This window comes from Amborella trichopoda, chromosome 2 (assembly GCF_054954075.1).
Source record: "Amborella trichopoda isolate Santa Cruz 75 chromosome 2, AtrichopodaSantaCruz75HAP2 v2.0, whole genome shotgun sequence".
In the NCBI taxonomy this organism is placed as follows: domain Eukaryota; kingdom Viridiplantae; phylum Streptophyta; class Magnoliopsida; order Amborellales; family Amborellaceae; genus Amborella; species Amborella trichopoda.
Window position 1 is genome coordinate 47,611,504 of NC_142337.1, and position 72,089 is coordinate 47,683,592.

The window sequence follows — 72,089 nt, forward strand, 5'->3', positions numbered from 1 at the left end:
GATTTCTACGCTTAATCTAGCGACTACATTTTGCTTTTTACTTTTCCAAGTGACAAGGTTTCCACCCACCATTGTACAGAACCCAGTAGTAGACCTTCGATCATTCAGACATCCAGCTCAATCAGCATCAGAATATCCGACAATATCAATTTGATTGTTACATTTTAGCCAAATTCCTCTTCCAGGGCAAGATTTTAGATATCGAAGGATTCTTTCAACAGCAATCATATGACTAGTTCTTGAAGCATGAATAAATTGACTAACTAGACTAACACCATAAACGATATCTAGCCTAGTAATAGTCAACTAGATTATTTTCCCAACAAGTCTTTGATATCTATCCATATTTTCAAGAGGCTCCTCTTCATTAGAAGTAAGTTTATTATTCAAGTCAACAGGAATAGCAAGAGGTTTGACCCCAAGTTTACCAATATCTTTTAAGAGATAAAAACATACTTTCTTTGAAGTATAAAAATTATCTTTTTGGAGTATGCAACCTCAATTCCAATAAAGTACTTAAGTTGTTCTAAATCTTTAATATCAAATTTGCTTTGAAAGCATCCTTTTAGCTTTGAGATTCATTCTTTCTCATTACCAGTTATTACAATATCATCAACATATACAAGGACAACAACAATTCCATTTTTTCCATTCTTACTGAATAGGGAAGAATCGGCAGAGCCCTTTTTAAACCCTATACTTAATAGAGCAGTATTCAGCTTTGCATACCACGCTCTCGAAGATTGTTTGAGTCCATATAAAGCCTTTTTAAGTCTATAGGTAAGTTCAGGATTTTCTTCTTTTGGATGACCTGGAGGAAGATTCATATACACTACTTCCCCAAGATCTCCATGGAGAAAGGCCTTTTTGACATCCATTTGCCATAGAGGCCAACCACAATTTACAACAATAGAGAGAAGAACCCGAACAGGGCCCATCTTGGCAACTGGAACAAATGTTTCCTTATAATCCATACCACAGGTTTGAGTAAAACCTTTAGCAACCAGTCTTGCTTTGTGTCTCTCAATAGTGCCATCACTATTGTACTTGATTTTGAAAACCCATTTGCAATCAATAGGTTTTTTACCTTTGACTAAATGGACTATATATCCCAAGTGTGATTTTTGTCAAGAGCCAAAAGCTCTTCCTCTATGGCTTTCCTCCACACAGGCTGAGAGTAAGCATCATTAAAATTACTAGGTTCAATACTATTAGAGATAGAACTCAAAAAAGCAGCAAACTTGGAAGAATTATTTTCATAGCAAATATGATTTTGAATAGGATGAGAAGCAGTATGGTAAGTAAAGAAGTCCTACAACCTTGAGGGAGGACACATAACAAGAGATGATTTGTGAAGAGGAGGATCAGGAGGATGGGCCACCGGAGTCCTATCTCTTGGTGTGTCGTTGTTGCTACCTTCATTTTCATTGTTACTTTCAACATCTTGATTGTCCCAAATTTCTTGATTTTCTTGATTCTCTTGATTTCTTTCATAAAAACTATTGTTTTGACTAGCAGAAATAGGAAGAGGACACTCCCCCTGAATCTTATTTTCAGAGAATTCAGAGTTGGTTTGAAAATAAGATTCATCCTCAAAAAACTGAACATCTTTACAGAAACAATTTTTTTAATGTAGGACTATAACACTTGTATCCCTTTTTTGTAGAGGAATATCCAATAAAAACACACTTAGTAGCACGAGAATCAAGTTTGTGGCTTTGATGGTAAAGAGTATGAGCAAAACTAACGCACCCAAATGAGTGCAAATGAGAGATATTAATCTTTCGTTTATTTAAAACTTCAAGGGGAGGTTTATCATGGAAAAACCCTACTGGGAAGTCTATTAATGAGATAACATGTTGTTAAAATAGCTTCAGACCAAAATTTCTTTGGAACATTTTTCTCAACCATTAAAGACCTTGCGAATTCAAGAATATACTTATCCTTCCTTTTGGTATCTCCATTCTGTTGAGGGGTACCAACACAGGAGGTCTGATGTATAATGCCAAGGCTGGTTAGGTACTCAGAAAATTTTTTAACATACTCAGTACCATTATCAGAACAAAAAAATTTAATCTGGCTATTGTATTGATTGGACACAAGAACATTAAATTCCTTAAAGGTATGAAAACTTCATCTTTTGATTTTAAAAGATATATCCAAGTTGCACGTGACCAATCATCAATAAATAAAACAAAATATCTATGTCCAAAATAAGAATCAACGGGAGCACATCCCCAAACATCTGAATGAACTAATTGAAAGGGTCCATAATTATTCATAGACTTCTGAAAAGGAAGTTTGGTTGTTTAGAAAATTGACAAGTGTCACAATCATAAGAGTCAATATGAAGATTAGGAATTAAAAGATGTAAAGTATGATCTGAAGAGTGGCCAACTCTAGCATGCCACAACTTACTATTGGAATACCTAGCCGCCAAGGCTTTATTTTCTTGATCAGAAATATATAACCCATTCGAAATTCTCCCTTCACCAATCTTCTTCTCCGTGGCCCGATCGTAAAAGACAACATTGTGAGGAGAGAAAATAAAATTGCAGTTTAGGTCTTTGGTTATCTTACTAACAGATAACAAATTTAAAGGAAATGATGGCAAAAATAATACTTTAAAATCATACAAATTAAAAATAATTTTAGACTTTCCAACACCATTAATAGGAATAATAGACCCATTGGCTATTGATACAGGAGACTTATTAGAAGATTTCTCATAACCGGTTAAGCACTTAAAATTACCTATGATCAGTAGCACCTGAATCAATTACCTAAGAATAAGTATTTGAATGAGAATGATAAGAGTAAGCTAAGGAATTGCATGTTTCCTGGGGAGAGTCTTGTTTGGAGGTATTGCCACTCTTACCATACTGCTGGAAAGATTGGGCAAGTTTTTCAAAAGTAATTTGTGAATCAGCTGTGGATGCTTGAGATCCAGTTCTATTGCCTCTGATATCCTTTGAAGGTCTCAGGTGAGGAAGTAGAACCCAGTATTGATCCTTTGTGGGGCCAATAGCTTTGCAACGATCACATTTAAACATGGTCCTTCCTTTATTATGACGCCCTCTACTACGTCCATGAAAACACAGCTTCATCTTGTTTCATTATTAGTAGACTTCTCATAATTTGCAGCAAGGGCAAACTTCACAATCAGTTCAGTGTTATTTGTATCATGATTCATCACCTTCTTCTTAGTTTCTTCTCTTAAGATAGTAGAGTAAACACTCGAAAAACTAGGAAGTTCAGCAGATATCAGTATTTGACTTTTTAAGCTCTCATATTCAGGTTTTAAAGTAATAAGAAATTGAAATACTTGATCTTGCACAACAATTTTTTGATAAAATTTAAGTCAGTAGTGGCAAGAGTATAAGTGGCTAACTCATCCCACATGGGTTTCAGAGTGGCAACCGACTCAGTTATTGATTTTTCCTATTTAACCTGGGATATTTCTTGTTTTAATTGATATATAAGAGCTATATTGTTTTGATTTCGATAAACTGACTTAATAGATTCCCATAATTGTTGGGTTGTGTCTTAGTGAGTGAATATTTCAGCAATTGTAGGTGCCATAGAATTCAAAATCCAAGACATTACCATTTGATCATTGGCTTGTCAATCTTCAAATGTAGGATCTTCAGCCTTGGGTGCTTTTGTTTTTCCATTAATATGTCCAATTTTATATTTCCCACCCAAGGCTAAAGTTGGGGCCTTTGACCAGGCAATATAATTGAGTCCATTAAGATGGGTAGTATTCAATTTGATGCCAGTATTGGACTCAGAGTTACATGTAGAATACTTATAGATAACATCCTTATCAGCCATAGTTCTCAATAAGAATAAACTTTTAACATCAATAAGAGGAGGCATCAATACTTACTACAAATGACTGAGCAAATCCAAAAAAATGAAGCACATAAGTTGTTGAAGAATTCCACTCACGAGCCACTAATCCTTGTAGATGTATTGGCGATCTTTGAAGGTATCATCACAAAAACCCTTCCAAACAGTTCGAACATCAATTAGATGGGCTTCCAACACGTCAACAAGGATGATAGGTGAGGCAAGTCCACATCAATAACTTGATCAACTTGAAGGAGCACAGAACGTCATCTTTTGCATTCCAAGAGAGCAATTTGCAAATCTTTAGATTTGCATTGTGTAAGGATCCCCTTTGGCTCGTCAGCTTGCGGAACCTTTGCATCAAAAATAACAACGTCCACTGCAAACCTAATTTGTAATCTATTTCCGTGAAATTTCCTTTTACCTTGAAATAATAGCTACGGAAAGAAACGATTGTAGAGAGAGCGAGAAAGATCCATGCTCACCATACATAAGCCAGGATAATATGTAACCTTATTATTAACATGGTGACTATATGGGATTCCAAGGATCATGGATCATATCCATCTAGGTGGGGGATACTCGGGAGGTTATGAGCCCCCCAGTTTGCTACAGCTGCATAAGGATCTACGTCCTATTATATATGGGAATGACATGTATATGAATACATGTATATGAATATATGTATCTTCTCTATCCATTAGTTCGTTATTTTTTAATAAATTGTAGTATGTTTAAACATCATATGGGGAGTATATGTATCTGTATTGTGACTCCTATGTTGTTTATTTATTGTATTTCAAGAGGAATTAGAAATAAGAATTGATGAGAAAACCCATCAATTGGGTGATTGGCATCTAACCAATGAGCAAGTTCTACTGATGAATGCATCTGGACTGGGCGCTTCATCTATTATCTAGACAGGTCAAATAGACCATCCCTTTGTAGCAGCCAATATAAAGAGGTGATGTTCTGAGACCAATTCTTTTTATTACAATATTCAAATTGATGAGATGACACCTACACTCTTTGATGCTCACGAGATCTTGGGTTTGGATGTGGATGGCGAGCCTGTTATCTATCGTCCAATTAGTGACTATCAAGAGTGTATAGAAAACCAATTGGGTGGTGTCTCCATTGGCGCAAACTTGATAGTCATCAAGCACTCATGGTTAAAGACCAAATTTCATAGATTGCCACCTGATGCAGGCCTTCTAGACGTGCTTAGGTACACCCGTGCCAACCTGTTCTTCCTCATCAGTATCCCCATTTTCTCATATGCATCACAAGCAATAGTGCCAACTAGGTATTTGCAATTCTTCGAGGATATTGCGCAAGCTAACAAATATGCTTTGGGTATTGCAGCCCTCACTTATCTTTATCGTTCCATTATAAAGGCTTAAACTTTTAAGCGAAGACATTTTAGTGGCTCAACCACTCTTATGCTGGTAAATCATATTTTCTCATATTTACATAAGCATAATAGCTTAGACTAGTTTCCAAAAATAATTATAGGATATCATATCTTGATATAATGCAGTGCTTGTCCTATGAGCATATGAGGCCCATACTACATAGTAACCCTCCAAATTGGGCTAGAGCAAAAAGATGGGAGCCGCCAAAGAATTATTATGACAATCTACATAACCTGATGCCTATCATATGGCAGGAATTCGACAACCTCCAATCTAATGAGGTTAGACTAAATTCTGATGTTTTTAAGTCTTTGTTATTTGGATTGATTTTGATTGTTTTTAAGTATTTAGAGTTGTTTGCTAATTGATTGTCGTATGTAAGATTTCAAATCATATGTCAGGCAATATGAAATCCTATTTCAAGCCTAGGGATATCATTTCAAAGGATAGGACGCAGGCATTCAAAACTACAATGTGCATAACGACCCTAATATTTGATGACATTGCTGAATCATATATGCCAGACCATTTGCGCCGGTAGTTTGGAACAAAATAGAACATACCAAATAATCTCATCTATGTTGGTAAGAGGATTAATAGACATGGTGGACAACGAGATTCGAGGGAGGTTAATGCAAACAACATTCGACATTGGATTACTCGACATGGCTTCATCATGTCAGACATTGAAGTAGATGAGAACAACGAGCTCACCTCAAAAGTACAAAGCCTAGTACCACCGAGTCACTCATTCGATAATCCACAATGTTGCTAACCCACCAAAGGATATTGGATGACTAGACATAATCGCATCATGTCAAACAGTGAAGTGGATGAGAACAACTGGCTGCCCTCAGAAGTACAAAGCCTAATACTGCTGAATCACTCATTCGATAATCCACAATATCGTTAACCCACCAAAGAACATAATGCAACTTAATAACCAGTAAGAAGAAGAGGTGGATCCAGCACATGAACCACAATATATTATGAGACATTGTGGTATGAGGATTTGATGAAATGTTTCTATTGACCTAGAAATTGTTTTAATATTATAACTATCTATTAGTCATTCGAAATTGTTTTAATATTATACTTACCTATCTTGTTTTTACAGGTTAATGGAGTTCAGGTTAATACAACCCTAATAGTAGAGGCATTGGCCTTGCGACAGAAGTTGTATCTAGAAGGTTTGGATCATACTACCAAGGCGCCTGAAATTATGTCAAAGTATACGCCTATGGACCTCGATGAAATAAAAGTCAGGATGGAAAATTTACCGCGTCAAATAAATATTGACGAGGTGCACGAGGAAACTGATGTGCATGAGGAAACTGATGCTAAAGGGATGCACGACGAGCCTAAAAGTGGAGTAGTGGATGAAAGTTGTTGTGTTGTAGAAGACCTGACCCCTTCCACTAACATGTGGTTGAGGAGCCCATAAGGTTTAATACCTAAAAGAAGCAGTATCAGCCCAAGAGAAGGCGATGACTTTTAATTTTGTTTTATCTTGTTATGTACAATTGAAATTGTATTATTTATTGTTTAATGTAAGGAAATTTGGCTCAGATACTTTTAGAATCAGGGCAATTTTGTACTTTTGAGTGTTTTGTAGTATTCAATTTATGAAGAGATACATAACATTTTCCTATATCTTGTTCCTTGCTAAACTGTATCAAAAAGTCCATTTTCTCGCGTATGTGGATAAATTTTACGAAAAATTACAAAAAGCCCCCAAGACTCTACTTTTTATGCAAACTTACCCCCAACCTAACTTTTTCTCTTACTTTTTTCCCCAAAATACACTTTCTATGCAAATACCCCCAACCAAAAATAAAATAAAAAAATACCTAAACTACCCTCCATTATTTTAACCTTACCCATGCCTCTCTCTCCTCTATCCCACCAAAATAAGGGCTCCGACACTGTATAATGCGGTTCGGTAGTAGGGCTCCGACACTGTATAATGCGGTTCGGTAGTAGGGCTCCGGCACTATGTAAAGTACAGTCCAGCAGTAGGGCTCCAACACTGTGTAAAGTGTGGTCTCCGGCAATTTCAAAAGGTGGTCCGACAGTAGATATTACTGGATTCTAGGGCATCGGCACTATATAAAGGGTGGTTCGGCAGTACTCAGTTTCGGTCCGGTAGTTGTCTTAGGGCGGTCCGGCACTTGTGCGCTCCGGCAATGTGATAGTGAGCTTCGATAATGTACTATTAGGGTCCAAATCAACGTCAAATCTAGCCAAAATGATTATTGCGTACAAGAAGGGCATTTCTGTCTAAAAGAACTTTTTCCCTGGGGGTATTTGCATAGAAAGCTTGTTTTGGAGAAAAAAATAAGAGAAAAAAACAGATTGGAGGTAAATTGCATAGAAAGTGTGATCTTGGAAATTTTTGTAATTTTCCCTAAATTTTATACCTCCTACATGTCAATGGATGTTCTCATTTTTAATATTTTGTTTCATCATTTGTTGGATATGTCACCATCTACGAAACCGGAATCAAATGCCTGATGAAATCTTTGCTTTGTTATTGGTTTCATTATTTCTTATGAAGTGATACTTTCTTCTATCTTGTTATACTCTATTTGAACTCCAGATTGTTGTTGAAAGATTGTTTCATGTTTCCATTTAGCGTCTCCATGGAAATTTGGCAATGGTTTAGTTGTCTCATACAGTTGAACAAAAAGAGTTGACCCTGGGAAACTTCTCCCAATTGGTTAAGTGTATCTTTAGAGAAAACATTAGATTTATGTCTTATGCAAATTCATTATTATTTTAAATGTTGGAATTCAAAATATTTCTAATTAGCTTAAGGATCGTCCAGTGCACCAACTCATTGCTATAATCGTCAAATAAATAAAAACACATTAAAAAAAATCGGCACATAATTATGGTTAAAAAAAAATAATATCAGTAATTGAGGTTTTTGAAAAATCAAAACATTAAGATTTTCTATTTTTGAAAAACTGAAAATCATGGTTAATTTTCCAATAAGTTATTGCAAATTCAAACTACTTTTTTTGTTTTCCAAATACCAGAAACTTGATATTTTCGGCTTTCACAAACCAAAAATTTAAGATTTTCGGTTTTTTGAAAAACTGAAAAATCATGGTTATTCCAGTAAGTTACTGGAAAATCAAATTGCATCTGGTTTTAAAAAATTGAAAATTTTCAAAAACTAAAAATTAAGATTTTCGGTTTTTGCAAAAACCAAAAATTGTGGTCCATTTTTAGGTAAGTTACTGGAAATTCAAACCAAGTTGTTGGTTTTTCAAAAACCGAAACCTTGACAATTTCGATTTTTGAACAACCGAAAATTAAGATTTTCAATTTTTCAAAAACAAAAAATTGTGGTCCATACTAGAAAAATGAGACTATTTTTCGGATGTTAAAAAATTGAAATCCTTTAAAATTAGATATAGAAAAACCGAAATATTAGATATTTGGTTTTTCAAAACAAAAATTTCCTCACATGTTGCCATAATTTGCTCACATGTTTTTCTTAAAATTTTCAAAACCATCATGGACCAAAATTTACTCACTCGTTTTTCTTAAATTCAAGGACTCCATTATTTCATAGTTTGCAATGACATTAATTAGCCAAAATCATACAAATGACATTCATTCCACAATACAATGACAGTAGTCCCCAAAAAAAAATTTATCAAATGACATTCCCCAAAAAATGATAAGTCGATACAAAAATGATAATTTGATACATCATTAAGAACCTATGATTCCTTAATGGCCTATCAGTTCTCTATAGGTCCTCCTATTATGACTCACCATGTCGCATCGATTGCACTTCAATGCCCTGGTGGAGGAGTGTTTAATCTTAAAAAGTTTTCGTTGCTTCTTTAGCCTACCAGGAAGGCGTGTCATCCTTGGTAGTAACATTATCATGTTAAACATACCAGTTAACTCAATATCACCCAGGGCATGCCCAAAGGGTGTTTGAAGAGCTCTTTTAAAGTATTCCATTGTGAAATACCGACTACAAAACGCAATGGCATCAAAGTGCATGTAGTTAATGGCCGCAACAACATGACTACACAGTATGCCACTGATTTGTCATTTCCTACAATTGCATGTCCAATGAGTTAAATCAACAACAAACTTCTCCTCTACCTATTGGATCTCGAACTGTGTATCCATGGCCAATGTAACTGTGTGTAAAAATCTTGTGTTCAACTTTTAGAATTCGAGTAATTCTTGGGCTTTCAATATTAGCATGACACTCAAGATATTAGCTAACTCCCTCTTCTCTTCAAACTTGCACATCAAATGTACTCTTAGATCTTCACACATATTGATGATTGGCTTATCCCGAGCAGAGAAACGACAGCTGTTGAATGACTCGGTCATGTTCAAGATAAGATGATTGTATCTAGCCCTTGAAAAATGGGTATTTGCTCAATGTTTGGAGGAATATTATTAATCCACTAGTATGCTTCTGGGTCGGCAGACTGTATATCAAACATTGTTTTATCAAACCCACCAATGGTCATTTTGCGAACAACCTTCCAAACCGCATGAGCAATACGGTTGTATTTGTTGACTTTTTATAAAGCTCTTGAAGTTCTTACTTAGATGTCACATATAGTAAGCTGGAAAACATGCGGGAAACATTTTGCTGTTGTTTTTAGTAGGCTTTTCTACCGATCTGATACAATTGTCATGGCAGATAGATTAACATGCTTATTTAATACATCACTCAAAATACTCAAGAACCAATGCCAACTTTAGTAGCTCTCCTTCTCGACCACTGCAAATGCCATTGGGAAGATGACATTATTTGCATCTATGACAATGACACACAATAATATGCCTTGATATTTTCATTTTAAAAATGTCCCTCAATATCCATTACTTGCCGGCATCCATTAAAAAACCCATGATGTAGGGGCGAAAAAGCAATAAATAGTTATTTAAACCTGCATTATTTTGTATGGATACGAACTTCGGTTATAGGGTTGATTCTTCGATGCTTCTTCATATGTAAGGGGATATCATTGTATTGTTGGTCATATGACCCATCTACTATCTCCCTAGCAACATTTTTGCCTTGCCAAGCTTGCATGTAGAAAAGTCTGATACTGTGATCACGCTAGACATCTTTTATAATGCCTTTCGTTGTAATCTTAGGTTGGCCATAAACATGAGCTTTAACCTTTTTTGCTACCTAATCACTACGAGCTAGGGGCTCACGAACCTTCCCCATTGGACCACTACATGTGTGCTCCTTAACCATAGATTTCACTTTGAAGTATATCGTACTGCCAACTCTTAAGCATCACACTTGTTACATACATACTATTGTTGGGTTTATGTGGCCTTTAAAAGCCTTATGAGTGCTTGTAAAATGAAATGATATAGTCGAACATGAACTCAGTGGAGTGTGGTTCCTCGTGGACCATACCATGCAAACGATGTTTCCCAATACCAAACTGTGCTTGACGATCTAAGACAATCGGTTGGGAAAAACTCATGTTACTTAGGCATGAAGAGCAAGTTGATGAGGCTTCATGGGTTAGCCCTTGATGAGGTCGAAGAACATGCCTGGATGAGTGAGCCGAGGGATTGTGTGACCCTTATATGTGGTGGTGCAAGGGCCAAAACCTCATCTATGTGCCATCACACGGCATGCATATTGATAGATCATTCGGGAAAGCCAGAAATTCACCTTTTAGGGTGAAACGTATGCATGTGCGAGAGATCTTCCTTTGTACCATAGAGTTGTAGTCGCATCAGGTCTTGGTGACCTGAACTGGTCTCTAAGGGAGCACCTGTAATCCACAGACTGGGATTGCGATCCCTTGGCTCATCTATCAGGCTTTGGTAACTCACTAATGAGCCCTTACTTAGACTGTGGGCCATGAGAAACGCTAGGTTGGTCTGATAAAGCAAGTGTGGTCTATAGTCCACAGTTAAAGGTGGAGTGCTCCATGATTGTTGATTCAATTCCAAAACCATAGAGATTTATTTCCCATCAATTTAATTTAATTTTATTTTTTTTATGATAATGATTATTTTAAAATTTTTATTTGAATTTTTATGAACCATTGGATATTTTATTTATAATTTTTAGATTTATAAAATTAAATATATTGATTTTATAATATTTTAATATTCACTAAAAATTATTTTGTTAATTTTAAATGCATAACAAAAATAATCATGGGGGCCCATTGTGCACATTGGCCCACCATGTTTCTAGAAGGTGGGGCCCACATGTGCCTCCCATGGGTAGCACGCCCCACCTCTTACTACTTTCTATTTTATGAAATGTGTTGCTTTGTGTTCCATGTGACTTTCTGTCTTGGTAACTTTAAATTGTGACATGTGGTCAAATTATGGATTGAGTATGTATTGACCATATATTGACTTAATATGGAAGTAGATATTGACTTCATATATCTTTGATAGATTTTATAGAAAATATGTGTAGAGATGTGCTATTTTACAAAATGTATAATATTTAATTAAAATTAATTTAACTTATTTTCTATTGATGGGAAAATGGTTTAGGAAAGGGGGATAAATGTTCATAAACCTTCCATAATATTGATGACATATTTATGGAATGGATGGCTCAGATCTCTCACCCCACAAGTCACCATTGATCGACGGTCCATGTTCAATTTCACAAGAAGAGGCAAGCTAAGGAAAACCCTAAAAAACCCTAATTTTGTTCAAGCTTATAAAAAACGATTGTCTCTACCCAAAATCTCTACACCCTATCTTTCTGTCTCTCTCTCATGTTTGATCTCTCTCCCACATTGTGAAAAAGGGGCTAAGGGTTTAGGTTATGAAGTTATATTCTCTCTTCTATCTCTCAAGTATGGATTTATGGCTATGGGTTTTAGGGTTAGCAAAAAAAGAATCCATCTCTTTCAAACTAAGTTGCTAAAGGAATTCACTTAGAGTTTGAGTTTGTGATCAAAGGGATTCATGTTCCATTGATGTGGCTTGGCCAAAACTTGCTTTCTCGATTTGAGATTGAAGCAAGATCGTTGATCCCGCGCCATCTGATGGTGGTGACTCGGTGTGGGGTGTAATAAGCCCGGTTGAAGTATCTCCGGCACTTTTCTCTTTTATTTCTTGCAATCTCATTTTTTATTCTCAAGCATAATGCATAGTTATTTCAATAGCATCAAGTTTTAAGATCTTGGTTTTATTGTCATGTTGATTTTATTTTGAAGTATATGTTGTTGTAATAAGACCACCTGTAAGTTATCTTTTGCCAAAATAAAAAGGGTGATATAAAAAAAAAGTATTATTTCCCGGTAAAAGATCACATGGGTCTTTCTTTCACCTATGCCTAACAACTTGTCTATACCCACCCCCCTTCGCTTTTGACAAACTTCAAAATAAAAATTATTGTGAACTGCAAAATCAACCGGATAATTCTGACATTCATTAACATTTTTAAAATATTGGTCAATTTTCAAAACAACATCATTACCAATTCCTTTACATGGGATCTCAATCGGTTCAATATCATTTGTATCACGCTCTGATAGAAACTCATACTCGTTTTCTATTTGGATGAGCACCACTTGGATATTCTCTAAATGATCAGGTAAAGGTGTATTACCCCGAATATTAATAAAATATAGAGTATAAGTTGAAGCAACAGTTTATGCACATGGATGATTCAATTAAAGCTAATTAGAGATGATAATGTAAATTATAGTACTAGTAGATGGGCCATCACCAACAGGTTCTGCCGTTCGGAATTCCATTGATATCCTTTTCGGCTCTATTACAAATGCAATGTATATGACAATACTTGAAGACTCCCCTCCCAACACAAAAGATACATCTATATCGTCACTTATATCAATTAATTCAAAACCACTAGATAGACTCAAGTTGTGGTACATATGGGCAAGCTTTTTGTGCTTACCCTACAACATAAAACTGATATACTTCCCCTTATCCAGCCGTCCATTTTGAACAGAGGGCTAAGATTGCCCCAATCATAATGTCGCGTCTCTGCACTATTTTGTTTTTTAATTTTTTTCTATAAACTATTTTGACACCAAAATTTGTACATCCAATTCTCTATTAAACTCGCACTAGCTAAAAATATATTAAAAATATTTCCAATAAAATAAAATGATCAAAATAACCCTGAAAGATTTAAGGGGTATTTTGATCATTATATTTTATCGAAAAATTATTTTTAATATTTTTTTTATAGGTGCACCCCAATGAGATGATGGCACGTATCAAATTTCATATTCATGTAATTTATATAAAAAAACTAAAAATAAAATACTTTGAGATGTCGGATCTAAGATCAAACGGTGAGTGGCTCTCTTGATCAAAATTGGACGGCTGGATGGTAGGGGAAGCATAGATCTTCTATGCTGTAGGGGAAGTATAGAAACTTTTCCCGGTACATAATAGCCAACTTGTTTGGATCACACAACGTTAAATTCCTAAAATGACTTTTTAGTTGCTCCAATGAACTATTTTCATGGTATTCTATGACCTTCGAAAATCTTGAAAATCGACGGTCCAAAAATACGTTATCAAATACTATATTTTCAAAACTTAAAATCTATTTTTTTCTCATATCCATGCTTCTTGATGTTGAGATGATCAATTTATAGATATTTTAACATCAAAACAACCTCTACTAGTGAAATTTTTGAGCTTATTTTTGAGATAAGCTCAAATGTGATTGTTTAGAGCCTCGCCTCTATACTTTGCCCTTTAAATTCAGTAAGACGCCTCTATTCCCCTGCAACCGAGGAAAATCTCTTACGAGAGCGCCAAGAAAACGCACTCGCTCGAGCGAAGAAAGCGGTGAGGTGCTCTTTCGGCGCTAATAAAGTTCAGTTCCTCCTTTCTCCCTCTTTCCCCTCTTTTCTCCCTCTTTCCTCTCTTCTCACTCTAGGCGATCTTATTGCAGCGGCCCCCACTCTCTCTCTCTCTCTCTCTCTCTCCTCCTCTCTCTCTCAAAGTCAATAATGGAGTTGCTGAGGTCTCACCTCTCCAAACTTAGAATCCCCACTCCTTCGCATCGTGTTTACAAGCAAGAATGCTGCATTTCTTTTGATACACCAGTAAGCTTCTTTCCATTAATTTTTACCACAGTGTTCCTTTTATTTGTTTATATATCACTTGTTTCCATTACATGCTTATTGTTTTTTCAGGATCTCGATGTAGAAATTGGAGTTTGATTTTTTTTTTGTTTTGCTTAAATTGCAGAGGTCAGAAGGTGGGTTATTTGTTGATATGAACTCCTTTCTCGCTTTTGGAAAAGATTATGTGGATTGGAATTATGAAAAGACCGGAAATCCTGTTTATTTCCATATTAAGCAAACGAGAAAGGCAGTTCCAGAAGACCGGCCTCTAAAGAAGCCGACTCGTTTAGCAATAGGTGATTAGTTGTTCTTTTTGGTTGATTAGTTTTTGTTCTTTATTCATCTTTTCCTTCTTCCTTTATTCGCTAACTTGGAAATTTGGAATTTCAATTCCTTAAGGTTTTATGGTTCTACCACTGAAAGAGAGAGACATTTGGATGCTTTCTTAGCTAGTATTCATTAACTTCTTGGCTCAGTTTCTTCCTCTTTTTATTCATTAGTATTTGTTTCCGTTTATTTTGATGTTTTCCTTTTTTATTTTGTTCTTTGGCACCTTAGTTGATTATTTATGTTCATTCCTCACTTGCATTCGGTTGTCGAAAACTCTTCATTTTTTAGGGAGTCCATCTTTTTCTGTTTAATTTTGTTTCGTTATCACGTGTCAGATATTCCAGATCATTCTTTGCTGGATCGTTTCATCTTTTTGAAATATAGATATTATTATGGTTATTAGTATCTGAATTATGAGGTGTAATGTTCTTCAGTAGTTATTATTGTGGTCTGTTCTACTTGTTGAATCTTATTTCCTTGATTGTTGTATTGTTTCTTCTCTTGGCGTATGATTTGGTGGTTGTGATATGCTCATGTGATAATTTTTTTTTCTGTTATGCTCTATTCTAATGTTGCAATGCCTTCCAGGTGAAGCTTTGTGTTCAAGAAAACATTTTATGTAGTTTTTTTTACTTATTATTTCTTCTTTTTCTTTGCTCCATTTGTCTTTCTATGATGAATATTACTAATCTGAATGGAAGGAGAAAGACAACAAAAATGTTCTTATTAGGTGATCTTCATGTGTGAAGGTTGTATACCTTTGTGAGATTACACATCTCATTACTTTTTTGAATGAATGCTTTCCATTTTATAGAAGCAAAGTATCTTCTAAATTCTGGACTGTCTTTCAAATAAAATCAAAAGTTGCAAATACCCATTCAAAACAAAACTACATGCAGGTGGATTCAACCATTTATATGCTGCTAGCAGAATATGCCTTGTCTATCCAATGTTTATGGGCTTGATGCAAACTACGCCATAATGTTTCTATGCCCACGCCAAATAATGTGTAGAGAACTTAATGAAATGCATTGGAAAATTTTTGGACTCTCGAAGAAATATGTATTCAGAATGTAAAGATTATTGTTCATTTTAGCAGGTGTTGAAGGGGGTTTCGAGACCAATGAACCTGAATATGAAGATAATTATAGCATCATCATATTGCCTGACTATGTGATGCTTCCATTCCCTAATGTTGAGTTGCCAGAGAAGGTGCTTTCTTGTATACTCAATTAATGGGTTGCTATTTTTAATTTGAGAAAATGGGTTTACTAAATGCCAAATTCATTTATCCAATTTGAGATTCTTTTTGACAGGTTAGGCAGGCTGCTGATGCTATTATGTTGTCAGAGGGAGCTGAAAGAAAGGAGCAAGTTGCATCATGGGTAGCTGATAAGAAGCAAGTGAGTGCATATGCCATGGACCTACAACAGATTGGCAATGGTGTTACTATACCTCCACATGGATGGAAATGCAGCAAGTGTGATAAGGCTGAGAATCTCTGGCTTAATTTGACTGATGGGACGATCCTATGTGGGAGGAAAAATTGGGATGGTTCTGGTGGCAATAATCATGCTATTGAACACTACATAGCGACAAAATATCCTCTAGCTGTAAAGCTTGGGACCATAACAGCTGATCTTGAAACTGCAGGTAATATGCTCTATGATTTGATGATTAACAGCTAAATTTCTTTTAAAGGTTAATAAATCAAGATAATAAAAAATCAAGTATTATAGATGAGTAATGTTCAGGATCAACAATGTGAATGGCATGAGTAATCTAGGTTTCATGGCTGCTTCAACTTTTAATGTCTTCTCTTGGATGTTGATGACATTGTTTGTATCATTCAGATAATTAATCAATTAATTTCATTATTGTCCTCTCATTGAGCTTTGTTCCTTGCCCCCTTTGATTAGGTTAGAAAAATTTATATTCCATCACTACCTGGAGTCAGTCTGTGTTTTGGTTTCACTTCTGTCCATATTTTTTGCAACTCTTTCAGATTTGGGTGTAAATATTTATGAAATGTTGTTGGCAGCTCAGATGTTTTCTCATATCCAGAGGATGAAAGTGTTGAAGATCCATTATTAGCTCAACATCTGTCATTCTTTGGCATCGATTTTCCATCACTAAGGAAGGTCAGATAATGTTTCTATCGCTGTTTACTGCACTTGAAAAGCTTTGCATCTTTTAAAGTGTATCAATATGCAATGAGTTTCATATCTTGTTGCACGTTGATAGAAGTGACTCTAACATATTGATTGGAATTTTAGTTCTTACAGAAGTATATCATCATTTACTGGGCGATTATTCTTTTTTTGTCATTCCTTCAAAATGAAAGCCGCTGCAAATAATTTACTGAGGTTTGCTATGGTCCATATTTTGAGACTTATTTTTGTACATTACAATATTAAAAATCTGGTTATCAATCTTACTCATTTCCTATGGAATATATGATGATTAAAAAAAATGTATTCATGTTCTTTGATCTATTCTGGAAAGGGTGATCCCAGGAAGCATTAGGGGTCAAGAAAGTTCATAAAACAAGCTTAGGAAGTGAAATATTGTATTATATGAATCGTACATGAACGTCAACTACAAAATTGGAATTCTTAGCATCTACTAGGCTTTTGTAAAGGCAGCATTTGTAGTTGTTAATTCAAGGATTTGTTTTAGGTTCATCTGTCACATGTTCACTCATGAATGAAACAGTTATTGTCCTGGCTCAACTATTCTCTTGAATGGAGAGAAAGTGCAGCAATATCTTTCTTTCCTTAGAATGAGAATGCTATATAATACTGGCTGACAGTATATATGAAGGCAATGGGCATTTGTGTGATTCATCTTTTCCTTATTGTTGGACTAGACGATTACTGATTCTTCTAGGACTTAGTGTAGATTGTGATGTTGGATTTACTAGAATTTTTCTGTAGAATAACCTGATTAATTCAGGACCTGTAGGCTGAAATGGCCCTTAGAGTCGCATTTACTACTCTCATTTGCATGCTTGAAAGGTCCAAAGGCATTTGTAGTTGAGACCTATTAACATGGCGGAAGCTTGTATGATATTTGCACAAAAATGGTAAACCTCTGGCCATGACATTAAGGACTCTGAAGTCCTTGCCATAAGTGTGAGGACTTGTTGGGGGGACATCCTTTTACTTTGTGAGGTGTTTCTATCAAAGTGAGGCAGATCTTGATGTAGCTGTAGTCATCCATGAATGTTTAAGTCTATTGCAAGGCATTGGTATTTGGTGGTCATGGAGAATGCCTATGATCATGTTGATTTGGGCGACCTAAAGCGAGAATGGGTTTCAGAGATCAGTTGCTTGGATTACAGAGTTGATGAGGTGTCAAACCTCAGTATGACTGGAAGCATTCATGTGAACTATCAACCACCTCTGTTTTTGCAGATACTACTCTCATTTGCATGCTTGAAGGGTCCCAAGGCATAGGTAGTTGAGACCTATTAACATGGCGGAAGCTTGTATGATATTTTTACTAAAATGGTAAACCGCTTGCCATGACATTAAGGACTCTGAAGTCCTTGCCATAAGTGTGAGGATTTGTTGGGGGGGCATCCTTTTACCTTGTGAGGTGTTTCTATCACAGTGAGGCAGAACTTGATGTAGCTGTAGTCATCCATGTATGTTTAAGTCTATTGCAAGGCATTGTTATTTGGTGGACATGGAGAATGCCTATGATCATGTTGATGTGGGCTACCTAAAGCGAGAATGGGTTTCAGGGATCAGCCGCTTGGATTACAGAGTTGATGAGGTGTCAAACCTCAGTATGACTGGAAGAATTCATGTGAACTATAAACCACCTCTGTTTTTGCAGATGATGTATTATTCGTGTGATACTGATCCCTTACCACATGATGCTTGTAGGATGCTACAGAGATTTCTACAAAGTGGTCTTTGATTTGAGAATCAACCTGGGTAAGACTGTTTTGCATGGTTTTGGATGAGGCTTCTTTGCCAGGTTTACATGCCGCCAGGGGGAGGCTTCATCTATTGGTGGTCAAGGTTGACTGTTTGAGAGGGCATTCTCAGTATCTCTAATGGGAAGGGAGTGCGACACTTGTCAGGGCCACACCTTTTAGCATCTCAGTTTATTTCGTTACCATCTCGGGGGAGAGGTGGTAATGGTATCTATGACTTGTATGTATCATCTATGACTTGTATGTATCATCTATGACTTGTATGTATCATCTGTTCTGATGGGAGGATTTGTGCAAGCCGAAGTTGTGAATTGTCATAGAGACGGGTCTTGAGATTATGCATTTGAGGATAGCGAACAAGGGGAAATTGTATTAGCTTTTTGGGGAAGATTCCAGGACCCTCTGTTCTTTTTCTTTTATTGTGGGCAGGGGTAGATGGGAGGAGATATGGTTGTGAGAGATGGAAAAAAGGGATGGTGCATCACAGGTTGAGTTTTGACTGGATTTTGCAACTATGGGATCGCATCATAGTTGTGAATCAGGCTTTGAGAAATTTGGTTACTGTTTGAGTTTTTGAAGAATAGACACCTAGAGCTAGCCTCCATCTCATTGATTTTTACCCTTTTTCTCTAACTTTGAACCTTACTGGCCATCTGCTACCTTTTTCCATGTTAAAATCAGTGTAATCTGGGTGAAATTACACTGGATTGAATGGCCCATCCTCATTCTTGAGCCAATGATCTGGACTTTGGACTAGAATCATTTTATATGACTGGGAGAATTGTGACATTTATATTTATGTATAAAATATGTTACATTTATATTTTTGTATAAAATATGTTTAGGAACAAGAAGTGGATATAGGCATCTCATATAGTGGTTTTTTAGGACTGTTGTCTAACTCAATTCTTTTCTATAGTTTGTTTGATCTAGCTCTAGAAGACTTACTTTTCCTTTAGGCCAATTTCCATTGGAGGATTAAACATATGTCAGTTAATTTTCAGAGCAGATGTCAGCATGACAGCAACATTAAACATGTTACTATCGGTTCATACAAATACCAACTGGAGCTGCTGCTTTCAATTAAAACCTAGGGTTGCCAGACAATTCTTTGTGTTCTGTGTATTTTTGGTGTTTGAGTTTCATGCTTGAGTGGGGGCACTCGATCACAATGTCCTTTGTTCTTTGTGCCTTTGTTGAATGAATAGGCTTGGTAGGGGACATTGGATGCTCAAGAAGCAATTTAGATTCATTATCTCCCTCCCGTGGGGCCAGAGAGTTGTGAGCTGAATGGTGTACGAGGTGCTTGGTTTCTCTCAGTTCTAGATTTTTATGAATTAAGATTTAAGAAGTCTGGAAAGTCTGTTGGTACTGTAAGTTGTTTCTAGTACTCTTCGGATTGGTGTAACTTGTTCCCACTCATTTTACTCTACTTGGTGAAAGCATCAATATGTCAACTTACATTCCTTTCCAAGTTGGATTCATGCCTACAGTAATTACATATATGGCTTTAGACTCGAGATTCCCAAAGAAAACCTATTTGACTTTTGAATTCTGAACTTTCCTCTAGCTTGAGTGCAAGCAAGTGATTGTATTTCTTCTATTTGCAGACTGAATTAACGACTGCTGAAGAAGAGCTTGACCAAAATACCAATTTTGATTGGAACCGTATACAAGAGAGTGGGCGGGAAGTGGAACTGCTCTTTGGACCAGGCTATACAGGGCTCATCAATCTTGGAAATAGGTAAGTCTTATTCTTGGTTACTGCTATGTGAAATTTCTCAAATCTTGATATCCTATCCTTCTCTGTTCCTGCTGTGTGAGATCTTGTGTTCCTTCTTTTGAAACATGTTTATCCCGTGCTCACATTTGTTTTATACTTTGCAGTTGCTATTTGGCTTCTACTATGCAAGTAATATTCTCAACAAATGCTTTTTGTTCTCGGTCAGTATTGCAATGTATACTGAAGTTGGTTGCTTTCTATATAGAATATTACTAGTGAACTAAATCTATTTTGTTTATTGAGAACTTGTTTGCTGGCAGGTATTACGAGAACTTGAGTTTGAAAGAGTCATTTGGAAGGGCTCCTGCTGATCCAACACTAGATTTGAATATGCAACTGTAAGTTTTACTGTTATTACTAGGTGTTTATTTTCACATAAGTGTTTCAGAGAAAATCTTGTTAGATTGCTATATTCTTCTAGCAGCTAGCCTTATGTGGTGTAACTTGTTGTGTAAACTTGTGATTGAGTGATATTTGATCTGTCTCGGAATATCACAATAGGTATCCTATTTGGGGAATTTTTTGGGTGAACTAATTCTGGGTTTTGTTCTTGGGTATTGTGTCCTTCTAGAGAAATCCCGATTCTTGTGACTGAGGTTCCAATTAATGGTCGCTGGATTCTTTAGTTTTGAAAAATGTCATAATTCTCACTAGAGCAGTGTTTTGAAAAATAGTTCTGTGGGGTGGATCGCGCACCGAACTTTCCCAGTCTGGATCGGCAATCCGGCAAAATAAAAATAAAAATAAAATGAGAGAGTATATGGTATGTTTTCTATCATATATTCTAAATAAATGAGGTGCTCACATGCTCTTAACTGCAAGTACTGAGGTTTGATTCCTCCCCTTTTATTGAGGTTCAAAAAAATAATTGAACTTCCCTCCTTCAGTAATTATTTCAGCTTCAAAAATGCAAAGGCACTGATCAAACCGGTCACAACGTCTAGCCACCTAGGCTGCTCAATCCATATGCTAAATTACATATAAATTCTATATTATATAATATAAATTAGGGAAAATATCTCCATACTCCCTATTTTTAAGTTTCATATCTCAATAGACCCAAGAACTCAAAAGATATCTTGTAGCATAGAAATCTTAACTTTTATATCTTCTAACCCCCTATACTTATTTTACCCATTTTATTTCTTTTCTTTTAACCCAAACAATTTGTTTAAAGACAACTCTTTGTAAACCACGTCCTTTCTCTCTCTGCACATGATATTCTCCTCATTTCTCTCTTTCTCTTTCTACGATGACTCTCCCCAACCCCTTGTCTCTCTCTCACCGTATTACCCTTCTCTCTCTCAAGTCCTAATTTCTCTCTCCTTAGTGACTCTCCTTAATTCCTCTCTCTTTTTCTCTCTCACGTCCTAATCTCTCTCTCTCCATAGTGACTCTCCCTAGTTCCTCTCTCTTTTTCTCTCACTCTCCCTAATTTTTCTCTCTCCATCCTCTCACCCTAATTCCTCTCTTTTTCTCTCACTTTCCCTAATTTTTCTCTCTCCATCCTCTCTCTCTCTCCATGAATCACCGCAATTCCACTCTTTCTCTCATCGTGTTCCCCACTTTTTCTGTCCCCCTCCATGTCGTCATTCTCTCTCACGTCTTAATTTTTCTTTTTCCGAACTCCTTTCTCTCCGTATTACCTTAACTCTCTCTCCATCTATTTCTCTCCAAACCCCTATTTTGCAAAGTAGTCATCTCACTACTCATATAAATCTCTCTTAGCCATATGAAAGGCATGTAATACGGATGGAGAGAGAGACGGATGGAGAGAGAGAGTTGGGATGAAGAGAGACGGATGGAGAGAGAGAGTTGGGATAAAGAGAGAGATGGATGGAGAGAGTTGGGTAATATAGAGAGAGAGATAGGGTTGGGGAGAGTTACCGTGGAGAGAAAGAAAGAGAAATTAAGACGTGAGAGAGAATGATGGCATGGAAGGGGACATGAGAGAGAGAAAGAGTGGAATTGGGGAGATTCATGGAGAGAGAGGTTGGAGAGAGAAAAATTAGAATCATGGTGGAGAGAGAAAAAGAGAGAGGAATTAGGGAGAGTCACTATAGAGAGAGATTAGGGCGTGAGAAAGAAAAAGAGAAGGAATTAGGGAGAGTCACTATGGAGAGAGAGAGATTAGGACGTGAGAGAGGGGTAATATGGTGAGAGAGAGAGAGGGTTGGGGAGAGTTACGGTGGAAAGAGTAAGAGAGAAAAATAAGGAGAATATCATGTGAGAGAGAAAGGATGTGGTTTACAAAGAGTTATCTTTAAATAAATTGTTTGGGTTAAAAGAACAAGAATAAAGTGGGTAAAATTAGTCTAGGGAGTTAGAAGATATAAAAGTTAAGATTTCTATGTTCCAAGATAACTTTTGAATTCATAGGTCTATTGAGATATGAAACTTAAAAATAGGGGGTATGGAGATATTTTCTCTATAAATTATATTAAACCCACCATTAGTGAAAAACAATCATGTTGTACAATTTGGCAGTATAATAGAAATGATCAAAACTTAGAAGAATATAAAAATGCTAAGAAAAATGCTAAAAAAATAGGGTAAGGCTAAGCTAAAGGCATATGATAATCTATGCAGTAAACTGGAAACAAGAAAAGGTGAAAAACATGTCTTCAAATTAGCAAAAATGAGAGAGAAAAAGTGTAGGGATCTATATCATATTAAATGCATTAAGAGTGAGGATCAAAGGGTCTTAGTGAATGATGAAGATATCAACTAAAGGTAGAGAGTTTATTTTAAAAAATTATTAAATGATGAACACAATGAGAACATAGTGGTAAAAGGAACCGTTGACATAAATGAGGGTGAAGGTCATAGATATATTCATAGGATTAAGATATCGGAAGTAAAAGAAGCTCTGAAGATGATGAAGATAGGAAGGACTTTAGGATTGGATGGTATCCCCTTTTTTTGAGGTTCAAAAAAATAATTGAACTTCCCTCCTTCAGTTATTATTTCAGCTTAAACAATACAAAGGCATTGATCAAACCTTTGACCTTGTGGCCTTTAAGTCACAAGGTCTAGCCACTTAGGCTGCTCAATCCATATGCTAAATTACATATTAATTTTATATTATATAATATAAATTATATTAAACCCACCATTAGTGAAAAACAATCATGTTGTACAATTTGGTAGTATAATAGAAATGATCAAAACTTAGAAGAATATAAAAATGCTAAAAAATAGGAAGTAAGGTTAAGCTAAAGGCATATGATAATCTGTATAGTAAATTGGAAACAAAAAAAGGTGAAAAAGATGTTTTCAAATTAGCAAAAATGAGAGAGAAAAAGTGTAGGGATTTAGACCATCTTAAATGCATTAAGAGTGATGATGATGAATGATGAAGATGTCAACAAAAGGTGGAGAGCTTATTTTAAAAAATTATTAAATGATAAACACAATGAGAACATTGCAGTAAAAGGAATCATTGGTATAAATGAGGGTGAAGGTCATAGATACATTCATAGGATTAGGATATCGGAAATGAAAGACGCATTGAAGATGATGAAGATAAGAAAGACTTTAGGACTAGATGATATCCTGATAGAGGTTTGGAAGTGCATGGGGGAGATTGGCATTGATTGGTTGATCAAGTTGTTCAACAAGGTGTTGAGAACAAAGAAAATGCCAAACGAACCAGAAAAGTATTGGGGTACCTACTTATAACAACAAAGGAAATATACATAATTGTGCGGAACGATCGGTTGAACAAACTTATGAGCCATAATATGAAGCTCTGGGAGAGAGTGATTGAGCAACGATTAAGACATGAAACGAGTGTATCAGAAAACCAATATCGTTTTATGCCAGCGAAGTCAATAACCAAGGCTATTTTCCTACTTAGGCAACTGATTGAGAAGTTTAGGGTGAAGGGAAAAGACCTCCACAAGGTCTTTATTGATCTAGAGAAAGCTTATGATAGAGTATCTCGATATTTGATTTGTGCGTATTGGAAAAGAAAGGAGTCTCTAGACACTATATCGACTTGGTGCGAGATATGTATGATGGAGTGCTAACTAGTGTACGAACAACTAGTGGAGAGACGAGTGAGTTTTCAGTGACAATAGATCTACATTAGGGGTCAGCATTGAGTTCATACCGCTTTGTCTTAGTTACAGACGACTTGACTAGGCATCCTACAAGATGAGGTACCGTGGTGCATGTCGTTCGCAAATGACATAGTTTTGATCGATGAGGCCTGAAACGACATCAGAACTTTGGAAATTAGCCGGACTAAGAAAAATTATATGGAATGTATGTTTGGTAATAATAGAAGAAGAGACAAAGAAGTAATTAAGATTGAAGGCTAGGAAGTATCAAGAAGAGCACACTTTCAATATCTTGGGTCAATAATCCAACAGAATGGAGAGATTGAGGAAGATGTTACACATAGAATTAGAGTTGGGTGGGCGACGTAAAGATGTGCAATCAGAATTTTATGTGATCATGTCGTACCAATGAAGCTGAAGGGCAAGTTCAATAGGACAGCTGTGAGACCATCTTTGCTTTATGGGGCAGAATGTTGGGCAGTCAAAAAATAATCTACCTATAGAATGACTATAGTGAAGATGAGGATGTTGAGATGGATGAGTGGTAAGACAAGAAGGGATAAAATTCAAATGAATACATTTGGAAAAATTTAGGTGTGGCACCAATAGACGATAAGTTGAGAGAGAGTAGACTTAGGTGGCTTGGCCATGTGTGGCGCAGACCCAGTACAACACCCGTTAGGAGGTGTGAGTTAGTTCAAGTGGAAGGCTAAAAAATGGCAAGGGGTAGGCCCAAAAGGATATGGTTGGACGTAGTGAGAAAAGATATGGGAATTTATGGCCTCATTGAGGTTATGGCCCTTAATACTGATGAATGACGGACCATGATTCATGTAACATACTCTAATTAGTTGAAAAAAGGTTTTGACAATAATGTGATATTATATTAGATCTAATACAATACCAGTTAGGAGGTTCGATTTGATTCAAACGGAAGGTTCTAAAAGGGTAAGAGGAAGGCATAAAGGGCATGAATGGAAGTACTGAGAAAGATATGAGGACTTATGGTCTTATTGGGGGCTGGCTCTTAATAGAGCAGAATGACATAATAGGATTTATGTAGCCGACCCCAAACAGTTGGGATAAGGCTCTGATGCTGATAATGATGATAATGATATTATATATTATATATTATTATTGTATATTATATTCATGGTCTTCAAAATAAAAAAGGCTGCTAAGAGGACTCTAACTTCCAATGCTTATGCAAATAACTATGCATTATAGCCAGCATGGCTATTTTGACTTATGTTATATAAAAATATATATTATATATTATATTGTGACCAAATGCCCGATTTTGATAAATTTTTTTTCATGGTTTCAACCGATTTCTGATCCAAATCGGTAATTTTTCAAACATAGGACTTGAGAAATCCCAAACTGAGTGTATTATATAGACCCATGAAAAGGTTTGGGGTTGTGTTATTGTGGCTTAGAGTGTGAAGGAGTCTGACTGAGTCATTCATGTTCATGCTTTGCTTTCCTTGTTGGAGGATTGGTGTTATCTTGGTTTGCGCTCGAACCATACAGCTTGAGTCTAGCTTGACTAATGGGTGGTAAGCCTGAGCTTGGCTTTGCATGCCTTGTTTGCTTAAACAAGCTCATAAAGAAGCCTACTCAGCCATGAACAAGCCAATCGAGTCAAACCAAACCAAGTCAATATATAAACAAGGCAAGCATAAGGTATACTTATAGCTACAATTGTTTCTGAATTTTACATATATGAATGTGACCATTGCATGTGACCATTGATGAAGGCAACCAAACCAAGTTAATATAGGAAAAGTATACAATAAGACCATTGATGTTTGGGACATGGAGGTCACCATTAATCTTCACCATTGGATGTGAATTGGGTGGTTAAATTTGTTCTATTGACCAGGTTCAAAGTTCAAAAGATTTTTTTTTTTTTTTGTGACATACCCAAGCTATCAGATTTCATCCGATGGTTACAAGTAATTATGACCTCCTTGTACGAATGGTAAATGGTCCCTTTGTATACAATCGCTATTAATATATAATATTAATGGAAAATGACTAGATCCGCTTCACTACAAATTGCGGTTCACATGGACCCTCAGGTCCGCGTACAGCTTGCTGACCCCCCTCTTACTATATTTATTTTGGACCAAACCCTCCCCACCTTTTTTACATGTCCTTGTTCTTTACAAGAAAACCAACCCAATACAAAATCTGTTACTTGCTCATTCAAAGCTGAACTTCTATCATTTTCTCTGATGTTCCCTCTCTCTTTACCCTTTCACCCAACTGATATTTTTTCTCTATCCTTCACTGACTCTCTCTCAACCCCTTTCACTCTCTCTCTACAGTAGACTGAACCTGGGCTCTCTCTCTTCTCTACCACAAAACCGAACAAGATCTCTATCTTTGTCAAATCTTTCCCCCAAAATTGAACTAGCGCTCTCTCTCGCAAAACCCCAAAAATTCCTTAAGAAAACTCTAGTAAAGCTTGCAAAGTCAGTCATAAATCCATGAGAACATAGAATTGAAGACGATGCAGATTTTGTATCTCAAGTAAATGGTTCATGAGCTGTTAACAAAAGAAGAAGAAAATGGTTTGTGAAAGTGAAATCGAAGTAAACAGGGAATGCAGAGGTTGAAGAAGAGTGATGAGTGAAGGGGTAGAGATAGAGTCAATTGGTGGAGAGAGAGAGATTTCATTTTGGATGGGTACGATACATATTCTGGACAGGGTTGGTATTCTTAAAACGAACATAGACATTTCCATACTCTCTATGGTTAAAAAAGGTGGGAAGTAGGGTTTGGTCCAAAACGTAAATAGAAGGGGGTCTGTGGGCTTTACATGGAGTGGAGGGGTGGACCGCATATTTATCTGTTGAGTGCATATCTATATGTGAGCCAAGCTATAATATATATTTATATATCAGACAAGATACTCATATCCACATTTGTATCCTGGATTTTGAGAAATGCATAGTCATATCCTATTTCTCTGTCTCCATCATGACATTTGTATCCATATCATGGCATCTTATACATTATTTACTAAATAATGTCTAGTCAAGCTCGAGCTGAGCTTGCCTCAGCTTGAACTTGGCTTGAGTAATGAAACAACCTATCCAGCTCAGCTTAGATTGTCTTGGTTAGTTGTGCTGTAAAATGGTCTTCAAGCTTTGCTCCTTAGAAGCCAAGCCTAGTTGGCTTGGCTTGTTGACACCCCTAAGGGGCGTTTTGATTTTTGGAAGATGCGCTTTTGGAAATTGTCTTCCAGGGAAGTAGGTACCTTGAGTTCTATGATCCCTCATGGAATTGGCGGTATCCACTTTTTAGCCTTAAATGTATGGCAAGTGAATACCGCAGTATCCACTTTATTGCATAGTTGTTAGGAGCGGGAGCAGGTGCTGAAGCCTCGGATCGAGTGTAGGTGATGCCAGTGCATAGGCTCACAGGTGATTCATTATGTTCAATGAAATTGGGCGTCTGAAGAAGGTTGGGATTGTGATGCACAATTCTTCTTCGCCATTGTTCCAAAAGTTTATGAAGATTGGTGCTGTAAAATTGAGATAGAGATAATGGGTTATGGTTGGAGAGGGGATTCTAATGATCGGTTGCTGCGGATTTTAGAGAGAGAAATTGGTTGGAAGAGAGAAAAATGGATGATGAGTGCCTGTAAATTTGAGAGTTTTTGGCCGGAGAGAGAAGGAATAAACTTTTAAGATGTCAAAAAAACCATAGATAAAATTAACACAGTATTTTCTAGCCAAAATAGTGCTAATGTATTTCCGAGATTTTTTTCCAGACATAGCCAAACAGGAGCAATGTATTTCCCAAGTTGCATCTAGATACTACCCAAAGAGTAACAACCCATTTGCAGGTAATGTATTATGTCAGTAATGTATTATGCCAGTAATATATTTTCTAGACAATATATTTCTGGGTATCCAAAGGACCCCCTAATGATTTGTTGATGTGTGATTTTTGTCAAGATTCATGTAGAGGATAGAGGGTGTGACAGTTACATTTTTTCTGTTTTGCTTTCCTTTTTCTGTTATTGTGTTCAATTTTCTGATAGAACTCAGTTCAGTCCTTTTTAGTCTTTTAAAGCTTTAACTTCAGAAGTATTTAAATACATTTTCATGTTGAAGAGATGTAGATTATTTAAATCATGCGCTTTTTCTTCTATGGCAGTTCAAAGCTCGCACATGGGTTGCTATCTGGGAAGTACTCAGTTCCTGTCCAAGAGGTATATAAGCATGGTCTGATTGTTTTTATTATGCCTTTTCTTTCCTTGGTCTTCAAATTGACATTTTGGTGCATTTTTCCACCAGATAAATGAAGCAAAAATTATTTTGGACAAAGCATTAAGTCCTGTAAGTTTCCTCATTTAGCCAACCCCAATTAGTTGGGAAAAGGCTTTGATGATGATGAAGTTTCCTCATTAGAATAAATGGCAAACATTCTACATTCTCGTTGCTGTGTTTTGCTTTTTATGTTCTATTTGATTCTTTTCCCATTCATCCCTTCTATCTGTGAGCTTTCTGTAAGAACTTAGGGGCAGTTTTTCTTGATCATGTGACAATTGTGATTGGAGATCAGTTTTGATCAATTGGTTGAAGTACGAGCATTTCTATTTTTCCATGACTCACATCATTGTAGTGTGGATCTATCCATCATAATATTTTAGATTTTGCTTATTGATCATTGTATACTTCTATTGGTCCCCCTCAAATCTCGAAGGAGTCAAGTTTTTGTGGGTTTTACCTGATGGAAGCAAAGCACATGGAACTGTTTTTGGTAAAGTTAAATACTAATATTGAAAAATAATTTATAACATGGACAATATTATGTATGTTTCTTTTTATATATTTTGATGGTTATTATTCTTTCAGTTAACACTTTCAGAAAAAAAATAAAATCAGATAAGTATTATTCTTTTGGTGGAATATTTATGATTGTTCAAAATGATTACTTGGTTGCCAACTGGGACTCGGTGCCCTTCATTTTGAAACTTGACAGAGAAGTAAGTGTTTAGGAAGGAAACCATATACATCAACTTCCACCTCATTGTGCAAGCAAATGTAGATGCATATGAAAATATGGAAGAGGTGACATGATCGAAAGTGGAGGGGGTCCCTCCCCACAATAATTGAGTCTCTATGGACTGCATCTTGAGCTAGGAGTCCACCTTGTAATTAGCTATTCCCTGCGCACATGGAATGTCACTGAACTATTAGAAAGATTATGAATATCCTCCATGATGTCAACAATTGTTCATGGGAAGGCACCATCTGTTATGACATTCATCGTTATTGGACACACAATGAACCAGAGTACTAGAAACTTCGAAAAAAAAAATGAACAGGAGCACTGGACATGAAAGCTGAGTTAGGAGGGCCATAGATCTTGCAAACCTCGGTATCATTATTGGACACAGAATGAACAGGAGAATTGGACACTTTGAGCCCAGTCAGGAGGGCCATGGATCTCACAAACCTTGGTATCTTTATTTCCGGCAAGACCTTCAAAATCGATCTGTTACATATTCACATGTACCCCCACTCCTGGGGCAGGGTATCAATGGACTACCATCAAAGATAAATTTCATAGGTCCCATCATACCTGGAGCTGTTCATTCAGGCTTTAATCCACAACCCTCTCCACTCATGAACTTGTCCTGAATGGAAAATTGCGGACTGCTTAAGGACTAAAGCATACATCAATTTATTTTGACTTGTTACTGAAGTAAATTTTTATCCGTAGATAAAATTTATGTAGACTATACAGTCAACAGCATAAAAAAACATTTCTGTAGAATATACATGAGTTATGGGTCTTAGCATGCACAAAATATATGCACAATGACAGGATTTAAGGGAAGAGCTGAATTTTCCTGAGGTAAACCTCTTTAATCTCTCACTTCTCTTGGGTGGTTATAATCCCTCCCTACCTTGGGAGGTTTTGATCCTGTTTGCCATCCTAACAACATGCTAAAGTGAAATATTCAATGCTTTATTTTCCAATTCATCTACTATACTTCGAGGAAATGCACATTCATCTTGTAACTTTTGAGGAAATTTGACTTCAGGAAGCAGTTTTCCTTCTGGTAGTTGGTTGGGAACTGGTAGGTGGTTGGGAAAGTGCTTAGGTAATGACATCCCTCCATCAGGAAGGATCTCATTTACATGTGAACTCCATAGGGTCTTGTAAAATCATCCAGCAATATTCTTCACATTCATGTGGAGAAGCCTCCAACCAAAGATGAGTTAAGATTGCGGAAGGAGTTTTCCATTGTATAATAGTTTAGCTTCATAAAAATGCACGAGTTCACTTAATGCCTACATCCTACATTGCAGTAGTGTGTGTATTTGGATTCTTTTCTTCCAAGTGCCTCTTAGATGCTAAATGCTGGAGTTATCTAACCGAGAAATGCCACAAATTTACCAAATTACTTATCCATGAAGATCATGTTTTTCCGTGAGGGTATGTGTGATAGACCTATATTAAACTCTAGTTAGATAGGGTTAAAGAGATATTTTATAGCACTAAAACGGATCACGTGAGATTTGAATATCTTCACCCCAATAACAGAATCCTCATAAAAACGGGTCGCACTTGAAATTTAGAAGATTGAAAAAAATGTTAACTTGTGGGTTTGCGTTTCTCTGTCAAAATACTTCGTGGGATTTGCTACCCTCTGTCTCTCGTGCCAAAATGTTCTGCCTCTCACTCCATTTATCCCTACTGAACCTCCTTATGCAGTCTCTCTCCTTGTTTCCCCTTGTGTGATCTCTCTCTCCATTGCTGCTATACAAGTGTTGAAACTCTCTCTTTCTCTCCATCTGAAACTCCACTTTCTCTTTCAAGCTAATCTCTCTTGGGTTCCCACTCCAAGCTGACTGCAATCTACATGCATGTTGCTTAAGGTAGGACTTTTTTATTCATCTGAAAGCCCTAACCTGGTATTTATTTATTTTCTTGAAATGTGACCCTAACCTTTGCTGGTATAGGTAGGTGAAAATTCAATAAAATAGGATTAGATGAAGTAAACTTCATTTTCTGATGAGTATAACCATTTTTTTATATCGGCCTGATATCGGTGATTTTGTTACCCTTGTCCACATCTTTCTCTCTCCTGAATTGGGAAAGCTCTGAGAGCAAAGTCTCATGAATCTGTACAACTAGTTTCATCATCAATTCCATCTGTAGACATGGAGGCCAAACTTGGTGCATTACTTAATATATTTTGACTCAATTAATGGGCACCTCAGTATACATGGGGTTCTACTGGTGTTTTTGGATGTGTACCTGTGCTAGCATGTTGTGAACCTTGTTTGCTATTTTAGCATACATACCTCTTGCTGCCCGAAGTTCACTGTTATGCTTTGATAAGGCCTCCTTTAGCATCTTTGATTCCACCTCCAGTAGCAAAAGGCAAGAATTTAGAAACTTGGGACCCTTCTGGCCATGTTGAGCATGGTCTTGGGCAAATTCAGTATTTGGGGCAAGGCAAGAGGTTGTCTCAATAAGCTTTTTCTCTCATAAGAGTGAATCTTGCTTTCAAAAGGACACAAAAGGAGACTACTTTATGTTCATACATAGATAATTTTATACCTACAGGTATACCTACATGTATGTGCGTAAACATGTAGCAACTCTTGTTTTTCTTTCCATTGGTATTCATAGGAAAAGAATGTACTTTCACCCGCACCGTCTTATGTGCCAAGAATCCATATAATCATATTTTCCAAGCATATCTATGAACGGTCATATATTAAATTTTAATGTTGCCTTCTATTGATGTTTTAAGAGACCCATTGGCATGATTGTCTTGCTTTAAAGAATGGAAGCCCCACCCTATTTAGTAGATAGAAGATACCAGTTAGGTACAAATCAAATATGTGGCGAATAAGAAAAAAAATCAAGAAATTCTGATTTTTTTTCAGCCAAACAGTGTTAAATTTCAAATATATGACAATTCAAAAAGAAGGTAGACAATCAAGCATGCACAAAAAAACACAATATACAGAAAGCAGGCAATGCCTTTATTCAGATTTCCAAAAATTTGGATTTATTCAAATCCTATTTTGTCAAACATACCCTAAAGCTAAAGGAAACATCCTTAAATGATTTTCCTCCTGAAGACAAGGGGCCTGATGGCTAGTTTATATGTCTTCAGCGATCATCTTTTTTAACCAAAAAACCAACTCTAGATGAACAATCTGAATTTCAGATTAATCTTGTAGACTTTCAGAAAATGTATAGCATCTTCCTATTGTTCTGATCAGGATTACTGCAACACCTTGGAATTTCCTTAATATTGCATGGCAACTTTTTCCAAAAAAAAAAAGTGTTGATATGGCCTAAGATGGGGAGTGTCAAACAAAACACATAGCTGGGTTCCAATCTAATACCCCTTAAAGTAAAGTCATGTGCTTTTCAACTGAGTCATCTATTGATTCGTGTTTTAATAATGAAACGAAACTGTGTTAGTTATGTAAAACTAATCAATTGTTTGTTATTTGCATCATTTGTACTTGGCCATTTCACTCTGAAATGACTTGCTCGATAGTATTGACAGAATTCACTTGAGAACTCTCAGAAAAATGTTAGATGCAAGTCTAAAATGTGTTGGGAAACATCTATCCGTTGATTCTTACTTGCGCAGAAATATGATCATACGGGAAAATATCCTTAATTAACCTCTCCATATTAAATTTTAGTTTTCTGTCTTGAGTTAGTATGGTGAAGATGAACTTTAAAATGAACTCAGTTATGCCTCGATTTCCATATTGCCATATTTATGTGATTGCATGTGAGTCTTCTCGATGTGATGTGCTATTTATACTCATGGAGAACTGTGTATGACTTCTCTACACCAGCCATGATTCCCACTATCAATGGCCCTATTAAACTAATCATGAGTGTTATAAATGACAAAGACAAAATATTTATTTGGAATGTAGTTCTCTCTGATGAGCAATTATTTTTATTTTTATTTTATTTTTTTGACGAAGTATGAGTAGTGAAGTTCTATTAAACAAAATAAGGGAGGTTTTGGTGCGTTAGACACACCTGTTCATATGGGTCCCCCTTCCAAAGATTGGGATTCAAAATTTCAGGGGTCGATGATGTTGTCCACATTTATCATGAATCTGAAAAAAATATGAATTTGGAATGTTAGATGTGGCCAACTTTGAAATTGTGTTTTTGCATCATTCATTTTACTTCTTCACAGCTCATTATACCTGTACCATTTTTGGAGCTGCTAATGGATGGATGCAAGGCGGAAGTGTGTTTCCAGTGATTTACTATGTGTTTCATGTCCTAAATCAATTGAAAACCTGGTGGGTTTCATGTGTCCAGGGATGCACCGAATGTATTTGTTAACTTTCTAGGCTACCAGATCCCTTAAAATACCTCCTAAGCCCGCTGGGAAACAGAATTAAAATTTAGTGCTCCACTACTAGTCCGTGACCTGCTCACCAATCTTTTGGACAACTGGTGACCTGATGACAACACTACAAGTCTACACTTTCTGGGATGTAGACTTTTTAAATATTTTCATTTCAATCTTACACATGGTCAGTGCACTAACAGTCGTATGGATTTTCAACTAGGTTGGTCGTTCTGAAGATTGTGAATTGTGGAGGGATTAATTTAGCTGTGATTGATAACTTTCTTTCATGGAGTTGTAAATGGTTGACTGTTACATGCTAGTCTATGTAAATGGCATGAAGTTGTTGCATGCAGTTTTTCATGTCTGTTGCTTTGTGTGTTTCTTCTTTTTAAGTTCTTATAACCAGTTCAGCTTTTATTCAGAGCCAGGAAGGAATTCCCCCTCGCATGTTCAAGATGGTTATTGCTGCTAGCCATCCAGAGTTTTCAAGTATGCGGCAACAGGTATTCAATATTCTGTTTTATGACCTGTTGATTTCCTGTTATTGCTTCTTATAATCCCAAATGTCACAAGGCTATCATTTCTATGAACTTTGCTATATAAGTTGTGCTGAAAGAAGAAATATTGAAGTATCGAGAAAACATAAGTTCAAATGATGTTTTTTGATTGCCATGCATGGTTCCTTGGATTGTTCTGTAGCATTTGTTGAATCTTCTAAAATTTTTATATTGTATTTCTTCTGTGGTCTAGTCGAGCCCAAATAGTTGGGATAAGTCTCGGATGATGGTGATTTCTAATGTGGTCTGTATCAATAAAAATGGTGTCTGATTGAACCTCTTTGTGGATGTGTATACAATAAACAAGGAAGCATTTCACTTATATGTTATGAGGATTTCAGCAATCCATTCCGTTTTTCTTTCATAACCATCTGAGCCCTTCTTTACAGGATGCGTTGGAATTCTTTCTACATTTTCTGGACCAAGTTGAACGAATCAATGCAGGAAAACCTGAACTTGATTCATCAAGATGTTTCAAATTTGGTGTAGAAGAGCGGCTACTTTGTCTATCGGGAAAAGTTGCTTACAATAAAAGAACAGATTACATTCTTTCATTAAATATTCCTTTGACCAAAGCTACTAATAAAGGTAATGTGCAGCCACGACTTTTATTCTTGTAATTGTCTCTGAAATTTGTTTTCATTATCGTGTTATTTGAGATTTCAGAACAGCTGGAAGCATTTAACAAACTGAAAGAAGAAAGACGTTTCGAAGGGAAAGAAATGTAAGATGTTGCAAACTTGACAGAAAACCCATATTTTATTTCTTTTCTATATTTGTATTGTAATTATCGTAAGTTTCCAGCTAATGGGTACCAATTTGTCACAGAGCTTCTGAAGAAATTGTACGCCCAAGGGTACACCTGGAATCATGTTTAGCAAGCTTTACATCACCAGAGGAGGTGCATGATTTTTACAGCACTGCATTGAATGCTAAAACTACAGCAATAAAGTAAGCATAGATGAGTTTTTCAACTGGTGAAAATAATCAATTGATCCTTATCTGAGCCACTATAAATTGATTTTCTCCAACCCTGTGAAGTGCCTGTTGCATGATGTACTAAAGTCAGAAATTTCATTGTTGAGCAGAACTGCTGGCTTGACAACCTTTCCAGATTATTTGGTTTTACACATGCGTAAATTTGTGATGGAAGAAGGATGGGTGCCGAAAAAGCTTGGTATCTTTCTCGGAGTGTTGATACTGAATCTATGTTGCATGCTGCATTTACCTCCTAGTTTCCTTTTAAACTCAACATTTTGTCTGATTCAGTTGTTTGGTGGTTCTATATTGCAAACATTCAGATGTATATATTGATGTGCCTGATATAATAGACATCAGCTACATGCGAAGCAAAGGGTTGCAGCCTGGGGAGGAGCTTCTACCTGAATCAGGTTGGCTATTTTGCTACATTTCAACAGTTAAAATTGACTAGTCTGAGAAAATTTTTCATGTGTAATCTTTTTGGTTGAAAGTCTATTATTGTTGAGGTATTGTGCCACAGTTCTCTGTTTCATCCTTCCTCTGCCATTTGACTGCAGATTCTGAGAAGGGTGGCCCAGTTAAGCCTTATGTCAATGAAGATATTGTATCACAGCTTACTAGCATGGGGTTTCCTCTTTTGCACTGTGAGAAAGCTGCAATCTACACATCAAATGTTGGAGTAGAAGAGGCAATGAATTGGTTACTTGCTCATATGGAAGACCCAGGTCCGCATATTGGAATATTCAGTTTAAGCTTGAATTTTTATTATTCTTTATGCAACTAAAATTCCCTTATACAGTTTTACCTAGAAGAATAGCCAGAACATTTGAAACGGTTTTCATGACTATAATATCTTGGATTATCTCTAAACTTGCCTGTTAATGCTATTGGGGTTTAAGTGCTTGGGGTGTCACTAAGATTGCATTATCTTGGTTCGATATCTAGGCACCAACTTAATTCAAATTCAATCAATGTAAATCTTCTAGTGAATCCTGAATTTAAAACAAAAGTATTCTGTGCCTCATATAATTAAGAAATTATTTAGCTGATCAAAACCTCTGTAAATTTGCCATTTCCTACTTTCTTGTCTTTTTATTTCTTCCATGACTTCTTGGCTTGTCAGAGAAGCAGGAAGTGAATGAAAGCATGTGCTTTTGTATGATTTGCGCTGAATTATTTTTGTTTTTTCCATAGCTACCATAGTGTTTTTATTTTTGATAAGCATTTGGGTGCTTGTTATTTTCCCTAACTAATATTGGCGAGGTAGCATTCTGCCTCTATCCATGTAAAGGTAATACCATCTCAATTCTTCAAGAGGGCAAGAATACTTTTGGTGAGATTTAAGAGAACCCCAAAGAAAATAATACCCTCTAAGTTATCTTGTTCCTTTGAAGGATCCTGAAGTTTGCAACCTGACTAGCTACTTGAAAGAAAGTAGGAGGCACATTTAATCAGGAAAGCCAAAAAGCACATGCTATTGCTGGAAATCAGTGTTATCTTATGTTTTCTATGCTTATTAGAATTGACTGATTTGTATGCCCTCTGACTGCAAAATTTGAGGTTCCAGATATAGACACACCAATTTCACAGGAGGTGGAGGGCGCAGGAAATCTTTTAGCAGCAGTAGATGAAATGTGCCTTCAGACTCTGGTTTCATTTGGATTCTCTCCCGATCTTGCTCGAAAAGCATTAATGTCATCGGTAAGATTTTTCTTCTTTCCCATTGCTTGTCTTCAGTTTTTCACAATGCCATGTGTTAAGTAGTTTTGCTCAAGTCAATGGCCTAACAAGTTTCTAAGGAATGAGAATTATGCTGATAATTATGTCCCTGCATGTTTTTACATTTTCTATAATAGTTATGCAGTTATCGCAACTGGTTTTGAAGAACCTAGTCCGTGTAGTCCCCCCTCCCACCCCCCGACCTTTTTGTTCCTTCCTACAGTAGGTTGCTTCTCATTTTATTGACAAATATTGCCATGTTTTTAACTTCTTTTTCAAAATTTCCATAGGGTGGGGATGTGGAGAAAGCAACTGTAGGTTGCTTTTCATTTTATTGACAAATATTTGCCATGTTTTTAACTTATATTTCAAAATTTCCATAGGGTGGGGATGTGGAGAAAGCTACAGACTGGATATTCAGTCATCCTGATGCTTCAGCCACGATGGATATGGATGCCACTTCTAGTGAAACAGAGCCTACGAGTGACCAAGGACTACCTGATGGAGATGGAAGTTAGTTTCTTTATCCTTTTTTATTTCATTCTTCTCTTGTTTCTTGTTATTCCTCATACTCTGTTACCGGTCTTTTCTATAGAATATATGCTGCGGTTGTGGATGAAAATGTGAAACACATGATTTTTTTTGTTTGGAACTACATGTCTTGTGGAATATGTAGCTTGCAACTAGTGATGAAGGACCAAGGGGCCTTGGCTCTTACATGAGTGTAACACATGAGGTTGGCATAGAAAGAAAGGTTTGCGTATGATTGAGTAAATAGGTTAGATTTATGTGTTCTAAAGGGGTGTTGATTTCTGCATACACCAGGACATCATGGTTCTGGAGGTCTTGAGGTCTTCTATACCGAGGAATGTAGGATAGGAGGCTCAAAAGATGTAGAGCATACAACTTAGGCTAGGTCTATTGGGAAGGTTTAGATATTATTATGACAATAATTGGGAGGGTTTCAGGGTAGGGGATACCTTGCTGGAAATTAACAGTCCAGCAAGGTATGAGAATTGTTACAAAGGAAATATCGGGTTCAGACTTGAGTTTGAAGGCTACCAAGGTTAGGGTAGCTAGTTTGTCTAAGGTTTGGAGATGTACTGCAAGAGTTTGTAGAAGGCTTTGAATGAGTAAAATATTTGAGGAATTTTGGATGGGAAAGTGCCACACAAGAGGGGAAAGAAGAAGGGAGCCAAGCTTATGTGGGGAGAACCTCCTACCACCAGCTACGGTTTTAGGAATCTCTCCTAAAGAAGAAATGGGCCATAACCTGTGTGCAGATTTTCCCAAACCTGGGCTCTAGTTGTAGAATCCCTCTCTCTGAGAAAAGAATTGAGGAATCTATCCTCTAAAAGTAGCCTCTCCCTGCCATTGGGATCCAAATTTTATTACTCAATTTATATTTAATTTGTCCGTATGCCTACATGAGTATTTATGGAGGTTTGAAGTCCTCTTTATTTGAGTTGGCTAGAAGTCAAGCCATCTCTCTGAAAAAAGAATTGAGGAATTTAGCTGACTCCAAATAATTGGGATAAGGCTTGGATGATGATGATGATAATGATGATCCTCTAAAAGTAGCCTCTCCCTACCATTAGGATCTAAATTTTATTACTTAATTTATATTTGATTTGTCCATAGGCCTATATTAGTATTTATAGAGGTTTCAATTCTTCTTTATTTGAGTTGCTTGGAGTCAAGCCATCTCTAATTTCCGAAACTACCTAACCTTCTGAATTCTTTCGAAATTTGGTAAACTAGTTCCTTAGTTTTGGGAAACTAGACCCTCACATAATATAGAAAGAATCTTTTCTAGAATACTTCAACAAAATGGAAAACTATCTCCTATTTGCAAATTTTGGAAGAACATCTTATTAAAATTTATAAAATATTGACTTTTCTAGTTTAATTAAATCTTGACTTAATTTTTCTCCAGAAAAGGAACCTGAAATGGAATAATCTTTAAATTCATAGCAAATTATCTAAGTAGGCTTTCCCATGATGGGGCCTGAGATGCCTGAATTAAGGAAATATCCTTAAGAGATAAGGTTTGTGGATCTCAAAAAGCTATTTGATTTAAGTTGTGGAGATGCATCCTCGCGCAAGCTCACCTTAAATGTACATTTGCTTCTATGGAGGAATTGAGACGAACGCATCCAACTCCTTCTATATTCCAACCTTTTTGTCTATGCACATTTGCCAGGTGCCGTCTTTCTTAGGGTTGAGGAGCGCGAGTACTGCACATGGGCTCATGCTCTCATGAATGAGTCACTTGGCGAACAAGTCTTCACTGATGCTCTACATACTATCTGGAACCGGTGCCGAAGGTTATATGGTTGGAAGAGTAGCTCCAGGAATGAGATCATGGCACGCTTCATATCTCCCATGGGTGGAAACTTGTTAGGGAGCTCATCTGGGCTGAGAAGTTTGAAAGAAGCTTGTGAACCTTTGAACGATGCTAATATTTAGACAGCTGGTGGTTGGGCTTGACATCCCTTCCAATATCAGCTTTAATTACCTTATTCTCTAGACCTCCTTCTAGAAACAATCTAAGAGTCGAAATGTTGGCTGACTTGGCCATCGTTTTCTACTTGTTGTCTCTATAAGATTTTAGAATAACACTTCTATTTTTCACTTTAAAATGGGCTGACTTGGACATAATGCTTGACCTTGTTATCCAACAACCATGGCCATCCTAATATGATATGCCTAGAGGAGCAAATCTGTTCCGAGTATGAATGCTCTTCAGAGTGATACTAGACATTGGGTGGTAAAGCGAATGGCGGTGCTGTTCTCCTAGACAATCTTGTATCTTCTAGACAACCTTACGTTTGTGGGTGTCTCTTGATTTTCAAATTCAATCAACCAAGTATTGGGAAGCAATGTTGATGCATAGAGGTTGGGAGCATGAATAGGGGTGTGGATTGTCCTTTACCTTAGGTACCCTCCCCTGACAGTGCAAAAGCACATGGAATTTCTTGTCTGGGAATGCCCAAGGAGTGCCCTTAGAATATCAATCTATTATGGGGTGCGGTTTGTATAGAGCTGAGGCTCTAAACAATCAAAGTAAAGCGCATCTTCAAATTGTGTCGAGAATGTGATTTCAATACTGGAAATCTTTGTGATAGCCTTAAAACATATTTTAATCTTTAATTATTACTTGAAAATCTCCAAAATTGATGGTCCAAAAATGCATTACAAAATGCACTATTTCCAAACCTTGAAATCCATTTTTTTCTCATGTCCATGCATCTTGATGTCAAGATGATCAATTTGAAGATATTTGAGCATCACAACAACCTCTTCTAGTGAAAATTTTGAGGTGAGCTCTAATTTGATTGTTTAGAGCCTCGGCTCTATATAAACTTTTTCCATCTATTATATAGCAAGTGAGAAGCTGACCCTTTCTATTTTTGCGACAAGTGTCACTTATATTGTCATTTTTGCCTACTTTATCATCATCATCCAAGGCTTATCCCAACTATTTGGCATCAGCTACTCTAATCCTATTTTGCCATTCCACTCTATTAAGGGCTATACCCTCTGTCAGGCCATAAGTCACTATATCTTTTCTCACTACTTCTATCCATATCATTTTGGGCCTTCACCTTACCTTTTTAGAGTCTTCCACTTGAACTACATCGCCCCTCCTAACAGGTATTGTTCTAGGTCAAACGTTGTATATGGCCAGACTACCTAAGTTTACTTTCCCTCATCGCTTATTAGAGCCTCCCCTCAGTTCTCTCCGATGTATTCATTTTTGCCTACTTTGTTCGTAAGTTAATACATATTAATCTTTCACTCTGTCCTTGAATCATCCCTCCCCCTCCTCAGCCCCCACCCACACACCACCAAAAAAAAAAAGGGGAAAAAGAAAAGTAAATATCTTCCCCTTACCCTTCCATCTACATACCACACTCCTCTCGCTTCAAATCTCTCTCTCTCTCTCGCCCTCCCCCCCTTAAATCTCTCACCTACTATGGAATTCGTCTCTCCAAGCCTAGCTTTGGCTTTGCATAAGGTCTTTTCCTTGGGCACTGGATTGGCTACAACATGATATGGATGGATCAAGAGAAGGTGCATGCAAGCCGTAGTGGACTGGGAGACACCACGCAAGGTGCAGGAACTACGATCCTTCCTTCATCATCTTTCTCTCTCTCTATCTCTCTCGCAAAATGTCAATCCCAGCAATTATAATCGATATAAATATTACTAAGCATATTCGTAATATAATTACACCAAACTTTTCAACAATTTAACATTTTATGCTTTTCAACTATTCCAACTCATGATCATGGGTAATTTTAACAGCTATTTTGAAAATTAAAAATTAAAAAAATGTTTGTAAAATGTTAAATAACTGATCTCTAGGTGCATTTTAATCAATTTTCCTAATCATAATTTTGTAGTAAATATTACATCATTACCCAAATAAACAGAACCATAAATAGATTATAATCCTATGTACATAGTAGCAGCAGTAGTAATAATAATATTATATTATATTATTATTGTTGTTGTTGTTATTATTATTATTATTATTATTATTATTATTATTATTATTATTATTATTATTATTATTATTATTATTATTATTATTATTATTATTATTGTTATAATAATCTATTTCAGGTATATTTTCTTATTTTTTGGAGAGATTTTTTATTTATATTATAAATGGTGAGTGTGAGTTCCAGAATATAATTTTCACCCTGTTAAAATAATATCATGTATAAACAATATAAAAGTTAAAATTTACGTATTATAAATATTAAAGTTGTAAAATGTTATTATAATTTTCTCATATCATCAATTTCAGTAATTTATTACAACAATGCTAATTATAATTGTAATTATGATTATGATAATCAGAATCCTAACTAAATATTATGAATATGATATACTCATGTAAGTAAGATTATTAATAACAAAATTATGATTAATATAATTTTATATTTTTATATATAGAATAGTACTAATAGTTATTTTATGAGTACTATATTGGAATCAGAAATATATGCCTATCCAAATTTTATTAGTTATTTTGAAATATCGCATAATAATTTACTCGTTTAGGCAAATGTTTAATAATCGATCACACAACATAAAGAGGGTGAACACATTCATATTTTCTGATTCACTATTTTATTACTCATAATATTTCTATCAATATCCCATCATGTCATATGACCTATTAATGAGACCTGCGAAGCAGGTGCATCTTACTAGTATGCATTCTATAGTTTACATATGTACCTGGAATCACATGTAAGGGAGTGCTGCTAGAATATACGTATTAACCATTGCTATATATGTATATACATGCGGCACTAGAATATACATATTACAAATTATTCTCTCTCTCTCTCTCTCTCCCTCTATGCCACACATACACACAAACACACACACACACACACACACACACATACACACACAAACACACACACACACACACACACATATATATACATATACACACACATACATATACATATATCATCATTTGATCCTTATCTCAACTATTTGGGGTCAGCTATACAAATCCTATTCTGTCATCTGCTCTATCAAGGATTATAACCGCAGTCAGACCATAAATAACCATATCGTTTTTCACTACTTCTTTCCGTATCTTTTTGGGCCTTCCCTTGCTTTTTTAAAGCCTTTCATTTTAACCAAATCGCCCCACCTAATCAGTGTTGTTCTAGGTCGATGTTGTATATGACTAGACCACCTAAGTTTACTTTTCCTCATCTTATCGCCTATTGGAGCTACCTTAAGTTCCCTCGGATGTATTCATTCCAAATTTTATCTTTGCTTGTCTTGCTGCCATCCATCTCAACATCCTTATCTTTGCTACCCTCATTATATGGATATGTTGTTTTTTGACTGCGCAACATTCCGTCCCATAAAGCATGACATGCCTTATAGCCGTCCTATAGAACATCCCCTTCAGTTTCATTAGTTTGTGACAATCACATAAGACTTTGGAAGCACATCTCCACTTTGTCCACCCAACTCTAATTTTATGCGCGACATCTCTTCCCAAATCTCTCCATTCTCATGGATTATCAATTTATGTATTAAAAATGATCACTTTTAGGTACTCCTTGGCCATCAATCTTGAGTAATTCCTCATTTTTACTACTATTGTTACTACACTTGTGTTATATCAAAGTTCTAACTGTGTGTTTACGCCTTCTCTTATCCTCTAGATGCCTAGTTAACTCGTCTATAACTAAAACAAAGAGATATAGGCTCAACAATTAACCCCTGATGTGCGCTTATTGTCATTGAAAATTCACTTCTCTCCATTAGTTATCCTCACACTACTTAGTGCTACCTCATACGTATCTCTCGTCATGCCAATACATCCTCTCGAGACTTCTTTCTTTTCCAACACCCACAGAATTAATTATCTAGGTACCCTATCGTATGGTTTTTTTAAATCAATAAAGACCAAGTAGAGGTCTTTTCTTTTCTTCCTAAACTTCTTAATCAATTGCCTAAGTAGGAAAATAACTTCAATTGTTCACCTCCTTGACATAAAACCAAACTGATTTTCTGATACCTTTTTCATGTTATAGCCATTGCTCAATCACTTTGTCTCACAACTTCATGGTATGGCTCATAAGTTTCATCCCTTGATAGTTAGTACAATTATGTATGTCTTATATATATAAAATTATGTATGGCTCATAAGGGTTTTGTTAGGCTACCCCACTTGGTGGTGTAGACCCTTAAAATGCTCAACATTTTTGGACACTCAAATACCCTTGAATTGTAATACAAAATTTTTCGAGGGGTATTTTTGGTCATTTAGAAGGGTATAATGGATATTTTTATAAGAGAATAGTGGCATTCTATTAGTAGTTAAAAACAATTAATACATTTTGTGGGTGATGTCACACACCATATCGGTGACGTCATTGTCCACTATTGTTAATAAATGCTTTTGTTTCTATTAGGAATTTCTAGTTTACCCTTGACTAATTATTTAAAATATATATGGTATTGTTTACAAAGAGACCATTTATCTTTTGTATATGGAGGTTACAATCATTCTTGTCTTTTAAATTTCAAAATGGGTGGTGACATCCATGTACAAAAGATAAATGGTCTCTTTGTATATATCAATATATATATATATATATATATATATATATATATAGGAAAAGTATTCCCAACGCCTATAGGCGAAAATGAGCAGCGATTTCGCCTACCCTCATCACCGTCCAAAGTTTATTACATGGTCACGATTGTCCGGTAGTGTTTCATTTTTTATTTTTTTCTATAAATCAGAATGACCTGAAATTTGAAGTGTGTGTACATCTTAGTGAGACGCTTCTAGTAAACATATAAAAAAAATAATTCGCAAAAAATAAGTTGATCAAAATACCCTTGAAACTTTTCGGGGGTATTTTGGTCAATTTTTTTCATGTACAATATTTTTTTTATATTTTTTCTTAGATTCGCCTATTTTTGATGAACACACGTTCCAAATTTTAGGTCATTTTGATTTGTAGAAAAAAAAAAAGAAAAATGAAACACTACTGGACAATGATGACCTTACGATGAACTTTGGACAGTGATGAGGGTAGGCAAAATCATTGTTCATTTTCGCCTATAGGCGTTTTGTAGTATCTTCTATATATATATATATATATATATGGGAGAATCTGCAGTTAGCCCACTAGCTGATAGCTATAGTGTCAGCCCAACAGCTCAGATTGAATTTGGGCCAATCTGACGATCACGATCTCATTTCTTAAGATAATTGTAATATTTTTTCTACAAATCCAAATCATATGAAATTTTAGGCATCCATTCTTCTCATCCGCACATAATAAAAATATTAAAAAATAATTCACAAAAAATAAGTTTAACTAAAATACCCTTGAAAAGTTTCAGAGGTATTTTGATTGATTTATTTTTTGCGAATTATTTTTTTGATATTTTTAATCGATTCTCCTATTTTTAAAGAATAGACGCTTAAAATTTTAAGTGACTTGAATATGTAGAAAGAAATTAAAATTAAAATATAAAATGCAATCGTGACCATGGGATCGATCCAGATTCAATCTGAGCCATTGGGTTTACATTGTAGCTTTTAGCTAGTGGACTAACATGATCTTTTCCATATATATATATATATATATATATAAGGTGTTAACATTATATTGTAGAGGTAAGTTGCACCTAAACACCCATCGAAAACGGTTATTTCACCACTAGAAATTTCTCCATTTGATCATCTTGACCTCAATATATATGGATATGAAAGAAAAAATGAATTTCAAGTCCTAAAAATAGTGCATATTGTAACACATTATCTAGACGGCCAATTTTCAGGATTTTCTAGTGCTCATAGATCTGCACCACTTTCTGAGCAAGCAATTTCATTATAGAGGTGAAAACTAGACTCTTAGGTCATGATAAGAGTTTTGGCTCAGAAAATACATCTTCTAATGAGATTTTGAGGTGTACCTTAGTGTGATATTTTAAGGTTCATACCTTATACAAACCTCACCCTATATATGTATATTTGTCTAGAGTTCACAACCCCTCAAAATAGAAAGGTTAATATTAGAATAAGTTGTATGGGTGTATTTATTAAAAAATCAATATTTCTTGTTAAAAAATATTTTTTAATAAGATCATTAAGTAATGATAAATTTGAAATTTTTACAAAAGTACAATGGCATTTTGGAAGTTAGTATCTTGGAACTTTATTTGTAGAAATCGCTTGTCCTTTAGTAAAACTTTCAACTTTACCTTTTATAAAAATGTTAAAAGTACCCTTTGTCTTTTAATGATATTTACACATGCTCTTACTTGATGTTCAAGATATCACAAAGTAACTTCGTTTAGACAATGTTTAAAAAATGGTCTGCCTGCGCCTAGGTTCCTGGTGGACCTTAGGGCGCACGTTTTTGAAGAAACTAGCATTTTTTAATAGTTGTTATTGTGAAAAACTGTCATTTTGCAATGAAGCAAAAGAAAAAAATCCTTTCAGAATATTTTGATTGTTGCATATTTTTCTGTTTTTAAGTATATCATCTCAAACTTCACCTTTTTTTTTTTTTTTTTTCGTAGTTTCTTATTGTTTTGGCTAATACCAATTCATACCATGTGAAACAAAAACAACAAATGTTTCTCTGTTTCCGATTTTTGAACCTGTCTTAGATGCAATATGATGTTTCATTGATCTCGATAACCAAAAAATTGACTGATGTTTTCATAATCATAGGAATCCCATTTTATTTTGTTGCAACAACGCCATAGTAAAATGAGAATAGAGAATACATGTCAACAAGAGAGGGCATGCAGTGCCCAGGGCGCATTTCTCGCTTTAAAGTAAAACAGGGCGCCTGCCTAGGAGCTGGGCGTCAGGCCAGTTGCGTAGGGGCAGCTTAACGTTTTTTGAAATCTTTTTTTATAAAGAAACCGCATAGTTAATAAGTCCACCTTTCACAAGTTATTCTAATATTAACCTTTGTATGCTAACATTACAACCTCATGCAAACCACACCCTTCACAAGATATTTTTTTTGTGTTTTCTACACACGCACACACACACTCTCTCTCTCTCTATATATATATATATATCTCTCTCTCTATCTATATATATATATATATATATATATATATATATATATATATATATATATATATATATATATATATAGTAAAGCCTCACCTCAAAACTCATTGAAAATTGTAGTTTTAGCATTGGAAAACCCTCAAATCGATCGTCTCAACCTTAACCATTATAGTTGTGAAAAACAAATTAGGATTTCAAGCCCTAAAAATATGTATATTGTAACAGATTTCTAGGCCATCCATTTTGCCCTAAAAATAAGTGTTCATGGATTGAGCTTTAAATTTCATAGTCGATGTTGGAAATTGATTTTAGAGCCATCATTGCCCAAAGTGCTTTCCGGATGAGGATTCGAGATGAGGCTTTATTTTGTTTTCATAAAGCCTAGGCCTTAAAACACACTTGTGTGTGTGTATACACATACCTCTAAATGCCAAGGCTAATGTTAGAATAGCATGTGGTGGGTGTATTCATCAAAATTATGGCTTTTTGATATAAAAATTATTTTTAGGTAATTTAATGATTAAGGGATCTATTTGGAATTTTCACAAAAGCACAACAGCATTTTGGAAGGTAGTGTCCTAAAACTTTATTACCTTGTCCTTTAATAGAAATTTTAGCTTTGTTCTTTTAAAGATGACAAGCGTACCCCTTGTCTTTTAGTGACAATTACATATACACCCTTAATGAGTGAGCAAGTTACCTTAAAATATAACTCTTCTAAAAAAGAAACTACATATTAATAAATCCACCCTTCACAGCCCTTTATGCATTAATCTTTGTGTTTTCAAGGGTTGTGAATGGTAGATTATCCGTGCACACACACATTATAAAATAAGGTGAAATTGTAAATAAGTTAAAAACTAAATGATATATTTTTTATATTATTTACATGCACCAGTGAAACTCTATGGTGAGAGTGTCCCACAAAAAAAGGAATTTAGATTGTGAGACCATGACAAGAAAGGGAAGTCTAATTTACCCTTGAACGAGCATAGTCTTCCAATGGTGTTATGTTTACTACTATAGTAACGACTATAATTCTCTTTATAATTGAAGATTCATCTAATAATATATCAATTATCCTTAGAAAGAAATTGTCCAATTATATATTTGATGGATGTGGATCAGGATCCCATGTTAAATAGATTCGAGGTCCCATGCTAAATGAGATCAAGATGCCATATAATCAGGAGCGAGCTTCCTAGGAGGATTTTTTCGGGAACATAGAATGATGTTTTTGGAGTGAGACAATCCCCTAGAGAACGTGTTCATTGTAACTATGTATTGACGATGCTTCCCCCATCAGCTTATGCGGGTGCATATCTCTCATCTGTACTTGATTTTCTTTTGAATGCTGCTAATTCTACAATTCACTGACTGATCTTTCTAAAGAGAGAGCAAGGGTTCGAGCACAAGGACTTTGAATGTCATATGCTCCATGATTTCTCCTTCAATGGTTCCTTTATCATCTAGGTGATTCTGCTTTTCTATGGATGCATTATCCACCAAGTTTGAAGCCTTGGTTGGAGAATGAAAAGTGATGTAACCTAGTCCTCGTCACTTTTAAGTATTTGATGAGATTGCTTCCCTTTGAAGTGTTGTTACTTACAATACCTCTTTCTCTAGTGTCATGTTTCTCAGAAGTTATAGGAGCTCTTTGCTTGGATAGGGATGGGGCTAAATTTGAACAGATCTCTATGTTGTGAAGTAGATGGTCCTGGGGCAGAGCACTTTCATTTCCGCCTAATTGGATATGTCCCTACTTTGGAGGAATTGTATGGGTTATACTTTGGGTTTTGGAGAGATGAGAGCGATAGGTTTGACCCATTTGGGTTGAGAGGCTGATCTCAATGCAAGCTCCTAGAGGACTTGCTTTGGTACCTAAACTAATGTAGGAAGCAAGGGTTTGGTTACGATTGGAAAGTCTGATTTGGTTGGATTTATGAATTCTAAAGGGTTTTGATTCCTATAAAGATTATGACATCATGGTTTTAGGAGTCATGAGTTCTATATGCATAGTAGTGGACATTAGTAGGCCTAAAAGAGGTATCCATGGGGAAAGGTTTGGTATGATTAAAGCAATAATAGGGTTCAGTTTAAGGGTTTAGGGTAGACGTACCTTGTTGGCATTTGGAAATTTAAAGTCCAGCAATCTATGATGGTTGCAAAGGAAATTGAGTGTTTAAACTTGAGTTTGAAGGCTACAATGTGTAGATGTATGGTTAGGGAAGTCACCGAGTGATGCAAAAAAAAAAATTTGGGTTTTTATTTTTATTTTTTCTATTTTCTTGATTTTAGATTTAGTATTATTTAGATTTTTAGTTTATTTAGGGTTAGTTTGTATTTTTTTTGTTGTAGAATTTTAGAATTTTAGGAGTTATCTTTTAGATAGAGAGAATTAGTAAGGACTATCTTGGAGGATATATTCTAATATTTAGAAAGTCAATCTTTTAGTTAGAAAGACAAACTTTTGATAAACGTGTAGTTAGAAAGGTTATCTTTTGGAGGAAACAAAGGAGTTTTAAAAGGAGAGAGATAAATGTGTATTTATTTATTTATTCTTCTAAGTGTATTTAAAGGGAAGAACTCCCTCATTGTAAAGAGCGGAGATTGGAATTGAGTAAAGTTGATATTGTGAAAATATTTTTTTGGGGTGGATTCTCTTGCAAATCTTGAGAGAAGGTATATTCTCTCAACCCTTTTTATTTTTTATTTTTTTGTTTTATTATTTCTCCTTGTATCAGTTGGTATGAGTTATTTTTTATTTTTTTGTTTTATTATTTCTTGCATAAGTTGGTATGAGAGCAAGTAAGATCCAGCTTTTTGCAATGCCATTGAAAGCTAATCCTGCTATGGATGATAGCTTGGGAGAAGCTTCAGAAAGTTTGACCAAAGTTATTGAGGATGTTCGTGTAAGTATGACCAAAGTCATGGAGGATGTTCGAACCGAAGTTCGTGAAATGAATCAGTGGTTGCAATGTTTAGAGAACGTTATTCTTGGAGAAGATGGTGCTCACAATTACATAGATCTGACACCACCTTTTACCTTAGAGACAAAACTACCTTCACAATCGATTCCAAATGCCGATCTTATATGTAACAAGCACATCGTGATGCAAGAACCACGATCAGAGGGGCATCTACATGATCTTGGTATTTAGCTCGATCTTCTCAAGTTTTATGAGGAACTTGAGAAAGAAAAAGGAATCACGATTGAGCTCGAGATCCCAATGTTCTATTTCGAGATAAACGCGAAGCATTTGATCAATCAGTTTATTACAAAAAATACCGAGCCACATGGCGGGACTACATGACCAATTATTTGATTGACCTTTGACGGATGTAAGCTCAAGGTCGAGCTTCTCCCAACTCTGGGAGTGTGATGCCAAAAAAAATTGTGGTTTTTTTATTTTTATATTTTCTTGATTTTAGATTTAGTATTATTTAGATTTTTAGTTTATAAAGGGTTATTTTGTATTTTATTTATTGTAGAGATTTGAGGGGTATAAAAGATATTTATTTTAGAATTTTAGGAGTTATCTTTTAGATAGAGAGAAATGGGAAGGACTATCTTAGAGGATATATTCTAACCTTTAGAAAGTCAATCATTTAGTTAAAAAGTCAAACTTTTGATAAACGCGTAGTTAGAAAGAATATCTGTTTGAGGAAACAAAGGAGTTTTAAACGGAGATAGATAAATGTGTTTTTATTTGTTTATTTATATTATTATTTTTTTCTAAGTGTATTTATAGGGAAAAAGTCCCTCATTGTAAAGAGCAGATTGGAATTGAGTAAAGTTGATCTTGTCAAAAGAACTTTTTGGGGTGGATTCCCTTGTAAACCTTGAGAGAGGGTTTATTCTCTCCATCCTTTTTATTTTATATTTCTATTTTTCTGGTTAATTATTTCTCCCTGCATCACTGAGCAACTTTGCTAATGCTTGGAGATGTATGACTACAACTTATAGAATGGTTTGGATGGGTGATGAATTTTGTTGTTGGAAATCTTGGATGGGAATGTACTATAGAAGGGAGAAAGAAGAAGGGACCAGGCTTACTTGGGGAGAACATCCATTCCACAAGCAAAGCTTTTGGGTAATCTCTTAATCAAAATCTTGGGAATGTACTACAGAAGGGGGAAAAGAAGAAGGGACCAGGCTTACTTGGGGAGAACTTCTAATCCACAAGCAAAGATTTTGGGTAATCTCCAAACCAAAACATGAAGGTGGGATTCTCCAAAACTGGGCTAAAGTTGTAGGGTCGCTCTTTTTGCCAAAAAAAAAAAAAAAAAAAAAAAAACGGAAGGCGGAATCTCTTGTCTAATGATATTCGTCACAATTTAAATCCAAAATTTAATACTCAACTTGAACTTGATTTGGCTGTAGGCCCACATGAGTATTTCTGGAGGTATGAATCCCTCTTTCTTTACTTATCTTGTTACTCATGCTGTCTTTTTTATTTTTTATTTGGGGTGAATAACTCATGCTATCTTTACTCTGCTAAACCTCTCAATCTTCTAGGATCATTCAAAATTAGGTAGCTGCTTCCTCTATTGTTTTAGGAATACGGAAACGAACTTTTTTATTGCATAATATGGAAAGATTCTTTTCTAGAGCTCTTTAAAAAACCAGAAACTATTTTCCATATGCAAATTAGGTAAGAACATCATAATAGGAATTACAAAAGACTCTTAAATATCTCAATGGGCTTCATTCTCAAAGAAAAAAAAAATCTCAATGGGCTTTCAACCATGATTTGCAGCTCGTGATGCTTGGGGAAAAAAATATATTTCTATATAGATAACGGTTGTAGATCTTGAAGAGATTTTTTATTTAGGCTTTTGATCCCCAAAATGGTTACCTGGGTGAAAAATGATGTCTTTGGAAACGTATATGCCTCAGCCAGTGATTATACTATACTGGAGATGCAATCACAGATATAATGTTTTGCGAGATTATGCCAATTTTAAGCATTCGTTCATATGCACGAAGCAACATGATCTGACTCTCTCATTCTTGTGTGTAGGCATGCTGGTATGCTTTATATATGTATGTCACACAGATGTACATGGTTAATGCTTAATTTGTTTGTTCCGTAACTTCCATTTTGATACATGCGGAAACACCAGATGGACTAATTGATGATTAGTTATGGGTGTTTTGATCATTTTCATGGTTAATGCATAGTGCTTTCTTTTCTCCTGAATCTTTTCTTTTACTCTATTATTCAAGGGCAGATGGTTGTCCTTCCTTCAGTTCCATTTTACTTAATTTTAAAATGTATCAACTTGCTTTTGCTTTTGTGAGTTACCCGAAAATGGCCTTGTCCCAAACTTACTTTTTGGTTTTTGTTGTGCATAGTTGCTAATTTCTTGCACCTTAATGTTCATTTCATTCGATTCATATAGGATACAAGCTCATGGCATTTGTAAGCCACATGGGTACGTCAACACATTGTGGGCACTATGTTGCCCATGTGCTGAAAGATGGCAGATGGGTTATCTTCAATGATAAGAAGGTTGCAGCATCTGTTGATCCTCCGAGAGACATGGGCTACATATATTTCTTCGAGAGAATCAAGGGATGATTGAATAGTAGGTGCTTCTCGCTTTCTAATCAATTAGTTCGCTTGTTTATTTACTTTATATATTTATTGGATTGCCGTTGTAGAAGCTAAGGTTACAATATTTCTGTTGTGTGCAGGGTCGTTCAAGTTGGTCTAGATTTGCAGTGGAAGGAAATGATTTCATTTCAATTGTTCTCTGATATAGTATAATGGATTTGACAGTTCTCAATGAAAATTGAACTGGACAATTTTGTGTACTTTTAGCAGCTTTATGATCCTTTCGATTTTGTGTTTTTGCTGTGTGTGTGTGTGTTATGGTTTGGTTGTACAACAATTAACACGCGCACCCGCTGAGAGAGAGAGAGAGTCCAATGAGCAAGAAGTCTAATTTGAGTTGTTGGAAAGGGAAATGGTATTGGTTTGAGAGAGTCCAGTCAGCAATTCTAATTTGAGTTGTTGGAAAGGGAATGGTATTGGTTTGAGAACAATGTTATCAGGATCAGACTATTCTCCAAGTCACTGAGAATCTGGTCGAATGGTTTGCTAGATTTTAAAAATGTAACGAAAACTACGAATAATGGTTTAAAGATATGTAATATATTAAAAGATGTAGCTCAACTTTCTTTAACTGGTCGAAACTGGCTGGTCAGACTAGTAAAAACTGGTTGAACACTGGTTTTGATTAAATTTGATTTTTACTTTGGATGAGATCGATCAAGGTCCTAGGTGGATCTTGATAACTATGTTTGACGTTAATAAGAAGTTATGTTGTTCCAGGTAGCTATAGATGAGTAAACTATTTTTGCATATTATCTATGGTCGTGTTTGTCAAGGAACACTACATAAAAACCAACATAGGATGGATTTTCCTACAACTTTCTCGAACCTTCGTTATTCCATGTTTCATGTAGGAGGACCTTGCAATAACCCCCTTGTGCATCTCGCTATAAAAGAGATGCATGGAACACTTTCCCCTCTTGGCATATAGAAGAGAATCAGTGCGGTTATATCTTTATCTTCAAGATTTCTCTAAAATTTCAGACGCCAAATAAGTTCGGTTATATCTTTCTCTCTAAGATTTCTTTAAAATTTCAGACGCCAAATATTCGTTACCTCCCAAATGATTTTTGTATTTTGGGACAGCTACCTTCTTGGCGGCATGCATCTCATACGCCTCTCCCAATACCCTAGGGCTACTTCTGACCTTGTATCTGATTGGACAACATACCGGAGGTCTATTTTGAAGGTCATGATCTGCAATATAGTGTTTTTTTTGGACGTGGTACTTTATATACTTTATGAATTAAGTGGATTCGGTCTTATGAATGTGTATACTCTATGAATTAAGTGGATTCGGTCGTATGAGTGTGTTTTGCATGTGCTCTTTTTTGGTTAACTCTTTCACTCGCAGCCACCACTTACACCCATTTCCTTCCCAAATACTGAACCACGTGCTTTACAAAGAGCCGGGCCGCCTCTGAAGCTATGCAATTCCGGGGATGAAGGTAGCGTACTTTGAGAACCTGTCCACCACAACCGGACCCTAACTCCCCCACCTTTGGCAAGCTAGAAATTCAGTCAGTGCCCTGTTCCAGAGAGAAGGATCATGGCTTCCCGGAACCGTGACGCAGCTGCATCTCCTTGCGTGCGAGAGACTTATATGACGCCGGCTCTGTTATGAAAGAAAGCAGGCTAAGCTTAGCTAATAAGTAGCAATCATAAGTCCACTTCCCATTCTGATGCTTAGTGTTCGAGGCATAAGAAGAAGCACTATCAGACGAAGACACTCCTCACTCCTCACTGATGCTCAGGATGCAGCTTGTTCCACTTCCACTGCTGATCCATCTTCTTCTTCCACCATCTCCCCCTTTTCTTTCCCTAGCGAGTGAAGTGACTTTGATTTCGAATTTGAGAAAGAAACGGGCGAAACTTCTTCTGGGCATCGAATCATATAGTTTTTAAATGCCTTCCTTATAGTTTAGTCTAAAAGCTTATTCCATTTTGAATGCTAGAAATATAACCAATAGGTGACAGAAACATGGAAAAATAGTCCCCTTTCTTGGGCCATAGGTAGCCCTTTCTTGGGTTTGAATTTTGGTCGTTGTGGTGGCTCTATGTCAAATGTTAAGTACGTAATTAGTATGTCCCAAAACAGAGTGATGAAAACGTTGAAAGTTAAGCCCTTAAACCACCGAGGATGGTAACACCTTAAATCTGATTCTGGTAATAAATCCACTGTTGACAAAAGCTTGTCTTTGACCCCTATTTAAATCAAAATTCGAGAGCGCTGGAATTGATTGTCGGGACCTTTCAATATTCTCTGAAGGAAACAAATGAAATTTTTTAAAGGACTCGATGATGAAAGGCGTCCAGCCAAGAGTGCATATAAAAATTGCTATTTTTCCTAGGTGATGACTACGGGACACTTTAGAATAAAAAAAAAATTAAATAAGTCTGAAAAATAAATCTTGAGTATGAAAGAAAACAAACCAAAGTTTTTCAAAATCAATTTAAGTTTGAAATAATAAAAATTAAAGAAAAAATAGAGAGAAGAAAATGTACCTCAAAATGGTTGTTGATGTGAGAACTAGAGTCGGAGCAGACTGAATTAGATTGAATTCTTTTTTTTTGTTAAGTAAAGAGGTAAGTCAGCAGGGATTTGGGCTCCTAATTTTTGATAAAAATGGAATCAGAAACCATGAGACTTTGGCAAATTTTTGATAAAAATGGAATCAGAAACATGAGACTCGGTAATATTAATGTCAAAGCCCATGCCATTTTCAATTTGATTGAATACTCGACGAGAAAGGGCCTATCCCCGAGATAAGTGTACAAGGCCTAAAAGAAATCTATCGCAGAATACGAGAGTGGATTTGGCTCGATGTGGATGTATGCAGGTGCTAGGCTATTATGGAATATGGGAGGGATATGGTCTGCAGGGGATGGGGTATAGGAAAAAGAGGATTTTACCTGCCTGGATTCGGTGGGATCTAGGAAAAAGCATATAAGGCTTGGAAGGAAATACTTAAGGTTCCTAAGACTTGGATATGGCATTTGAATTGAGAACTAAGATTAGAATAGGAAAATGGAAAATATTATTAAAGGGGACTAAACCCCTCAAATTACCCCTATTAACATTTGAGGATTTTTTTTTTTATATTTTTTATCTTTTACATTTCACTTAGATACCTCTACAAATTTTTTTTTTAAACGTATCCAAATTGTCTTTGCCCAATATTTAGAATTAGGACCAATGAGGGGCATTTTAATAATTTAATCCCCAAGATGCCTCACCCAAATAATGAAAATACCATTTCTGCATTACAAATAAAGAACGCATTTTCAATATTAGTAATGCAAAAGAACTAAGGGAATTTTTATTATTCTGCACTTAAATATTTTTCATATATAAAAATACAAAAATATACCTAGTTCCGCAATAGTAATGTCGAACAATATATTTTTTTCTTTATAATGCAGAACAACTAGGGTATTTCTATCATTCAAGTTAAACCTTTGGATCAAATTACTAAAATGCCCCTCATTATTTCTCATTCCAAATAATGGATAAGGGCAATTTGGGTATTTTTTATTTTTAGAAAGTATTTGAGTAAAAATGAAAAAGCAAAAAAAAAGCCCTGAAATGTTAATAAGAATAATTTTACGTCTTTGATGATATTCTATGGGTTTTATCCCCTTTAATGATATTTTCCTGTAAGAAAATATATCTAAAAGCACTATTTAGGTATGTTTTGAATATAAAATCTAGCAAAATTGTAAAGCCCTCATTTGACCTTACTTTCTTGGCATTGCTCCACCCTAATACTTTTAAACCACATTAATAACCCCCATATTATTTGTTTCATGTGAGCTGGATAGGATTAACAACCATATTAAAATAAGGAAAATTGTTTCATGTGGGTTGGACCGCATTTCTACATTTATGGTTCAGAAAGTGTAAAGTGTCCATCTTAAAGATGGATGCAAGTAGGTGTTCCATCTAAAAACAATAGAAGCTGACAGTCTAAATATTTTCTTACTAGAATTATTATTTTTGGTTTTTAAAATTTATTTATCTTTTCATATCCATGATCTCCATGTAGGAGATTACATATCCTTAAAATTTAAGCCTTAAATCCATCTTAAAAATAGATTTATTAAGAGGCCTGCATTTCTACATATGCGAGATTGGCCGCAAAAAAACCAAGTCCTTAAAATAATAAGTCCTCCCCCCATTTTTAAAGCTACACGAGGACTACGTCAAGGTGATCCTCTCTCCCCTTTCCTCTTTACTATTTATGCGGAATGCTTTAATGCTCACGAATGTGATGAGGAGGGGATACTTTACTGGTTTTCATATGCCTAACGGTGGTCCGTGTATTTCCCATTTGTAATATTCTGATGATACCCTTTTGTTTTGTGGAGCACAGAAGTCTCAGGTTTCCAATATTACCACTTTCCTGAAATGTTGTGAAGCTGCATTGGGTCTAAAAGTTAATTTTGGGAAAACTAGTGTTGTGGGCGTAAACTGTCATGATGTGGAGGTGTCCTCTTTAGCTGAGGTGTTTGGATGTAAAATTGAAAATTTTCCTATTACCTATTTGGGGATGCATTGTCAGACGGTAGACTTCCTATTGTGGTTTGGGATACAATCATTCAACGAATCCAAGTTAAGCTTGATTTATGGAAGTTTAAATATTTTTCCTTTAAGGGGAGGATTATGCCCATTAAGGCGTGTTTGTCTAATTTGCCTATTTATTATCTTACAGATCCCTACCTCGGTGGCTAGAAAAATTGAGACTATGATGATGAACTTTTTGTGGGGGTCCTCAACGGAGGGGAAAAGATTCCATCTTCTTCGTTGGGATAGGGTGTGTACGCCCAAAAAGGAAGGGGGGCTTAGTGTTAGAAAAATTAAATTGGTAAATCAAGCTTTGTTGTGTAAATGGTGGTGGAGGAGTCTTATTTTTAAAGACTATCTTTGATATGAAGTTATTGCTTCAAAGTATGAGACTGATAGGTTTGGTATGTGGGTGGGGACTAGGAATGGAGTCAGGGGTATGTTGGCTGTTTGGAGGGCAATTCACTTGTATAAAGGCTTTGTTCATCAAGACATTCGGTGGTTTCTAGGTAGTGGCAGCAAGATTTCTTTTCGACACGACAAATGGGTTGGGGATTGTCCTCTGAAATTACTTTTTCCTTTGCTCTTTCAAAAGATGACTAATCTAGACACTACAGTCTCAGAGTGTTTTGTTCGTAGCGGTGCCCAAATTGTGTGGAATATTACCCTTCCTTATAATAGAGTTTCTGACCTTCTTTTCACTCAATTTTCAAGGTTACTCAGTTTATTGAAGGGTGTATATTTTCCTCATAATGCTGTTGATGAGGTGGTATGAGAAATTGACAAAAATAGGATTTATTCGGTTAAGTCTATATATCATTTGCTATTCCACGATAGGGTGAGATAGTCCATGCCTGAAATAGCTATTATGTGGAAATGGACCTTGCATTTCAAAGTGCTAGGCTTTTTATGGCTGGCAATCCAAAATAAGGTGCTCACGATTGATAATCTCATTAAGCGAGAGAAATTTCTGCTTAATATTTGTCTTATGTGCAAAGAGGATGGGGAATCATATGACCATCTCTTTCTCCATTGTCCTTTAGCTAGCCGTATATGGAGATGGTTTCTTGAGAAGTTTGGGGTAGCAATTGTAATGCCGGTTTCTGTGGTTGGAATTTTACATAGCTTGTCGGTTACCTTACCATGGACTGGGTCTGTTGTTTGACAAATTTCTAGGGGTGTCATTCTTTGAGAAATATGGAAAGAGAGAAATATAAGAGTTTTTGAAGGGATTTCTTTGCCTTTTGGAAAAGTTTTGGAGATGATCTTGCACTATATCTGGTTACATATTTCTATTACTACTTGTGAGCAGGATATATCTGCAGTGGATGTTCGAAGAAACTTAAGTAATCTTTTCCATTTGGGTTTCTTGAAATGTAGGCCTAAAGGTAGATGGATTGCTCCACCACCTGGGGTTTACAAACTTAACTTCGATAGTAGCTCGATAGGGAACTCGGGACAAGTTGGTGTTGGTGAGGTGCTTCAGGACTGAATGGGTAATGTGGTCTTTACGTATGCAGGGCCACTTGGGGTACATACTACCAATTTTTTCTAGCTCTTTACTCTTTTATGTGGTCTGCGTATCATTGTGGAGAGGAATTTAGGTGGCTCGTACATCTTTGAAGGGGATTCCCTCAATGTCATTAAGTGGTGCAAAGGGGAGCATTTGATACCTTAGGACCTCAAATCTCTGTTGCTTCAGATTTTGACCTGTCTTCCTTTTATTCTGTCTCTTTTATTCATGTGTATAGGGAGGCTAATGGGTTGACATATTCTCTTGCTAAAGGAAGTTCATCCCTTTCTGATTCTCTCTTTTATTCATGTGTATAGGGAGGCTAATGAATTGACATATTCTCTTGCTAAAGGAAGTTCATCCCTTTCTGTTTTGTCTATTTTTTATTCTATAATTTCCTTCTGATTTATACAATTTATGAACCTTTCATCAAAAAAAAAAATGTCCTCCCCTCATAACTCACTGAAAATTGCAGTTTTAGTGCCGAAGAATCTTCAAAGTGATCATTTCGGCCTTAGCCATTATAGTTGTGAAAAAAAAAAATTAAAATTTCAAGTCCTAAAAATAATGTATATTGTAACACATTATCTAGACCGTCCATTTTCCCCTATAATTAAGTATTCACGGATCCGCAAGATCGATACTATTTTTTTATCTTCAAATTTCATAGTCGTATTAGAAATTGATTTTAGAGCCATCATGAAGATTTCTAATACTTAGTGCTCTCTAGATGAGGATTCGATGTGAAGCTTTACTTTGTTTTCACAAAGGCTAGGTCTTATAGAAACTGCATCCTTTTATTTTTATATCCACACCCTCAAGTAAAAAAGTAGCTTTTTAACGACAAAAATACCCTTATTTAAAAACCCAAGTTCTTTGCCATGCCCATACTCTCTCTCAAGGCTTTAAAGTTTTAGCGTAGCTTTAAATTTTTAGCGAGTTTTTATCACTAAAAATTTTAAATTTGAGGTCACTTGTAATTTGAGATAGTTTCTCTCTCTAAACATTTTGATATCATTTTTCGTTGTCTCAGAATTTCAAATTTTAGATAGTTTCTCTCTCTAAAAATTTTGAGATAGTTTTTCTCTCTAAAATTTCAAATTTCAAGTTTTTCGATAGATAAACTAAAGAATATTTTTGCCCGACAGAAACTACTTTCTTACTTGTGGGGGATACAAAAATAAATAATATTAGAGTTAATAGTATGGTTTAAAAAGTAGTGAGATAGGACATGCCTAAAAGTCACCGTCTAGAGGGTGTCTATAATTTGCCCTACAATCTATGATGAGCGGAAGGTATGAAGTTCGTATGAGCAACTACAGTTCTTGAGAAGGTATTTCTTTGTCTATCTGGCCTTCAAGAATTGAATTTGAGATGGGGCACTATGGGCTAAGGTTTAAAAGGGGGAAAATTACGTATTTATCCGTTATACTTTCTGTTATTACCAAAATACCTAATACTTTCCATTATTACTGAAATGTCCTTTTTTTGGACTTCGTAACGATATTTTTTAAAAAGACAGTTTTACCCTTTTTCGGTTGTTGAACAACCAAATTCGATGGATTTTTGGTTGTTCAACAACCGAAATTTAAAGTTTTCGGTTTTTGAACAACCGAAATGGCTAGAATTTCGGTTGTTCAATAACCGAAAATTTAAACATTTTGGTTTTTTAAAAACCGATAATTTTCCCGCAAATAAACAAAACACAAAGGAGGTTTTTTCTTGATTTTTTAGGGTTCTTAAAAATTCGTACCCCTCAATACAATATCCTACGAACTCTTTTGTCCCCCAATACAATAAAGTATTGTACAAATTGAAGAGTTTGGCTCTCTGTCTGGTCTTGGTTGGTACCTTTCTTACTCTTGCCTAATACTGTTGATGAGTTTTGTCACAATTAATAAAATATTATATTTTCGTATGTATTACTATTTATTTCCAAAAATGACTTTTGTATTACTGTTATATTTTTTGTATTACTATTTATTGTGTATTGTTGACTAATTAATATTTTTTGGTAAATATTGTTGAAGTTGTTTATTTGCATAATTATATGTTATTCGTATTCATATTTTTCTTTTTGGATAGTTTATTGAACAATCAATTTATTTAGTAGTGCTTTATGTTGATATATATAGTAGCACACTATATTGTATTTGATGTTTTGGGTAAATATTGTTCAACTTGTCTGTTTGTATTAATATATGTTGTTTATATTTTGTTTGTCTTAATATTTGTTGTTTCTTTTGTGTTTGTATTAATAATTGTTGTTTATTGGGTAATTGACTTTTTTAATAGTACATTATTTTGATCTATTATGTGAAACTCACATTTTATGAACCCTAAATTAGTTAGATATATATGTCGATATTTTGTATTCCTTGTTGAATTGATTTTTTGTAACATGAATTTTGGTATTCATTTAATACAGTAGCATTAACGTTGGTTACCGAGGGAGTGCAACTTATGGGGGTCATTTGAGACGAATCCAGAGGACGGACGTGTTGTTTATAAAAGGAAAAAATTGAAGGTTACGAAATATATTAGAAATAGTTCATTGGAGGAACTAAAAAGTCATTTTGGAAATTTAACATTGTGTAATCCAAACAAATTGATTATTATGTACCACAATACAAGCTTATCTAATGGCCTTGAATTGATTGTTTTAAGTGATGATATAAATGTATCTTTTATGTTGGGAGGGGAGTCTTCGAGTATTGTTGTATACATTACCTCGGCAATAGAGTCGGAATGGAGATCTGTGGAATTCCGAACTGCATAACCTATTGGTGATGACCCATCTCTAAGGAATAGGTACATCTATAATTTACTTTTTCTTCTCTAAATTTAAATCTTTTATGTGCACAAATTGTTGATTCATCTTACACTATATCTTTTGTCAACAATCGGCATAACACTCATTTACCTGATCAACATAAGAACATTCAAGTGGTGCCCGAGCCTGATCTAGTACCAGAGCGTGATATGAAGGATATTGAACCATTTGAGAGCACATGTAGAGGAGTTGGTAACGAGGTTCAACTAACAATTGAGCAATTTTTGGAAAATGCCAATGATTGTCAGCATCATCTGGTTGATTTTGCTGTCCACAATAATTTTGTTATTAAGTTTGACAAAAGCGAATGGGAGCTGGTGTGGGCAAGTTATAAGTCAGAAGGATGTACATGGCAAGTGCGATGCTTACGTGTTGCAGTACAACATACTTCAAAGTGAAGTCCATGGTTAAGGAGCATACATAGAGTGGTTCAATGGGGAGGATCCATCAGCCACTAGCTTGTAGTGATTGGGTGCCAATAAAAATTAAAGCCCGCATTATTGACTAACCAAAAATTAAAGCTAAAGACATCATAAAGGATGTCCAACGCGAGCATGGTGTCAAGCTTTCCTACATGCAAGCTTGGCCGAAAAAAGAGGTTGCTAGGGAGATGATAGATAGATCACATGAATAACATCCCCTTATATATGGAGAAGCTCCGAAGAACTAACCCTAGAACCTAAGTTTGCATCTATACAGATGAAGGCAGGTTTAAATGACTGTTTATTGCTTTTGGTCCATACATCATGAGTTTCATTAATGGATGCATGTCACTGATGGGTATTGATGGTACATTCTTATAAGAAACATATCAAGGTATATTATTGTGTGTCATTGCCGTAGTTGTAATTAATGAGCTTTTCCAATGGAATTTGCAGTGGTCGAGAAGGAGAACTACCAGAGTTGGTATTGGTTCTTAAGTACACTGAGAAAACTATTGAATGAGTTTCCTAATCTTCATGCCATAATAATTGTATCAGATCTGCAAGAACCAATAAAAAAATGTTTTCATTCATGTTTTCCAGCATTCTGCGTGTGACATGTGGGAGAGAACTTCAATGGCTTTATGAAGAAGTCAACAAATACCAAAGTATTGTTGATGCTGTTTTGGAAGGCTGTCTGTAAAGCGACCATTGGTGGGTTTGACAAAATAATATTTGATATACAATGTGCTTACCTAGAAGCATATGAGTGGATTAAGAATATCCCTCCCAAATCTTGGGTAGATACCTATTTTCCAGGAGCAAGATACAATCATCTTACATCTAACATAGCTGAGTCATTCAATGCTTCGATTTTATCTGCTTGAGGGAAGCCGATCATTGCAATGTGTGAAGAATTAAGGGTACATTTGATGAGTAGGTTTGAAGAGAAGAGGAAGTTAGGTAATAGTTGGAGCGGCATCCAAGTACCGAAAACCTAAGAATTACTCGACTTGCGAAAGATGAAGGCAATATTTTTACACACAGGTATATCCGCTATGGATACACAGTTTGAGATCCACTATCTTGGGAAGAAGTATGCTGTTGATTTAAATAATTGGACGTGCAGTTGTAGAAAGTGGCAACTCTGTAGCATACCGTCTAGTCATGCCATTGCGGCAATTAACCATATGCACTTAGATCCCATTGCGTACTGCCTTCCGTATTTTACAGTTAAATATTTAAAAGGGCCTTTCAAACTCCCTTTGGGCCTGTCCCGGGTGATAATGAGTTGATTGGAACCGAATAATATTGCCACCAAAGACGACACGCCTTCCGGGGCGACACGCCAACCAGGGATTTGCAGAGAACCGATATGTCGTTTGGATGTTTTGTATAGAATTATCATTTTGATAAATTAATGACATGGTCTCATGGTCTCATTATACGTAATAGATGACATGCCCTTCCAAACTACATGGCTTTTTTAGGCTTTGAACCATAATTGATAATACCCTTTAATTGATAATCCTGAAATCGACATATGAATTTGTAAGGAAAAAAAGTGTATCTTGCAACACAGTTTCTAGACCGTCCATTTGAATCGTTATTGCAATTTAAGATTTTATAATTAGAGATGAAAATTATCACGCCATCCTAAAAAATTTTGACTACCAAAATTATATTTATGAAAAATATTTTTGGTTGATAGTAATTAGAGATAATTTTGACACATTATTAGGACCGAAAATATTTATTAATGTAGATCTTGACTGCCTATTTTCGGTTGTTGAACAACGAAAATGTGACAATTTAACAACCGAAAATATTATTGCATATTCCAGAAGCTTTTGGAATATGCAATAATGTTTTCGGTTGTTGAACAACTGAAAATGTTTGATTAATATAGAGATGTTGAATGCATTTTCGGTTGTTCAACAACAAAAAATGTGACAAATGTTCGATTAATATAGAGATGTTAAATGCATTTTCGGCTATTCAACAATTGAAAATGTCACATTTTCGGTTGTTCAATAACTGAAAATGATTGATTAATATAGAGATGTTGCATACATTTTCGGTTGTGTTCAAACAAATCTATTGAACACTTGAAAATCTTGAAAATTCATGATGTATGTCGATACATCTTGAGGTTTCTCAATATAAAAAACAACATGCTTATTTTGGAAAATGTGACATTTGAGTCTATAAGTCATTACATTTTAAAAGGGGTTTATTTTGAAGGGTGATACCCAAAATGAGACTTTAAGTTATTATATATTTCATTAAATATCAAGTTGATGTTTTCGAAGTTGTCTTCAAGCATTAGAAGCATGAATTTTGGCTCATGTTAGAAGTTAAAATAAGTAGGTGAGTTTAGTTTTAGGATAGGTTCATGTTAATTTTGTAAAATAAGGACTCTACACACCAGAAACTATATATATGTCCATGATCATCATTATCATATAAGCTACTACATTAACCACTCAATATTGCCAAAAGAAAATTACATTGCTCGGGAGTTTATTACAATATCACATTACAGTTGTCCAAAAAACCACTAAATTACAACGACCGCCTTCTCTTGGGCAGATACTGCTTATTTTGCATATTACCCCTTTTGGGCTCCTCAACCGCAGGTTATGTAGATGGAGCCAGGTCTTCGGTAGCCCGACTACTTTCACTGACTATATCTTCTCTGGACTAGTCATGTGCAGGCAATATAAGTTTTCCATTCGGGCTTCTATATCATCCATGTCGACAGGCACAAACTTAGACAACATTTTCAAACGCGTTGTTAATGCGATTATAAACTTCAGGATACCACTTCTATCTAAGTGTAAGTACCTCTACTAACAAGACTGCACTAGCCTGAACTATAATAACCTGCAAAAATAAGATAGGTAATTATAATATTTAAACCATTTCTTTGAACTAATAGGTAAGTACAAAATTTAAAAAATTGTAGGTCATATAAACATACCGATTGGTCCTCATAACTGTGGTTCATGTGCAGAAACCGCCTCTTATTCTTTCTGGTTAGTAGCTTGTAATATGTTTTTTGTTGAGTTAATGACATTATGGATTATAGGATGAGACACTCGGCTGTACCAGACCTTGAACTCCTCTTAGGGCAACCCATTGGCAGTATCCACTTCAATGTTTGGCATCTGCGCTCATGTCAAGTCAATCACTAATGGAACTTGCATTAATTTGCATTTCTCCAATCTCGCTGCCCACTCTTACCAATATATATGGGATTTCTTGGAATGTCCTGCTTCACTCCAAACTACTGGCACACACGATCTGGTTTATACGACTCGACAATATCGCCAAAGATCAAAGTCGTTAAGCACATTGCAGTTTCATATGCCTAATGCTTATCATATGAAATAGCTTTATCAAGCTTGAAATAAGGATTCTATATTACCTGTTATATGATATGAAATCAAACATACGACAATCAGTCAATAAACAACTATAAATACTTAAATACAATCAAAATTAATCAATAATAAATCTTGTAATATCAAAGTGCATACTAACCTCATTAGATTGGAGGTTATCAAATTCTTGTCTAATGGAAGGCATCAGGTTATGTGGATTATGATAATAATTCTTTGATGGCTCCCATCTTTTTGCCCAAGACATATTTGGAGAGATACTATGTGGTATGGGTTTCATATGCATAATATGCTCATAATACCAGCACTAGATTATATCAACATACGATAAGTAACTTTTTTTTTTTGGAAAGTAGTCAAAACTATGAGGCTTATGTCAGATACAAAAATAGAATTTACCTGCATAAGAGTGGCTGAACCACTAAATATCTTCGCTTGAAAGTACAAGTTTTTCCAAGAGAACGATAAAGATATGCAGGGCCTGCGGCACCCCAAACATATCTGCTAGCTTACTCAATATACTCAAAGAATAGTAAGTACCTCGTTGGCACTGTTGCAACCGATGAATATGCGAAAATAGTGACGCTGATGAAGTAAAGAAGTAGGCTCGGGTATATTTAACAACTCACACATGGGTTACATTAGACGGCAATATGTGAAAGTTAGCCTTCAACCATGAGTGCTTGATGGCTATCAAGTTGCTATCAGTGGGGACTATACCCAAATTGTCTTCTATGAACTGTCGAAGGTCACTAATAGGATGACATATAACATGGTCGTCATCCACAACCAGTCCCAATATCTCATAAACATCGAATAATGTGGGTGTCATCTCACCAATTAGAATGTTGTAATAAAATGAATTGGTCTCAGAGCGTCACCTCTTTGCATTGGTTGTGACCAAAGGATGATCAATGCGACTTGGCCGGATAATGGATAGAGCACCTAACCTAGAAGCATTAACTAATAGAACTTGCTCATCAGTTAGATGCCAATCGTTTAATTGGAAAGTCTTTCATCGATTCTAATTTCTTGTTTTTCCTGGAATACAACAAATAGACAATATATGAGTCCCAATATATATATATATACTTCCTATATGATGTTTAAGCCAAACTACAATTTATTGAAAAATAACAAATTAATAGAAAGGGTAGATGAATATATGCATATACCTGTCATTCCCATATGAAATAGGGTGAATGTTCTGGATGAAGCTGCAGCAAACTAGGGTCCTGAGGACCTCTTGGGTATCCCCCATCAGAATGTACACGATTCGTATTAACTGAAACCACATATGGTCACCATGTTAATCATAAGGTTACATATGCAAAACTTAACTGAATAACAAAAAATAATAATGACATGCTATTATTAAACGGAAAAATTGATCAATTTTAGACCATAACCTAGTGTTATGGACCTAAACAAATCGGTACTACTCTATCAAATGAACCTAGTGTTATGGACCTAGTGTTATAGACCATAACCTAGTGCTACTCTACCAAAAGAACAAGATAATACAAAGGAATGAATTCGAGATAGCAATAACTCATAATGCATTTGCATATAGAATCAATGAAACAATGCTAAGTCACATATCGAACGAGCTCTCAAATAAATCTAGGCACGAATTATTCTATCCAAAATATAATTCATATAAATCACATACAATGTTCAAATATTAAAAGTAAATATGTACTTGAATCATAAATCTAATCACGAATTACTTTGTCGTCATTGTTACTTGCATCATAAATCATAAATCATAAATCATAAATCATAATTCAAATAAATCTAGTCACGAATTACTCTGCAAAATGTTCAAAGTAAATATGTACTTGAATCTTAAATCACATTTCCTAAGATATCACTAAATCTATCACAAATCTGTACTTAAAACTATCTAAGAGTATCAAAGTTAACACACAATACAATATGTTGTAAAAATTTCGAGTTCTACAACGACCCCAAAATTCCTAGTTCTCAAAACCCCAATATTTTAAAAATCTTATACAATCAAAATCGACCCACAAATTAATTGAAACTAAATCAATTTCTCAAGAAAGAACTTGTGTGCTTGAGTATAAACCCTAAATCAAAATCTTATACAATTTAAATCTCTAGAATCGACCCACATATCTTCACTATGTGAAATGACTTCAAAATCCGAAAAATGTTGTCAAAGACACGCACTCTTCAAAATCTGAGAAATCTATGAACTAGCAACCTTTCTTTAGCACTCACATAGCATATGTTTAGCATTCACAGAGCAAAGATGCGTACTCAAAGAGCAAAGATGCAGAGAGCAGAGAAGATGAACTGTTATAACTGTTTTCCCATTTTAAAGGTGACGTTTCGAATCAATGGTGGAAATGTCATTGATTTTAAAAAAAATCAATGAAATGGGAAAATCAAGTACAAATCTACTTAAAAACTTTTACAAGTCTCAAGATCCTTCTTTAAGGTTGTTCATACAAGTATATAAATAGTTGGGAACGATTTCATGTCACAATGTTATTGTAATATAATAAAATCCCATTTCTAAAAACCTATATTTGGGGCATCTATATGACTCTAAATTTTGCACACACACACTCATCAACCTAATAATTAACAGAGCATATGTTTAGCATTAATTAAAAAATTCTTTTTAAATTTGCTCTCTAGATATAGTCAAAATGAATGCCCTTCAACAATTTATCGTGACTATCCATTTAGTGAATTTCATGATCTAGGTCATTATCAATTCAAGATCAAAATTTCCTTTTTAGCATTGTAAATCTAATGATAATAAACTTGTCTAAAATATTGAAGTATCTCACTAAAGTGAATGACCTATATTAATTAAGCTAAAAATACTTTTTGGGACATGTTTTCATTTTTTTTGTTGTGAATAATTAATTAGAATAAAAATAATGTATATTTTAAAATTGGGGGGCCCTAACATGTTTTTTGAAATTTGTTTCATTATGTAATTATAGAAAATCACTTCCCTATATAGTTATGTAAAAAAAATACAGCAAAACTTGTGACTTGCGTGGCACAAGATGTGTTGCACTTAGAATATTTTGGTTATTTTAGGATTTGCATGCTGGAAAATGGTTATTTTAGGCCACAGCATTTCAACAATATATCATGTTGAGGTGGGACTCGAACTGTTATAATGCTTCTTTGATTCCATGTAAACTGGTTTAGGTTATAGTCCGTCAAACTTTTTCCAGGGAGAACTCCTAGTAAATTTTAGAGTTTTTAAGGCTATTTTGGCAGTTTGGTGACCCTAGGGTGTATAAGAAAGCATATGTGGGTTTTTAAACAAAACTGTGGGTATCTAATAAAACTATGGGTGTGGTTTCTATAAGGTTGCAATATCAAACGATCCAATTAAGGCACACGTTGCAATATGTATTATTTTTGGGACCCAAAATCTTTCTGTTTTTTCATATTCATACATCTCGATGCCAAGATGATCAAGTAGAAGGTTTTCAACATTAAAACAACCTTTTCCGATGGATTTTTGAGGTGCATCTTTAATTCTACATTTTAAGGTTGCAACCTTATATAAACTTTTTCCTAAAACTATATATCATCTAGAATAGTCATAATGTAATCGATAGTATGAACTAGTGAAATTTCAGATGCCTAGGGTTGTCTCTCTTTGATGTTCATTCAATACTATAAGAAAGCATCTGTAGGTATTTAACAAAACTATATGTCGGTGTCTAATAAAACAATATATGATATAGAATAGTAAAAATGTAATCAATAGTATGAACTAGTGAAATTTCAGATGTTTATTGTTGCTTCTCTTTAATGTTCATTCAGTACTATGAGATGAATGAGTGGTATAAGAAGTAGATATCTAAAAAGGTCGTAACCCAGTGCTGGTCATGGTCCTGTACAAAATAAGAAGATGTTGTACTACATTTTTTTTTATTGTTGTGTTACCTTTTATTTTATTTTTGACAAGAAATATTTGTTATATTACTTTTTATTTTTTTTGACAAGAAAAATAAAAATATGTTCTATTATTTTTTTATTTTTTATTTTACAAGAAATGCTTATTGTATTACCTTTTATTTATTATTTTTTTCCTTTTATTTTTTTTACAACACTATTTTTAAAACACTATTTTTTCCTTTTATTTATTTTTTAAAATAAAACATTTTTTTTCCTTTTATTTTTTTTAAAAAAATAACAATAAAGCTTTAAATGGTGGACGGTGGGTTTCAAACTTGAGACATGTACACTAAAATCAAGAGAGCTAACCAATTGCACCACATCATTGCATGTTTCCATAATAAATATATAGATTATATTATCGCCTCAACTCTTATATTAGTCCCACATTGAAGGACGAGTGTAATATATTGCTCTATAAATATCTATGGAATAGAATGCATTATGTGCGCGTGAAAGCACGGGGGTGAGGTATCATGCAAAGTTGCATTTCGATCGGAATGAGGTTTGTGTGGCTGCCATGTGGCTGCTGCCACGTGTCTACTCGTCTGATTTGCTCGCAAGGCGAGCCAGTTCTCTATAGACTCACCCACATGTCTACTCATCCGATTTGCTCGCAAGGCGAGCCAATTCTCTATAGACTCGTCCAAGGAATCAGCACAGGTAGCTGGAAGGGGTAGCCGATCGTTGGCGAGTTGGTTCTCTTGCCCTTGAGTCAGTTCTCTCGCCCCCCCAGAATTTAGATGGAAGGGGTAGCCGATTGCCGGCGAGTCGGTTCTCTCGCTCTTGAGTTTGTTCTCGCGTGCCCCAGAAACTCTCCTCAGGAATGGTTCTCTCGCCCCAGAAACTCTCCTCAGGAATGGTTCTCTCGCCCCCTAGGAATCAGTAGACTCGCCCCAGCCCAGCAGACTCACCCCAAAAACGGTTCTCTCGCCCCCCAAGAATCAGTAGACTCGCCCCAAGAATCAGCCGATTTCTGTGTCGACCCTGGAATTGTTGTCGGTTCTCTATAGAGAATCAGTAGACTCACCTCAGGAACGGTTCTCTGGTCCCCCAGGAATCAGCAGACTCGCCTCAGGAGGAATCAACAGATTTCTGTGTTAACCCCGGAATCATTGTCCGTTCTCTATAGAGAATCAGCAGACTCACCCCAAGAATGGTTCTCTCGCTCCCCAGGACTCTCGCCCCCTAGGAATCAACAGACTCGCCCCAAGAATCTCTCAAACCCCAGGAATCAGCAACACATGAATCAACAGACTTGCCCTAGGAATCTGCAGACTCTCCCAGGAATCAGCGCATAGGCAGCTAGAAGGGGTAGCCGATTTCTATGTCGACCCCGGACCCAGGAATCAGCAGACTCGCCCCAAGAATCAGCTGACTCAAGGGATAGCCCCTTCCAGTGATTTTTTTGTTGACCTCGAACCCAGGAATCAGCAGACTCGCCTCAAGAATCAGCAGACTCAAGGGGTAGCCGATTTCTGTGTCGACCTTGGACCCAGGAATCAGCAAACTCGCCCCAGGAATAGTTCACTCGCCCCCTAGGAATCAGTAGACTAGCCCCAGCCCCCTAGAATCTCAGCAAACTCGTTTCGCCCCCAAGAATCAGCAGACTCGGTTCAGGAACGATTCTCTCGCCCCGTAAGAATTAGTAGACTCGCCCTAGAATCAGCTGATTTCTGTGTTGACCCTAGAATTATTGTCGGTTGTCTATAAAGAATTAGCGGACTCGCCCCAGGAACGGTTCTCTTGACCCCCAGGAATCAGCAGACTCGCCCTAGTAGGAATCAACCGATTTCTGTGTCGACCCCGGAATCATTGTCGATCCTCTATAGAGAATCAACAGACTCGCCCCAGGAACGGTTCTCTCGCCCCCCAGGAATCAGCAGCACAGGAATCAGCAGACTCGCCCTAGGAATCAGCACATAAATCTCTCACGCCCAGGAATCAACAGCACAGGAATCAACAGACATAGGAATCAACAGATTCGCCCTAAGAATCAGCACAAGAATCAGCAGACTCGCCCCAGGAATCAGCACACGGGTAGTTGGAAGGGGTAGCCGATTTCTTTGTCGACCCTAGACCCAGGAATCAGAAGACTCGCCCCAGGAATCAGCACACGGGTAGCTGGAAGGGGTAGCCGATTTCTGTGTCGACCCCGGACCCAAGAATCAGTAGACTTGCCCCAGGAATCAGCAGAATCAAGGGGTAGCCGATTTCTGTGTTGACCCCAGAATCATTGTCGGTTCTTTATAGACTCACCTCAGGAATCAACATGTTATAAACTCTGCCCCATGAATCAGCACAGGTAGCCGATTTTTGTGTCGACCCAGAATAGCCCCAGGAATCTCTATTGACTCACCCCAGGAATCAGCACGGGTAGCCGATTTCTGTGTCGACAATGAATCGAGTAAAAAATTATTTTCACCTTCAAGCTTGAAGTGTTCTACGGATAAGAATATTTAATTGAATTTGAGGTCAAACCATCTATTTTGACTTGCGAGCTTGAAGTGGTCTATGTGGACTGGAGATTGGAATGCCGCCATGGGACAAATTGTGCACTAGTGGATGAATCCTTCGATCGCGGGACTTGTATTTCTCGTGTTTCGAAGTAAATTTTGATATGATCTCCATCTTAAGGCGAAGCAAACAATCTGTTCCCAATTCTTAGGATCATTTATAATCAAATCTGTGAAGATCATGGGATCAAATCCTCTCTTATGTAGCTTTAAACTTAACTATTAAAATTATCGATAGAGAATAACGGGATTTGTTGAATTACAGTATATGAGAAGATGGATATATAGAAACAGGTCTTCTTCTCACTCACTGTCGACAGAGCCTACTTGAAATCATTCAAAATCCATAATTTTGGAAATAGAAAACAAAAAGAAAGTAAACTAAAAGTTTGAGAAAAGAAAGAACTTCTTGGAATCCGGTTCCGGTCTGACACCCAGAGTTGGTGGCTTAGATTAGACTAGCAGTTGGAGTATTTTCATCATCAACCCTAGAACTTTACTTGAATTTGAGAAGTACCTAGGCAG

The 72,089-nt window shown here is 35.8% G+C and overlaps 1 protein-coding gene across 9 annotated transcripts; it reads left to right on the top strand.

The window, feature by feature from the left end:
- Positions 1-13,915: 13,915 nt before the first annotated feature.
- On the top strand, positions 13,916-52,588 carry UBP14 (ubiquitin-specific protease 14). 9 transcript variants are annotated; one of them, XM_011622184.3, is made up of 22 exons: positions 13,916-14,087; positions 14,194-14,347; positions 14,493-14,664; positions 15,798-15,910; positions 16,015-16,351; positions 16,745-16,839; positions 20,255-20,388; positions 20,532-20,588; positions 20,688-20,765; positions 28,665-28,719; positions 28,805-28,846; positions 34,296-34,376; positions 34,820-35,018; positions 35,097-35,154; positions 35,259-35,381; positions 35,519-35,607; positions 35,732-35,821; positions 35,969-36,136; positions 36,979-37,112; positions 37,514-37,643; positions 52,138-52,323; positions 52,433-52,588. In XM_011622184.3, exons 2-21 carry the CDS (start codon positions 14,252-14,254, stop codon positions 52,314-52,316), a joined length of 2,430 nt encoding a protein of 809 aa, XP_011620486.1. In that variant the 5' UTR covers positions 13,916-14,087; positions 14,194-14,251; the 3' UTR covers positions 52,317-52,323; positions 52,433-52,588. The 9 variants fall into 9 exon arrangements, 8 of the variants coding, with proteins under 8 accessions (XP_011620486.1, XP_088714481.1, XP_020518161.1 ...); XR_016049452.1 differs by having other exon boundaries at positions 13,917-14,087; positions 37,421-37,643; XM_088858355.1 differs by having other exon boundaries at positions 13,917-14,087; positions 52,138-52,327.
- Positions 52,589-72,089: the final 19,501 nt, after the last annotated feature.

What these genes read in the sequence shown, in the direction of transcription:
- UBP14 (XM_011622184.3), top strand. Translation starts at nt 14,252, where the DNA reads ATGGAGTTGCTGAGGTCTCACCTCTCCAAACTTAGAATCCCCACTCCT. An exon ending in ACAAATGCTTTTTGTTCTCG is followed by an intron (nt 20,589 to 20,687) that starts GTCAGTATTGCA and finishes GTTTGCTGGCAG; the next exon opens with GTATTACGAGAACTTGAGTT. An exon ending in TGGACAAAGCATTAAGTCCT is followed by an intron (nt 28,847 to 34,295) that starts GTAAGTTTCCTC and finishes GCTTTTATTCAG; the next exon opens with AGCCAGGAAGGAATTCCCCC.